We start from the raw sequence: 72,089 nt of genomic DNA, 5'->3' as shown, positions 1-72,089 counted from the left end.
ACCACTACAATACCTCCTACTATACTCAAATAGGTGTAGTGTGGTCCTCAACTATCTCAGTCCCAACTGACTATCTGCTCATGATAAATCACTGCCTCGCGGCACACATGCTACCTGATACTCTGGTGGGAAATCATCATCAATGACGACCTGCAGGGTTTACCCCTAAACCCAAAACTAAAACATCATGCTTCTCATATTTCACACGAACATAATCAGTACCTCCCAGATCATAGGAGGTGACATCTCCTTCATCGATTGATCGCTCAACTCAGATCGAAACTCTCCCTTCTCACTGACTCCTTACTAAAATACTCTGAGGGGCTCTCGATCTCCCTCTCAAGGGACGCCTCTTCGAATTTACTCATGACCGGATAACCGGAGAACCACAAACATCATTCACTACGAACCATGGTACTCATTCCATGACATCACTTCTCAATATGCCCCGGTGTATGGTACCCTAACCATAACATCGCTCCCCAATCCGCCCCGATGTATGGTACCCGGACCATAACATCACTCCTCAATCCGCTCCGATGTATGGTACTCGAACCATAACATCACTCCTCACTTTGCTCCGATGTATGGTACTCGAACCATAACATCACTCCTCAATCCGCTCCGATGTATGGTACTCGAACCTATACATCACTCCTCACTCCGCTCCGATGTATGGTACTCGAACCATAACATCACTCCTCAATCCGCTCCGATGTATGGTACTCGAACCATAACAACACTCCTCAATCTTCTCTGATGTATGGTACCCGAACCATAACATCACTCCTCAATCTGCTTTGATGTATGGTACCCGAACCAAAACATCACTCCTCAATCCGCGCCTTAGAACCTTCAGAATACTCCCTGTATCAAGTATGAGTCCTCTGCTTTCAGTAGTACGGGCCCATACTACCTGCCACATCTACCCATACTTTCCACACAGACCATCCCAGAGCTTCTAAGTAGATGCTCGACCTGCTCTTTCACTAATCCTATCGCGCGTGCTCGCTCCCCAGCGAAATTCTCTACTCTACAAGCGCACTCATCTGGCTAGGGTTACTCCCTAGGCTCTTCCGTTGTCCTCCCACTTCTTTGCTATCAGCTGCTGAAGAGCTCCTAATGATGCCAGCCATCTACCTCCTGAATATCGTCATATTCACTTGGTAGCTGACTCCCATCATCGAGAGTTCCATAAAGCACAAAGAAAGCAGCATTCGAGCATCGAAGAATACATAGGACTCCCTCTCTGTGATAACTCCACTTTCTCGGCTCATCCTCGAAAGTACCACCGAACTCTGTAACTCTACCCCTCATGGGTTCTAACTGGATACTCTCACTCATCACATATTCAAAAGCATAACACATATAACAACGATTCCTAGGCTAAGGCATCACAAATCAGGCCACTCTAGTCCTAACATATGAAATACCCAGCCTGTCTCTAGCATGCAATAATATCTCATAAAGTGCATCATAAATATCTCATAACACAAAAGTAAGGGTATTTTGGGAAATCACCGTTCGGGCTCTGGCTGATTGTACACACTGCTCTTTCTTGCTTTCTCTTTGAACTCTTATTCACTTTTAGAAAATCATTTCCTTCAAAGCTTTTCTTACTTCCTCAGTTTGAGTCCAGATTTACCCGAAGGCGCATCCGAATCCCTCAAACCAAGATTCTGATACCAACTTGTAACACCGTAAATTTCAAGACAAAATTTTCATTTAAAATAATCATTTTATTCTTAGAAACGCTTGTTTAAAATCTCATTCATAGTCGAATTACAAAACATAACTCCATTTTCGCTTGCATAGAAAACCAGGATCCTCCAAAATATGACTCTTTCTCTGGTGTGTACAATCAAGTCGGTGCCGTCCCGTGATACTGAAAGAAACCTGAAAAACATCACACAAAACACTGTAAGCATGAAGCTTAGTGAGTTCCCCAAAATACCACACATAACAAATATTAGCCACTCGAGGCTATAACTCTATGGGTCCGTGCACCCAAACTCTGTGAACCCTCAGGTTCTAACTCTGGGAACCTTCCGGTTCCAACTCTATAAACATGCACAGCATAAATCACATAGAAGTAATGCAGTACAACACATCACATACATATAGCATACAAGTACTCTGATCACATAACTCTGGTTACCTACTCGAGGTAAGGTATAGTGAGAAGACTCACCTGGCAAGCAGAAAGCAGATATCCCCACACTTAAATCTCGAACTCGCCACCGCCTAGCACGTAAGGCAAATACTCTCATGAATATAACTCTCGAGACTAGAATCAATCCTCTCACGGCACCCTCTTAAGGGTAAAAGACTATTTTACCCCTCTCTTTGCCCAAAGGCCACATCGCTGACCAAACCCTAAAAGTCAATGGCCAACGCTTGGTCAAAATCAAAGTCCTCAGTCAAAGTCAACCCCTGACTGACCCTACTCGCCGAGTCAACCCTGTGACTCGTCGAGTTCCCATAATCAGAACTTCACTCAATCCGCGACCTAACTCGCCGAGTCCAACAACTCTGAGTCCACTCGCACACAACTCACCGAGTCATCCCTCGACTCACCGATTCTCGACTCAACCAGAGAATATTGGGTCCCTTCGACTAGACTTGACGAGTCCAAGAACAGACTCGCCGAGTCTAAGGCTATCATCAACCTACTCGCCGGGTTGTTCTTCCAACTCGCCGAGTCCCAGCTCATCTTCAAGCAACTCGTCGAGTACACCCATGTGACTCGCCGAGTACCACCGGTCTGAATCCATTCAGAAGCATTCCAGGCCATGCAACTGCTCCAAAACATAGGTCTAGCCTCCCACCACTCATCCATCACGTAAAGTGGCAAACTTTATGTGAATCCAAAGAGATCTAGGCTGTTTGCACATTGGGCTAGGGTTTGGGACATGTAAGCTTCACTAAACACTCCAACATAGGGACTTTCATGCTCTCTGATTCTTCTCCCTTCCAGATCTGAGGTAGCAACCTCAGATCTAACCTCTAGACTTCCCATTTCATCCATAGACAAATTCCCACAAACCCCAAAATGAAGAAACAACATAACAACAGCCCAATAACGAGATATTACCTCTAAGAGATGCCCCAACTGCAATGTAATTCAAATCCAAGCAAAGCCCCTTGCTCCAAGCCTTCAATCTCCCAAAATTCCTTCAACAATTACTTCTCCAAGCTCCAATCCACTCAACAATGGTGCTTCTCCGCGATTTAGGGTTTTCTGGGGCTCAAGGGGTGATAAAGAGGCTGGGAGGAAAACATAATGATCTTTATATAAGGCTCAACCCCGAGAATTAGGGTTTTCTCCACTCAGCGCCTACTCGCCGAGTCCATCTCACTGACTCGCCGAGTCGGCTACTTAACACACGACCAAGTCGCGACTCTACTCACCGAGTCCATCCATGGACTCGCCGAGTCACTCTTTCACAACTTACTCTTTTAGCCCCTTCAACTCTACTCTTGATATTTCGGGATGTTACAGATGCCATTACAATGAAGGAAAAAAATATATAAGTTTACCGTATGATTTTTTTGATCATCATGTATATGATGAAATGACGTAAAATAATGTATTGAAAGATGTTGTTTGAATGGAATGAATGCAATATCTTAACTTCTTGTTGGAATGGAATGAAGTGATTTTGAGTGGAATGGAATCACAAAGAAGTAATTTTGACTGGAATGGAATCACAAAGAAGTAATTTTGACTAGAATTAGAAAGAAGTAATTTTAACTGGAATGGAATCACAAAGAGGAAAATTTGACTGGAATTAGAAAGAAGTAATTTTGACTGGAATCACAATGTAGTAATTTTAACTGGAATAGAATCACAAAATAGCATACATATAATAATGAATACATAATTTTGATTGTAATTAGAAAGAAGTAATTTTGATTGGAATCACAATGTAATAATTTTGATTGGAATTGAATCACAAAGCATCATACATATAACAATGAATACATATACACTACAAGAAAATTTTCGTCCCTAAAAACGCCGTAGTGAGGAGTTTGCCATGGAAACGATAATTCCATCGCAATTGTGACAACGGAATGAAATCCGTGGTAGATGGTTTCGTGTATTCTGTAGTAGGTTTCCATCACAAGTTCCGTGGTAGTTCTTCCGTCACAAATTCCGTTGTAGTTAATCCCTATCAAAATCCATGGTGATGAATCCCTAGCTATATCCGTGGGATGATCTCCTAGCAAATTTCGTTGTCATGAATCCCTAGCAATTTTAGTGGTGTATATATTATATACCAGATTCAATATAGACTGACTGATAATTGATTTATAAATTATATCCAAATCATTTTGTAGTAATACATGAAAAACAAAAAAAAAAAAAAACTCATAACCATTATATCATAAAATAACAAAGTAATTATTTATTATATGGAAAAAAGAAAGTTGCTACTCTAAAATACATAATCTTCAATAAGCATATATCAATCTACTACTCTTGTTGTTTTGTGACGACATTTATAAGATCCAATGCCGTTTGAAGTTGTTTTTCAAGATGCCAGACCATTGCTTTGTTTTCCTCTTGTTGGGCGTTCATCATTTCTTTAAGCTCTTCGTTTTGCTGTTTTTGTTTAGCAACAAGCTTCCTCATTTCTTCTATTTCATCATTTTTTTCGGGAAAGTAAGATACATTCGTTTTACCATTCCTATTGGGAATCGCCTTTGCAAAAGAGTCTAATCCATAAAGTCTTTTTTTATCATGACCACCAACAACAACATAAAATAGCTTGTCTTCCTCAAATTCAACACCTTCAGCTTCCAACTCTTCATGTTTTTCTGTATAGGCCGCCTACAAAATAAAAATATTATAAGTTAAAAGATATCAAATTTAGGAATGATATTATGGAGTATCTACAATATAAAAGTTAATTTAAACTGAAATGAATATTACATGAATTTGTCTATCTTTTTCATTTGTGAAAGTGACTTCATCATGATTCTTAGTGTATGTATACAGGAACAATTCACTATGGGGTGGATCATGTCCTAATTTCCTCTTCTGCATAAATACCATATAAAAAGTCAAATATACAGATAAACATATGTAAACATTGATACGATGGACCATTTAAAAAATTACCAAATCAGAAGCTATCTTCAAATGACATGCGGATCCAGCGTTATGTGTGGGCTTAGCTACTCCATCAACCACACCATTACGCTTATTCTTCTTGTTCTGCTCAGATTTTAGCTTGTATTATTCTGTATTCCATTTTAATTGCCAGGAGTTCCAGACTTCCTGTGGAATATGAGCTAGTTTAAATCCATGTTTGTTTCTTTTTGGGCTCCTCATGTTGAAGAGATATTGACCATAACTTTGTGTCACTTTCCTTGCCCAAGCTTGCCTCACCAACGAGTCTATTGTCTCATCCCAACAACATTTTTCCTACACATTAACAATATAAACATAAGTTGAAGTGTAAATGTTAGCAAACAACAATTTATGACTTATAGTTACCTGAAACTTCTCCTAATATAATTCACTCATTTCTTTGCTTACTTGTGCCCAAGTGTACCCTTCTGGATCTACTCTTTGTTTAAAGGACTGACTAATAACATGTGCATAAGGGCCTGGTGGCATTAGCCTGCAAGTAATCATGTGATGTGTTAAGTTATGAATTGATATGTAGGTGTAAACCAATATTTAATACATAAAAAAAGTTGTAATTAAGATTTGAATTGGTAACTCGCGTATTTTTCCAAACATGAACATTAAATGTCCTTCTGGTCCATAATGTTTAGAGGAATTGTTTTCACCTTCTACACTTTCCACTACAGATCCATTCATGGGTGGTTGTGTTGGTGATGGGATAGATTATGGGATATGTGTTGTTGATGGGGTATATTCTGGTGTAGGTGTTGGTATAGATGTACGTGATGAGGATGTGGTAGTTCCTTTACTTAAGGAGGGTGTGGTAGCTATTGTAGTTGTGGAGGATGGTAGTGTAGATGCAGGTTTTGAGGTTATGGTAGTAGATATAGGTGTTGATGATGTGGTAGTGGGTGTTGGTGTTGAGGATGGTTTAGATAATGTAGGTTCTAAAGTTTTCGTTATTGATGTTCCAGTTTTTGAAGTTTTAAATGTTTTTTCTAAGGAGGGTGTGGATGTTTTAAGTGATGCCGAGGAAGAGGTAGTCATGGGTGACGTTAATGATATATGTTTAGGGGTTTTGTTGGTAGATGTTATAGGTGCTTTGGATGTGGTTGTTGGTATTGGCAAGTCGATTTCTTCATCTTGTAACTGTCTGTTTAGGAATTATGCAGCAAAAATCCTGTTGTGTTTCATAACTTGTGGTGCAATGAATTTAGTTGGCTTCACACCAGATGCTCCTTTTGGTTTTGGGGTCGACATCTTTGTGACACAAAAACTAAAAATAAATCATATATGAATGCATTACTTTGCATGCAAACTATTGAATACATTCAAAACCAATTTACATGAAGATGATCAGAGAACAAAAAACAATCGATCATCACGATAACACTAAATTAAATAAATATAAAATTTAAACGAGTGACAATCTATATCGCCAAAGTCAGTGCACAAACGTATAATGAACAAAGATTTCGATCAAAAAGTTGCCAGAGATGATTATTACAGAAAATGTAAACCCTATTTCTAATCGGTAAACTTAATTACCCTAATATGCAACATAAACGTGTGTAGGTTGGAGGGAAAAGAATTGTGAAATACTTTGAACCTCCGCTAATAAAAATTTCTAATTGTTCTAATTACCGCTAAATATTTAGTAATTCAAATTTATTTAAAGTAGTTACGGATTGATAAATAGAGTATATACATATAAATAACGTCAAGAAAGAACATAGAGTAACGATGTCTTCATAGTATAATTTTAACTTAAAACTATATACGAGGACTAAACATTAATAAACTATACATATTTATGCTTTCTGTTTAAACCAAAATTTATATACAAAAGATGTACGGGTCATGTCAATTTATATGATAGTCGCTTATGGTGTCCATGGATGACATATGGGTCATTGGTCGACATGGAAGTGGCTTATTGTGTCTATGGATGACATATGGTTTCTTGGTACACATGGTAATGGCTTATGGTGTCCATGAATGAAATACGGGTCATTGGTCAACATGGTAGTTGATTATGGTGTCCATTAGGGATGAGAGTGGGTCCAAACCCGGACCGGTAGACCCGGGAACCGGTTAACAATATTTTTAGGACCAGAAACCAGATCGGTATATAGGAACCGGTTCCGATTCGGTTCCGGGTAAGATACCAAGTAAAGTGGGTCTAGAACCGGAAAACCCGGAAATATCAAAGTGGGTCGAATGGAACCAGGTAAAGTGGGTTTAGAACCGAAAAACCCAGGAAACCGGGTAAAGTGGGTCGAATGCATGTCTTAAAACTTCACAAAATATAAAAATAGAGCTGAGAAAAAAAAATCCACAACTTTGATACCCCAACTTTGAGAGACTATAAATCAATGAATATGAAACCAAAAATAACAAAATTATAGTCTAAAATCATGTACAAACTCTATATTACACTTTGGAAAAAACCGCATGCTATTCCGAGTTCAAACGAATTAGATATGCATGTTTTAAATCTATCACAAAATACAAAGAAAGCTGAAAAACATAAAATTTTCAGCTTTGATATCCCAACTTTGAGAGATTATAAGTCAATGAATAAACACCCAATATATATATATATATATATATATATATATATATATATATATATATATATATATATATATATATATATATATATATATATATATATAGTCTAAAAGCATGTAAAAACTATAAACTATTCTCTGGAAAAAAACCACATGCCAATCCGACTTCAAACGAATAAGATATGTATGTTTTAAAACTATCACAGAATATAAAAAAAGCTGAAAAACATAAAATTTCCAGCTTTGATATCCCAACTTTGAGAGACTATAAGTCAATTATTATAAACCCAAAAATGACAAAATTATAGTCTAAAATCATGTAAAAGCTATAAACTATACTATCGAGAAAACCTCATGTCAATCCGACTTTAAACGAATGAGATATGCATGTTTTAAAACTATCACAAAATACAAAAAAATCTGAAAAACATTAAATTTCCAACTTTCATATCTCGACTTTGAAAGACTATAAGTCAATGAATATAAACCCAAAAATGACAAAATTATAGTCTAAAATCATGTAAAAACTATAAACTATACTATGGAAAAAACCTTATGCCAATCCAACTTCAAACTAATGAGATATGCATGTTTTAAACTTTCCATAGAAACTGGTTCTGACCCCTAAAACCGGTTCCGGTTCTTAAACCCAGTTTACCCGGACCCAAAGCACCCGAAATCAGGATTACCCAGAACCCAGATAGAGCCATTTTTTAAACCTGGGACCCGAACCGGTTTTACACATTTCGATTCTAACGGTTCTGGTTCCGATCCGATTCCGGTACCGGTCCGGTTTTCCAGTTCTAAATCCCATCCCTAGTGTCCATGGATGACATATGGGTCATTGGTCAATATGGTAATTGCTTATGGTGTCCATGGATGAAATACGGGTCATTGGTCAACATGGTAGTTGATTATGGTGTCCATGGATGACATATGGGCCATTGGTCAATATGGTAGTTTCTTATGGTGTCCATGGATGAAATACAGGTCATTGGTCAACATGGTAGTTTATTATGGTGTCCATGGATGACATGTAGATGACATATGGGTCATTGGTCAATATGGTAGTTTCTTATGGTGTCCATGGATGAAATACGGGTCATTGGTCAACATGGTAGTTGATTATGGTGTCCATGGATGATATATGGATGACATACGGTCCATTGGTCGATATGGTAGTTGCTTATGGTGTCCATGGATGAAATAAGGGTCATTGGTCAACATGGTAGTCGATTATGGCGTCCATGGATGACATATGGGCCCTTGGTCGACATGATAGCGACTTATTGTGTCTATGGATGACATATATGGTTGATTGGTCCACATGGTAATGGCTTATGGTGTACATGGTTGACATATGGATGACATGTCAACATGGTAGTCGATTATGGTGTCCATGGATGACATATGGGCCATTGGTCAATATGGTAATTTCTTAAGGTGTCCATGGATGAAATACGGGTTATTGGTCAACATGGTAGTTGATTATGGTGTCCACGGACGACATATGGATGACATGTGGGACATTGTTCAATATGGTAGTTTCTTATGGTGTCCATGGATGAAATACGGGTCATTGGTCAACATAGTAGTCGATTATGGTGTCCATGGAGGACATATGGATGACATATGGTCCATTGGTCAATATGGTAGTTGCTTATGGTGTCCATGGATGAAATATGTGTCATTAGTCAACATGGTAGTCGATTATGGTGTCCATGGATGACATATGGGTTATTGGTCGACATGGTAGTTGGATATGCTGTGATGGTATCACTCATGGATGAATTACTGGTCATTGGTCAACATATATCATTTGTGTCGGTTGTGTATTAAAATTTAATATTTTCAAATACTTAATTTTGTAGGAAATGTTAATTTTTTAAACAATTTTATAATAATTTAGGGTCCCCGTTTAATCCCCACTGAGTCTGATTAATTGCTTATCGTCAGTCGACCTCCGAGCGACGGACGAGCGATTTTTACAACCTTGATTAAAATAGAAATTGAATTTTCTTTTAAATATGACTTTTTACAAAACGACCTTACTAATTAAATATGAGTCATTGTATATATTAGGACAATTTGGTCATTTTATAATGGAACTTCTTCTAGGCGCCATAATGTCATCCGATGAAACACGTTGTTTCAGTTCTTCACTCTTATTTCAGTCCGATGAAACACGTTGTACTCCGATCTAAAGGCTACAAACTCAGATCCAAGTCCTCTTCCATGTCTTAATTCACAAAGCCACTAAATTGGTGACTTGCAATCCACCAAATAAGTCTAAACTCAAAATGTGACAACATACTTTCATTCCAAGGGCTAGATCTTAAGCATGAGCACAAATAAGTCCTAAAGGTTGGAACTTTACTGCTTATGGGACTCATATGACTCTGGGGAGGCAACCCTGGTCTTAGAAACGTGCTTAAGTCCCAAAGATCTATTCTTGGAACCAAAGAGTCCATAAACCTGCACTAAAAGAGATCTAAGAGGTTAATCATCAATCTCAAAACTTTATACCTTAAAAAGGTCCGGAATGAGGCAAATATCCCAGATCTATATCTCCTCCTTCAGTTCACCACCTTCCTTGATCTTTACTGTCACACCCCCGAACCAGACGGCGGAAACGTCCGAGGGCTATCGTGACTCAATTGAATACCATCACATTGCGTATACATGAAACATAACATTATACATCACCAACATTTGGAATGATACAACTGGTAGCGTTTACATCCATTACATTGTTCCCAAAACATGACACTCTCAAAAATAACTGTTTGTTACTAAATTAAACTACAACAAAACGTCATAGAGTACAATTCATCCTCCACTTTATCTGTTACCTGAGAATACAAGTATTTTGAAAAACGTCAACATATGAAATGTTGGTGAGTTCATAAGTAATGTTTGAAATCCAATGTTTGTAATGTTTTGAGAAACACCAGAAAATCCGATATTTTCTGAAAATAGTAAAGTCAAAAATGTGTGAAGATCCATAGGTATGCTTGTTTGTTTCTATACTTGTAAAATTTGTTCATTTAAAATTTGTGTGTATTCCGAATCCGTATGTATTGAAATACCCTAGGAAAACCCGATGTTTTCCTAATTCGTACATTGAAACAATTGCAACGTGTGAAGTTGTCGGTACCAAGCGACGTTGGATTATTGTTGAGCATGATTATGTGCTACAAACACACGTTACACAAACGACTAGTCTATAGCGATACTAACGATCCCGAAGGCGTCGTCCGTACTAATCACGTTCTCCAACCGCCCTGACTACGTGTAGTCCCACACCCGAAGAGAACGAGGACACGAAGGCCTCAGTAACTCCATTAGCCGGTTGGGGATAAAAGGTACGAGGGGTCCCAGACCCGCCTCGCATGAAAAGGTAGACTTTACTAGCAATACCAAAGGACCCTTGGGGACCAGTAGTATACAAGCCATTGAAAGTCCTTTTACGTTATGTCGGATCGGTGAAACCCAACACTTCGTAAGAGAGAGGTCTTCGGGCCTTAAGATCGGGTCATTGGGCTAGCTAGGCTCAACGAATAAGATTTTACACTTTTGGGGCCCAAAGGTGGTGCGTAGACGTCTGTGCACACTCGCATGTATAGTGAATTCCCAATCGTTATCGTAATGTCGTAATGTCATAGTGTCGTCGTGTTAGTAATTTCGGATTTTTATTGGTTCGAGACCGAACCAATTCGTTTGACAACGACTTTTGGTGTTGTAATGTATTGTATTTCGTCGATAGTTGTGGTATCATCATTTGATCAAATTGCATGTATTGAACTAGTCTTGAGAATTTTTCTGTTTTCAGCCCCTCATTATTTGTAAAAATTTACTTTTTAAACCCTTTATTTAAAAACTTTCCAGTTTGATCCTTAAATCAATTTTCTTGACATTTTAATACCAAAAATTATTGAAATAAGTATTTTCCAGCATATTTTTCATAGAAAACAGCTTAAGTCCCTGAATTTCAGTTTTTCTCGGTTATAACCCTTCTTTTTCGAAAGTTTGACAATTTTGGCCCAAATTGAAAAAATTTTGCAACTTTAGTCCCTTTTAAATTTAAAAAGCATTTTAAACCTTTGAAAAGGACTTGGAACACTTATAGTCCACTGTTTTACAGAAAAATGCAGTTTTGACCCTTCAAAACAGAAAACCTCGCATAATGGGCCTCATTGGGCCTAAAATGTCATTTTTAGCCCATTAAGCTTGAAGTTTATGTTTTTAATCCTCTAAATAAGTATATTTCCAGAAATTTCTTTATTGAAACTGTTTTGACATAGTTCAACCATCAAAGTTCGTGATTTGTCAATTTAGGCCCTTAAAGTTTGTATTTTTCGCATTTTAGGTCCAAAGATGGTGTTTTTAGCTCAAAGAAATTGTTACTAAACCATATAACCATTTTTCTAGAAATACTTTGTATGTAGAAATATAATTGATGCTAGAGTCTTTTAACTTGAGGTATATTTCGGTTTTGAGGGGTTTTATGGCTAGATCCAACATTATAACACACAAAAAGCACACATATAAGCATGGAATCATACCAAGCATACAAAATACATATAGATCTACACTTTCACTTGTATTCCCCCCCCCCCAAAAAAAAACACATGAAAACCGAAAATAGGGGGATGAAGCTCACCTTAGGATGTAGTTTCGGTTTTTTGAAGAGAATATGGAAGAACACTTGGTGATTTTTGGCCTTAGCACTCTTTCCTTGAAGATCTCGAGTTTGAGTGTTTCTAGGGTGTAAGATCATGATTTTTGCATGGATTAGGAAAATATTTTGATAACAAAAAGAATCTAATTCATAGATCCAAGCATAATCTTACCTTAGATGAAGAATTTGTGGAAATTCCTTCTTGAATGCTTCCTAATTTTCGAGATTTTGAGGGGAGAGGAAGGGATGTTCTTGAGAGAGCTTGAGAGATTTTTGTGAGTGTGTATGTGTGATTATGGCCAAGAGTGAGAGAGAGGAGAGGATAGAAGTGATTTTGAAGTGATGTTGCATGGAAATATGGACTAAATTGCATGGATATCCAAGGGACAATAATGAGGTGGCATACTAAAGTCAATTCTCTTCTTATCTTCTTGGATTTGGGCCTTGGGATGAGATTTTTGGGAGGAAAAGGAAAAAAAATTGGGCCTTTGTCCCTAAGACCACTATTAGGGTTAATCTTAGGTATTTATTGGCCTTATAAAATAAAATTGTGATTTTTATGTTTTAATAAGCTAGATTAGGTTAATCATGGATCAAAGCTTTCAATTTATTTCATTCTAGGCACAATATGGCCCATAATATTGAAATAAATGAATGTGGGTCCAATTAGAGCCCAATTAGGGTTCTAAGTCCATGATAGTCCAATTGGAAGCTTATTGGTCCATTTGGATCCAATAAGGGAGTTCTAGTCCAAAGTGGACCTAAATAAGAACTTCTAGGGTTTCCAATTGTTTGTTGACCATTTGAATGATTTTATGGTGTATTTGATTGAAATTTTGTTGTTACAATCATGGGTGTTACACATGTTCTTAAGCTTTTGATTCACTTTAGCTTGAGTGTATAGTTTACAAGACACAAAATTTCCAGTTGTGACATTTACTTGTTGAGAAATTGGCTTTACAACACTTGAATACTCTCCAAAGCTCCAAAAACTCATAAAGGAGGGTTAGGATTTCGTAACATCTCTCTAGGGTGGAATGGAGGCTGAAACTTGAGGGTGTAACATTCCTTATATAGTGGCATGACTTGAAATTAGGGTTCTTGGACACTGAGCGTATGCTAAAAGCACCTGCAATCCTTTTACCCTTAAACGTTGGGCGTACCCCAGCCTTACGTTGGGCGTACTCACACGTTTACCACCTTGCATGCATGGTTCTTCTAGTCATTTATTTCCAGTAGGGGTCATTTCTGTCAATAACTTCAAGGTATCATAACCCCTTCGTTCCAAGTCTGTTTCCGACGAACTTTATATCCACGAAAAGGTGGCGAGAAGCCCTACACTTCTAGCAACATACCCTGACCCGAAACCTTCTCGAATATAACCCAAAGCCCATAAATGAACAGAACGCCCCTAACCTTGGCTTCTAAAACCCTAAATGAATATTTTAGAACAGGGCGTTACAACTCTCCCCCACTTAAACTAGACTTCATCCTCGAATTCCGCTACGGCCAACTATCTTGCAACCTACTCACAACCTTTTTGCCCGATGCACACTTCTCCTGTTCGGTCTAATCCTTGAAGGACCGCCTCCAATGGCCTTCTGCCCAGTCAATTAGTTGCCCCGTACCATACTTCTCTTACCACCATTGTCCCTGTATTAGAATTATGTTGTCCCTTATCCGCCTTCTGAATGATCCGCGACCACCCTGTTCCCAACTAGTGTGCCATTAACTAGGTTACCGGACTCCTACCGATTACTACCCCTAGCACAATCTCTCAGTCGCTCTCAGCAACTTCCGAAGAAACTTTGGCTATCTAAAACTACTCTATCTACCCTGTCACTCTGGCGTTACAAGTCCTAGGATCCTCGATCCCCTATCCTGACCCTACAGTCTCTACCAGGTCTCATCTGTATCACTATAATCACACGGGCCTCACCCACGGGTCTCACCTGAACCATTCTACTAAGTTACTCTGTTCCCAGGTCTCACCTTATACTATTACTAACATACGGACCTCACCCACATGTCTCACCCATCTGTATCTTGGAGCGGCCTCTCCCAAAGTCTCACCTCTCTAGGGCTATGTCGGCCAACTCCATACTAAATCCCAACAAACTATACTTTCTTGATCCCTACTTTTCTATCTAGGAGATATGGGCCTCGCCCAAATTCCACTATCTAGGAGATATGGGACCATGCCCACACTCCTATGACTTAGGAGATACGAGCCTCGCCCATACTCCTCTAACTGGTTACTAATGAACGATGCGGCTATCCTGCAGTCTTACCACACTCTCCATACTGAATGTTAATCCGAAAGCATACCAAATTGCACTTACTCCCGCTCCCGACTTCTAGAATAGTTCTCCCCCACTTCGATTCAGCTAAACCCCTACAGTCCCCAACATAAGAAGGATTCCCAATCCTTTTCTCTATCAAAAGAGGTTAATCTGCTGACATCCAACGATTACCACTGATTAGCAATAACCAACACCATTACTGAACCACTCTAGAAAACTAGTAAGGCACTTCCCGAACCCCACTCACACCTGCTACTATGACTGCATCTTAAAAAAAAACGGATAGAAAAGAGGGTACTACTATGAACTACCGACCGAACCCATAGTATGCAGATGGCATATAATCTGAACACAACAGGGAAATCATCACATACATTCACTTAACATAATTGCAGTACCATAACAATATAATCAAAAAATAAAACCATCATGAAATCAAAAGATACTCACCTGCAACGCCCGGTGCTGCTCGCGCCTCCATTATAGACAATTGGAAAGCCCTGCTCCCCACCGCAGGTGCCTTTGCTCGGCTCTGATGGCCGTTTGTGATCCTCAAGGTTGCAGGGGCAGGTGTCATCATCTGTCCTACCGAAAGCAAACTCGGGCATTGGGCCTTCTTGTGGCACCTCTGACTGCAATGAAAACATAGCAAGTTTGATCCCTGAGTGGTGGTAGCAGTACAATCCCTACTGAAATGACCAGTCCGGCCGCACTTAAAATAGCTAGAATCATCCCTACTATCACCCCTACACATACCCTCGTGCGTCCTGCCACTCTTGCCACAACAACTACGACCCTGATAATCCCTCGATCTAACATCCGACCCTTTGGGTCTCTTGCGTGAACCTGTGGCTACCTGCACCTCCTTCGACTTCCTCTTCCTAATGTACCCTAGATCGATCTCCCATTCCTTGGCCGGAACAATCATATCCTCCAACGCCTTGCAGCTGGACCTGCTCACAAACTCCCTGATGTTGTTGGATTAGTGTCTAAGTCCATAACTATATTTGGTATGTACTTGACCCAACTCGGCATGGTCCATTTGGGTTGCATGGCATCGGAACATTTGGATAGACCATTTTTGAGAAGAGGACATTTGTGGCATATTAATATATTATAAGTTCTAATATATTAATATGAAATCATGTTATTTAATAAGTATTGATCAAGAATAGATTTAGACTTAATTTAGACTATATGGGGATTGATTATGTATATCATTCATTCTTATATATGTGGGCTTATGATCCAAGATTCCTTATGTTTGGTTTAACCCATGTGGTGAACCATGGATACTCCATGGGGATTAAAACCCATGGAGCATAAGGAATGGGTAAAGTCATGAGTTACATGGTGTAACCCTAATAGCAACACTATATAAAGTCCCCATTGGTTGGTAAAATTGGCACTAGTGTATACACAAGAGGGCAAGCTGATTTCTAGAGTTCATGTGTCTTCTTCTCATGGTTATTCCATGTGTTGATGATGTTGTGTGAACCATTTGAGGTGTCACACTTGGGGCACTAGGCACTCGAGCTACATGGAGTCAAGCTACATCAACAAGGTATGTATTTCTATCTAGTTTATTACCCAAGTATCAATGTGTTGTGTGCTAGTTAGGGTAATACCTTGGATATTCATATTTGCATGTATAATAAAGAAAACATAGATCCAAGGTATTTAGGGTTGCATGCACACTTAGGAGTGTTAGAATGCTCAAAACCCAACAGTGGTATCAGAGCTTAGGCTTGTTTTCAATTATACTTGATGCAAACTGATTTTTCAAAGCCAAGAAACAGCTTAGACTGAAAACTCGATGAGTTCTAGCCAAAAACTCGACAAGTTCCTTGATGAAGTCGAAGAGTTTGTCTCCTGGAATGCATATCTTCGATTCTTTTGGCTGGAATTGGACTCGGAACATTATCCTTGACCGTTTTTTAACTTATAAAACTATTTTTGATGTGGTAATGTTCATGCTAATCCAATTTTAAAGATAATTATCAATAGATTCATGTTTTGTATTAGTTTAGTGATTAGGCTGATTACATGAAAAAGTTTGATTAAATTATCTTATTCTTATGAGTTGCTGAGATTAACATGAAAGTTATGTGAATTTGTTGTTTTCAATCCAAATTAATCTAAGAGTTGATTCTAAAATGTGTTTTTGTAACTTGTCCTCAAGTTATATGAAAAGTCACATTTAAGATTCATAAAATTCATAAATATTTCCATAGGTTATGGATAAGGAAAAGTCACATTCTTTTATTAGTTTAAAGTCTTCCATAACTTGTCCTCAAGTTATGGAACTTGAAGAGTTTTTTGTATTAAAACTACTTTAAACACATAAGTTGTGGAAATGAAAACTTTTTGAATAGTTCAAAACTTGCCCTCAAGTCTTGGAATTTGAAAAAATTTCTTTCATGAATACTTTAATTCCAAATTAAGCCCTTAGGATTTTAAAAGTTAAAATTCAACCCTTATACTTTATAATATTATAAGTTAATAATATATATATATATATATATATATATATATATATATATATACATATATATATATATATATATATATATATATATATGTATGTATGTATAAGATCAAATCATTCTTACCGTTAGTAGGCCTCATTCATGATGCCGGTCTATAAGAGGGGGTATAAGGTTACTGCCTATAAAATGGAAGTTTAATGGGTGTCCACTCTCACCCATCGCTTCCTTCATTGGTGGAGGGTTGTTAGCCAAACAGGTAGGACAAGGACTATAATTCTCCCTTCATTAAAAGTATTAATTATGAATACTAAGTAACTAAACCTTTTATAAATTCCCAATATTAGTTACTTGGGAAAATGTGAATAAGGTGCTTACCCATGAAATTACACTTTGCACTTTGCTTAAGTCGGTTAGTGGAGCGCATGTGGTTAACCGGCATACTAGATTGATTAAACAAGGTAGGAAAAGGGTTTCTTAAAGTTCATCATAGGCCGGTGGAGCGTGTGTGGCTAACCGGCACATCGGTTGGGTGATAAACATTTAAGAGTACCAAGTAATTTGCATGGTTACTTCACACCTTGTTTTATGATCCTCGGCATCCCAGTCACAAAACCTGAAGGGCACACTTTATATTTAAACATGCCATTGAAAATTCAATGAATCTCAAAAGATATAGGAGTTTCAAATCCAGTTAAAACCTAATAAATTATTTCTTTTTTCATGGTGGAAATTGGTGAATCATCATTCACCTACCTTCAAATATTCTATATCTTGGATTACGACATCCCTCTTCCAAGTTATAAAATATTGTGTTGGGTCCTAGCCTTAATATTTCATATTAGGTGTTATATTAAGGACTTTAAATCAACTATATTGAATATCTCCCAAAAGATGTCTAGTTCAGACATCTATGATCTTCCCAAATCCCTTGGAACTTCACTTCCTCCACCTCTTCCAATTTTTCTCCCTAACCCACAAGTTCAAGGTCACTCAAGCCCTATTGGTAAGCAAGGTATATGTGTGCTCACATCCTGGAGATGAAGTCACATATTGACAAGCCGGGAGAGTTGGGTGTCAAAGTCTTAAGAAAGTCGAATGTTCAATCACTTTCTAAGTCACATAGTTCCTTTGGGACTACTATGAAACAGGCTATGACATGACCCTTAATGATCTTATCTATTTGCTTTGTGCTGCTGAATCAACAATGATTTGAGGACTAGTAGAACAAATTTGATTAGAAAATCAACTTCCGAAACTTCCATGGACTTTGAAAATGGTAACATTGGATATCTAGAAAAGATTTCTCTTCCCAATGGAAAGGGATTGGCCATAGTCAACTCGGTTGACCATATGGTATAGAGAAAGGCAAGTATGTGATAGTCCAGTACACCATTCCCAAAGAGTCCATATGTTTCTCTTGCCAATGGAAAGGGCATTGATTGGGAAGCTGCCTATTTACGTGAAAGATCATAAGGTTGTTCAAGTCAAGGAGTTTGACTTTACTTCAGGTAAAAATCAACTATCTATCTCTGTTAAGTTTGTAATCTGAGATTCTCATTACATGATGTGACTTAGTCACATGTTGATGTTTTAAGAATCAAAGAAAAGTGAAGAAACTTAAAGGAAGTATATGTTGATTCTGACCGCGAAGATGGATCTCGATCGCATGGTTCAGTGATCAGAATTTTGAGTTGTTGCTTAAGAGTTGTGATATATTGCTTATGAATAGATAACAAAAATGTTTTCATATGCTTTTTTACTGTAAGGATAAGTTTTTCCATAAAGCTCTTTAAAAAATAAAAATGAAAATTTTAATTTCATTTATTCTAAGTATCCTTACAATGGCATTTGTGAGAAAATTGTTGTTTATATGATTCCATTGATAGCAATATTGGAAAAATAGATTTGTTTCTTTCATTTGTGGTAATTTTTAATCCACCAAATAAGGAAAGATTCTCATCACCCAAGGTTTCAGTTGGATAGAAACTTGGAAATCATGCAAGTTGTATAGTATGATGAATGAGAATTTTCATCTTTGGAAAATTAAGACTAATTCCTTGTTCACATGTATATGTGAGTCAAGTGAAGGACTAAGGGATCGAGTACATATTCTGGTGCACCAGTCAAGTCCACCACAAAAGATCGATAAGACTATTCTTCATGATTTACTAAAGCTTAGTAAGTATGGTTATACTTACAAGTTCAAGTATAATTCTAAAACATTGGAAAAGTTTCGATGTATGGTAGAACGAACGAGAAGAATCAAATTAGGCAGAAAGATAAAAGTTTCTCAAATCTAAAAGATGGGAGAGTACTTTAGTATCAGGTTTTGTGATAGTTTTAATGATTTATAAATCATATCATAATTAGTCCTCTAAGGAAATCTTAGTGCATTCTTATAACTAAGAAGAGGAATATTGAATTGTTGGAATGGTCAAATCAAGAATATGAGTCATACTTCGTTACAAAACAAGTCTTAGAGTCATACTCCAAGACTGTAAGTTGAGTGAAATATCTTAAAGAAAGGTTTAAAACACCTGTCAAATGTAGGAGTAAAAGTGTCCTACTCTTGTACATTTGAAATTAGTAAGTTGTGATGTTTTGGATAAAACAAATACCAACTAAAGCCAATTGTGTGAGGTGTTTGTCTTGATAAAGAATCTGCACTATCTCTTGAATATTTGGCAAGATAGTTTTATATGTCAAGAGGACAGTGCGAATCTAAATGATTCTGAAAGTATTTCAAGATCTAATCAAGAATAAAACATGTATTTCATCACTAGCACCCGACTAGAGGTTTATAACCTATTGTATTGACATTTCTGTGTCCATTCTAGTAAAGTTGACTATACATTTGAGTTCTACATGTTCTCAATTGTTTGCATAACTACTTGGAAGCAATGGTAGGCCCTGTACTGCCATGTGGCGAGAAGTTAAGATTGCACAAGTTCAATCCATATGAGTTTGGATTTGTCACTAACCTAGTCTTGTGATTGTGGTCTTGAGAAATTCACGTGGATAAGAATGCATACACCATAAAATCTAAGGGTCATAAGGTTTCTCTCTGATTCATGAAAGTGATGACGAGGAAACACTTCCACCAAGTAGATTTTAAGTAAGATAGCAATTGTGATCTTTGCATTCTTAAAGTCATTAGCGGAGCATGCTGTTGGATTAGTGTCTAAGTCCATAACTATTTTGGTATGTACTTGACCCGATGGTGCATGGTCCTTTTGGGTTGCCTTCACCAAAGCAACTTGATTGGAGAAATATATAGAAAGAGAGGATAATATGATTTATTAATATGTTATAAGAATAATATATTAAAGGAGAAATCATATTTGTTTAATTAATATTGGTCAATAATTAATTAGGAATTAATTTTGTGATCAAGTGTAATTAATTAAACTAGAGGGGCTGATTTGTAATTATGTGATAGTTACAAAATAAGGTAAGGATTATCTTATATATAGGGTGAACGAATTTAAGGAGATAATGCCTTAGAATTCGACTATGATAAGGATTCAAGGATTATCTTATGGGTTGCTTTGTGGATAAGCAACTAGATAAGGATAATGACTGAAACCCTATCTCTACACCTATATAAAGGCCCTAAGGCTCATGAATTCGTGTATCCCTTCCCAAGAAGTCTTAAGGACGAATTCTAACCTCTCTCCTCTCTCTTTATACCTTCTCCATTTGCTCTTGGTGTTTGTAAGCCATTAGAGGAGTGACACTTGTGACTCTAAGCCTTCCAAAGACAATTCAAGGTGGGATTGGGATTGTTATTGCTACATAACAATCAAGGTAACATTATAAACTCATTCTTATGTTAATATGATTACTTGCATGCTAGGATTAGGGTTTATAGTCTTGGATTCAAAGCATGTACAATAGAGAAACCTAGATCCAAGCATTAGGGTTTGTATGAGCACATAGGATGTCTTATGACCAAAACCCATCACATGCGTGGTTAACCGACACTCTAACATGGACTTATGAGAAATGAAAAAAGTCTAAACAATCGAGACTATGATTATGGCATCCTTTTTCATAGTTATAAAATTGTTTAGACACAACTGTGAGTTATCTAAGATAAGGTGTATGATTTTGATAAAGTCTTATCAAAGCAATCTTGTATCAGAAATCTGAACTTCGGTAAGAAAGTCAATAAAGTATTGATTTCTAAAAGTCCAGCTAATTTCTGGATACATGTCAAAGCTAATGGGAGCATAAGTGTTATGCTAATAATTTTCATGTTAGTGGGAGCATGATAATTATGATAAGTGTTACAAGTTAGCAATGTTAATTATTGAACACAAAAGTTTCAATTGAAAAAAAAAAGTTGTTTTGCTATAATTAAGGGAGATACATTATACTTCATTTCAAGTCTAAAAGCTTAGATTGAGGTTTTAATCGTCTTTAGTCAAGGTTATGTATATGAATTTTATGTTGGAGTGGCTCAACATAAGGAAATTCTATATATGGGTCCATTATTTGCGTTCTAAAATCCGATTATGATTATGGCATCCCTTTTCATAATCCGAATTATGAGAACTTGGAAAATAGACATAGAAATATTATAGCAAAAAGACTAGTCTAGTATCATGTCTTTATGTGAGACATCATGAATTGTGTCCCATATGCTTCGGATATAGGATCGATTGCATGTGCTATAATATTCATCCTTTCTAAATTTTCCAAATTCTCTGGGCATTAGGAGGGAAAAATTTAGAATTGGATATGTCTAAAATGATTGAGTAATTGTCGAGGACAATCTACGGTTTACCAAAGATTGGTTGTTGGAAGTATAGTGTTAAATTTTGGAAGGACCATATTGACAAACTCTAAAAGGAGGCAACTCTTGTTCAGAAGTGACAGTCAAAATGGGAATATGGAAATGTTTCATTGTTGGAAGTTATTCAATTTGTGTAAGATTGGAAAAACTTAATGCAAGAAGGATTCCATGGAGTTGATCTCCATTGGAATACTCTGTAATGTCGATTGACAAGTCTTTGTGACTTTGTGCATAATCATGAGAAGAGGATCAATGCATACAAGTTTAAAATCTAACAATTTTTGGTAAATGATAGGAATGTGGAATTCTTACATTTTCAATAAGGATTTGGGAGTGTGAAAAGAGAATCATTGAAGTTATGTTCAATCGTTCTAGTTCACAAAGTAAAGATCATAGACAAACATAGAGTGCTTACTTGGTGTATTGCAAAGCTATTGGTTAGAAAAACATAGTGTACATGCTTGGAGCATGGGACAACTAGTGTTTTTAATTCAAGTATAAAGTTGATAAAACCGAAACAATGAATAATGAGTAATCAGTATGGTGATAAATAAAAAGTGTTCTATTTATATTCATAGGTTTTGATACCATACTAGATTCAATTACTCTTGTGTTTCATTTTTCATGTTTTGATTTCCAGAATAAACTAGGTAATTCTTCCCGAATGACTAAGTTATTCAAACCATCCACAGCCGGTCATATGTTGGAATTAGATATGAATCAAGACTGTCATGAGTTGGCTTGTAGATGTCTAAGATGTTGGACATAGCAAAGAGGTGCTACAACACTCATGAGTGCTCATAAGTTCTGAGTATTGGATTCAACCCGCGCTAATTTGAATCACTTCATGGATTTTATCACGAGTGATCATGAGACGATAATATATTATATTCTTCAAACCTAGAGATATGAGTTGTTACTATGAGTTGGTTGTACATTGATTGTGCGAAACCGCATTGGTAACTCGATGTTATAAAACGTGCCTTAGTTTATGATTCAACAAGTAGTAGAACAAGCCATATGAATCGAAGTTTATCCATTCCTTTTACCTTCGGGATAAAAACGATATATGTGGTACCCTCGATGATTTAGTGATGACAAATGTAAGTGCTTGGCCGGGCCTGGACTGATTTGATTCGTTCAATTAGTCAGTCGTCATAAATCATAAATCAGGAAACAACAAATGTACAGAGAGAATGATTTATAATCCATGTCTCAGTCCATATGATATTTAGAATGGAGGAACATATGATCCCTTATCTAATGGACAAGTCATTGACGAGATCAGAGTTCAGTTACAATGTCAGAGTTCGACAACGGCTTTTGAGAGCTACGATTGTCAGTTGGTTCTTGAAGTCATACGTAATAATAGTTTTCAACTTATCCAAGTGGGAAACTGTTGGATTAGTGTCTAAGTCGATAAATATATTTGGTATGTACTTGACCTGACTCGACATGGTCCATTTGGGTTGCATGGCATCGGAACATTTGGATAGTCCGTTTGTGAGAAGAGGACATTTTTGACATATCAATATATTGTAAGTTCTAATATATTAATATGAAATCATATTATTTAATTAGTATTGATCAAGAATAAATCTAGACTTAATTTAGTGATAAAAAAGAGACTAATTAAATATATGGGGATTGATTATGTAAATCATTCATTCTTATATATGTGGGCTTATGATCCAAGATTCCTTATGTTGGGGTTAACCCATGTGGTGACCTATGGATACTCCATGGAGACTAAAACCCATGGAGCATAAGGAATGGGTGAAGTCATGAGTTACATGGTGTAACCCTAATAGCCATACTATATAAAGACCCCATCGGTTGGTAAAATTGGCACTAGTATATACACAAGAGGGCAAGCCGATTTCTAGAGTTCATGTGTCTTCTTCTCATGGTTATTCCATGTGTTGATGATGTTGTGTGAGCCATTTGAGGTGTCACACTTGGGGCACTAGGCTCTCGAGCTACATGGAGTCAAGCTATATCAACAAGGTACGTACTTCTATCTAGTTTATTACCCAAGTATCAATGTTTTGTGTGTTAGTTAGGGTAATACCTTGGATATTCATATTTGCATGTATAATAGAGAAAACATAGATCCAAGGTATTTAGGGTTGCATGTACACTTAGGAGTGTTAGAATGCTCAAAACCCAACAGTGATATCAGAGCCTACACTTGTTTCCAATTATACTTGATGCAAATTGATTTTTTGAAGCCAAGAAACTGCCCAGACTAAAAACTCGAAGAGTTCTATCCAGAAACTTGACGAGTTCATGTGTAAAAGCATGAACTCGACGAGCTCCTTGATTAACTCGACGAGTTTGTCTCCCAAAATGCGTATCTTTGACTGTTTTAGCTGGAATTGGACTAGGAACATTACCCTTGGTTGTTTTTCAATTTATAAACCTATTTTTGATGTGGTAGTGCTCATGCTAATCCAATTTCAAATATAATTATCAATAGATTCATGTTTTGTATTAGTTTAGTGATTATGATAATTACATGAAAAAGTTTGATTGAATTATCTTGTTCTTATGAGTTGCTTAGATTAATAGGAAAGTTATGTGAATTTTTTGTTTTCAATCCAAATTAATCTAAGAGTTGATTCTAAAATGTGTTTTTGTAACTTGTCCTCAATTTATATGAAAACTCACATTTAAGATTCATAAAACTCATAAATATTTCCATAGGTTATGGATAGGGAAAGGTTACATTCTTTTATTAGTTTAAAGTCTTCCATAACTTGTCCTCAAGTTATGGAACTTGAAGAATTTTTTGTATTAAAACTAGTTTAAGCACATAAGTTATGGAATTGAAAACTTTTTGAATAGTTCAAAACTTGCCCTTAAGTTTTGGAATTTGAAAATTTTTCTTTCATGAATACTTTAATTCCAAATTAAGCCCTAAGGATTTTAAAAGTTCAAATTCAACCCTTATACTTTATATTATTACAAGTTAATATATATATATATATATATATATATATATATATATATATATATATATATATATATATATGTATGTATGTATAAGAGCATGTCATTCTTACCGTTAGTAGGACTCATTCACGAAGCCGGTCTATAAGGCGGTATATGGTTACTGCCTATAAAATGGCAATTTAATGGGTGTCCACTCTCACCTTGTGACAACCCGAAATTTCCATCCAGTTCAGTCTAACACTTCTTTGAAAGTCAAATCCATTGTTGTTATCCTTTAGCATAATTAGAAGTTTATTTGAGCATTCTACGCCGTGTACACTTATGGAATAAGTGTCGGGGTTAATAGGCTGAAGTTTTAGCTCAAATATATGACCTCAAACACTCATGCAAGGAGTTCACGGCCAACACATGGGAGTTTACGTCCGTAAACTCCATGTGGGCCGTAAACTCTTACTTATTTGGTCGAGAGGTGGCCATATCTTCATTCCTTAGTTCCATTTGGCCCAAATCCTCTCAAGTATCATCCCGTTTTTCATCCCCAATCTTCAAAACTTGTAAGCTTATTATATTAACTAGTTTATATCTTGCATGAACTAGTAATCTTACATGATTTCATCCGTGAAATCATTCCATTTTGTAGATCTTCAAGTTTCAGCAAGAACATGCACCAAGAACACACACTAGTGTTCTTGGCCAAAATCGACCATTTGAGCTCGTAGATTGTAAGTACTCTTCATCCAACTCATTGTACACTATGTTTATCATATTTAGAGCTTATAAAACATAAGAAATCATGGTATTCAAGGAGTTTACGGCCAAGGCATGTTCTTGGGCCGTAAACCCCTTTTAAGGGTGTAAATGACACCCTAACACTTTAGTGTGCCTTGGATATTAGCATAGAGCCTTACCCCTTTGAGTTAAGGACTTCATTTCACTAAATGGTACTCCTTACCATGATTTTACGGCCGTAAACTCATGGGGGAGTGGTCCTAGGGCCGTGAACATCAAACAAGGTCATTTTAGGACCTTAAACCCACCCAAACACTTGTTTAAAGCTTTGGAGCATTTAACCACTTAAGCCCTTAGAGTTTTAAGCCCCTTTTGGTGACCAATGGAGAGTTTACGGCCAGGAGGAAACTCCCCTGGTCCGTAAACTCCAATGAAGATGGTCATTGGACCATAAACTCCCGTATGAGGCTTCACACTCCTTTGTTGCAACCTGATAGCCTCCTAGCACTTGACCAAAGTGTTTTCCTTGCAATAGGATGTTCATACATGTTTAATTAGTGTTATAATCACTAAATGTTTATATACATATGTCTTCATATGTAATTAGGATCATTGTGTATGTCTAAGTCTTCACTTGACACCAAGCACTTGTCCGACACTTCCTTCCGATCCGCTCATTGCAGGTGAGTTCTTACCCCTTGAATTAACCTTTTAAATGTTTTTAAATGTTTATAAATGCTTTATGGGGGGATACAAGTTGAATCATGTTTAATTATTATATCAATCACATATGATTAATAATTAACATGCAAATGGCTTTACTTTACGTTAACTGTTTTACCAATCAGATTTCTTCAAATGTTTATCTTAAATGTTTTTAAGTGTTTACAACACTTAATTAAATTGTTTATTAAACATTGCAGGTTTCATTTCAAACCCTGTTACATTTGTGTTTCAAACAAAGGTTCCTTATCAAACAAATACTTTCAAACCGTTTTATAAACTGACATCAAGTCGATCTTTTCTTAGGTATTAATCTTTTTCAAAGGTTTTATAAAACACCTTATATGTTTTTATATTGTCAATTGCATGCCTGTATATGTATAGTTATATAAATAATGTTCAAAGGACATAGGAAGGCTAACCTGCTTTATTTCCTTTTCCCCGTTGGGATGTGGTCTGGTAGGGTATCGAGTATCCATCCGAAGGTCGTTTAACTATCAGTTATATATCATGTATACATATAGAGACATAAAAGTTTTCCCTCAGTCAGTTCAATACCTTTTGGTAGCAAAGGCATACTTCAGGTTATACACGTACATGGTTAGTAACTATTATAGGGATAGTTAGGAGATATCACTTACCATTACAAGTATAAGGAATCACACAAGAGTCAGTTCATTTATGAGTCTATACTAGTACATTACATGATACATGGGTATGTTTACATAGATACGCTTACATGAGTACATTTACATAGATACGCTTACATGAGTACGTTTACATGAATACTTTTACATGAATACTTTTACGTAGATGTTATATGATGGGTTACTATTACATATTATATGTGTAAATACTGTTATATATTTCTCCTTCTTATCTTTATCTTGTGATTCAATCACATAATCGACGAGATAGATTGGACTTTATATCCTAGTACCAAAGGATACTTTGTGGGATTAACCATTCCTATCACCGTTGTTAGCTACAGAGGATAATGAACATCTACGGATGCCTACAGTTAATACTTATATTAAGAGTACCTTTATGGGACTAACCATTCCTACACCCTGTTGTTGGATACAGAGAATAATGAACATCTACGGATGCCTACGGTTGATACCATTACAAGTATACTTTAAGGGACTAACTATTCCTACACCCAGCTGTTAGCAACAAAGGTAAATGTACATCTACGGATGTCTTAAGTTAACACTGTTAGTTATCCTAGTGCAAAAGGATAGTACATAAGTTATTGTGTTATTTTCTTCCTTTACTTTGTGACACATTCACATGAACGGCGAGGTAGGATATACTTGATATAGATAACTATTTTCCTTATTACCTTTATATTGTGACTCATACACGTAAACGATGAGGTATACTATAGTTTTATACTAATAGTTAAACAGGGAAAAACCATCACATTTACAAAGATACTTACTTTCAAAATAGTCGGGTCTTGGTAGAAGACTACTTTCAAAACAATCGGGTCTTGGTAGAAGACTACTTTCAAAACAGTAGGGTCTTGGTAGAAGACTTCTTTTATAGGGAACATAGGGATTTCTAGGGTTATTCAAATGATTTCCATTACTTATAAACATTTACATACTTATATGAGCTTTCTTTCAAAACAATGTAAAGACTTTCATTACAAGTTTTACACATCAAAGACACATTAATACTTATGAATTCACCAGCTTTTTGGCTGATACTCGCTTTCAAAATAGCTTGTATTCTCAGGTCACAAATACACAGGTACGACGACCAGGTTTGTGAAGACGGAGCAGTCCAGACTCGTCTTATTCTGATTATTCAATTTATTGTTGTATATTATGAAAGAACACACTTGTAATTAAAATTATCCTGTTAATGCAATGGATGATGTTGTTGCTTGTTTACTACTTTACATTGTTGTGATACATTACACAACGTCCTCCGCCCCAGAACGTTTCCGCCGTTCTCGGTTTTGGGGTGTGACAAATTGGTATCAAAGCATTTTTTATAGTGAATATAGTATATCAACCCATAAAATATATACTAACTATAAATACATTGGGATTAAAACACTCTGTCTAAGAGTTTATACTTTTAGATAATAAAATATTTAACAAAGTATACGTGCCTGCATTCATACTAAAATCTGTGTCACAATGACAAGAACAAAAGTATTATGATTGTTGAATATCACAGGTAAGCTTGGAGATGTATGGTCAGTCTTGGGAGTAGCATAGCCTGATAAACTATGTTGTTCCGAGGAGTGATTAGCACATGCCCAAGAATGGTTGTGATGTGTCAACAAGTCTAAAAACTTACCAACACCACTACAATGAGAACATTATAACAGAACCTAAGTCTAAAATACCATAGGGGTGTTTTGTGTTACTATAATTACTTACTTGAGAATTAAAAAGGATCTTCATTACTAAGTTGATAGTTGCTAAGTGGATACACTAATTCTATATGTAACTAGGATGTTATAGACTTAGAATCTGTGAAATTTCGCTTTACCCCTATTCCTTGTGAATTTGGAGTTAAGGTCACTTATTCGAAGGCCTATCCTGTGTTGATTACATATGACTGGTATGCACTTTACAAATAGCGACGTAAATAATGAATAATTTCTAATAATTTTATAGATAGTTCGTCTAATAATTATTTCCTACCCCATATCTCGCATAGATAACATGGCTGGACTCCATCCCCACGGCAACCCGTACCTTCCGAACGAAGTCATTGCTGGATGGTTTGGAGAAGAACCAGAGAATGATCATCCGATTCCTTTGAATGATCACAACGCTGAAGACCTCACGGATGATGACAACTCCAAACTCGAAGTTGGGAACCTACCCCAGGTAGCTCCCTTTCCAAATCCTAACCCTCGTCCGGCTTTTCATGGCCCGACACCTCCTTGGGTAGAATGCTTGGAAACCTGGAGCCAAGGACAAGATCATACCATGCCATTTAATGGAGACTGAAGCTTTTATAACCTGAGAAATGGGGGCTCAGCAGATAGAATCTTGCCAATCCTGGTCCGCAGAGTGGCCCGAAATGAGATTCAAGGTAGGACAACCCTACATCAGATCACCGAAGTTGTCACCAATGCAAGAATGCATAACCTTCGCACCATTCATCTGGAAGATGCTTGTGAGAGATCTCAAAGAGACCATGAAACCCTGCTTCAAGCACTGGCTGAATCACGAGCCGAAGTCATAGAACTCTGAGTACGCCAGAGGGTGTACAAAAGACACCTGCTTGATATGGAACGTCAACTGGCTGAGCTAAGAGTTCACCAGAGGGATGATCGTCACCAGTAGGAGATACTTTATTTTCCTTCTTGTTTTAAAGAACCGTGTTCCTGTCTATGTCATATGTGGCATTTTCTATGGAACTGCCTTCTACTGTAGGTACTTTTAGTCAGGCCTTTATGCGGCCAAAACTTTGCTACTCAGGATATGATGTAAGACCTTCTATAAGGTCAAATTTTCCTAAACTTATTACATCGTAAACATTGATGATATTGATAGACAGCTAACTTTCGTGCCACTCTCTGTTCAAAAACCTTCATCATACCTTCATTGGAGTCTACCTAAAACTTGCTTTAGTCAAAGTCTTTGGACTATAGTAATTTAACTCCAGAATCATTTTCAAGCCTCTTTCAAGGGTTGGATCATGTTATTCACCAACCAATGATGCCTCGGCTTGAACGAAAAACGTATTGAGACCATTATGCGAACTTACTTCCACTCTTTTCTAGGACTGCATCATAGGGATGTAGGTCGAAACCACAAGAACATACTTCTATTCTTTACATGAACGATCGAACTACGTCTAGGTCCAAACATACTCACTCACAAATTCATTTTCTTTCCGTGTAACAGAATCATGTCGCCAAAGAAAAACAATCAGCCCATCAACCAAACACCAACTCTTCATATTGATGCAGCTACCTTTCAAGCTGCAGTCTCGGTTGTCGTGTCAGCTATTCTGACCCACCTTAACGCTAACAATGCAAATGTTAGTGGGATTGTTAACAACAATTCGAATCTACGTAACAATCAAGTACCTCAACGAGCAACAAAATACCACGATACCCCGAGTTCCAAGATCAAGAGTAACAAACGGAAGTTTTGGGCTAAAACTAAGGACAAATCGCTTCGAGGGGCGAACTAGAAACAACCACTGGTAACAACTTTCACAACCACGACATCAGTACCTCCTACTACCATCCCTTTGGGTATCCCAATTGCCCCTAACCCATCCAGACAGTATGCTGGAAACTTACCAAAGTGCAATAAGTGCAGCTTCCATCATCTAGGAAGATGCCGTATACCGCACTACTTTAACTGCAACAATGACGAGCACACTACCCGCTGCTGCAGGATTCGGATCCAACACATTACTTCAACCACCAATGTCGAAACCTCTCGGATATGCCATCTATGTGTCGTAATGGGACACTTCAAGAGGGACTTCCCATCAGAGCAGAACGACGATGGGACAAGAGGAGTTTGACATCAGAATGGAAAGAGGCAGCGAAGGAACCTACTGTAGTATAGGTTCACTTCCAATCATCAGTATTGTAAATGCTTTTAAAACATGCTTAAAAAAAACTAGTGCAACTCGAGTCTTATCTTTTGCAAGATCCTGTCAGTTAAGGGACCCTCGTGCTGCGTATACTTGTCTTTTGTAGTATACTTTGTTTGCAGCAGTATTCCTATAGTTACTATAAAGTAATGTAACCCTGTTAAAAGTTGCACCATTGTGTTTTATCTGTAACGCTTTTATGTTCAAATCTAATGTCCTTTACTTCTAAGTAAGCCCGACATTATCATACATCCTGAGTCAAATCGATCCACACAGTAACAGTTTCGTGCGTACATATCTTTCTCCGAAAGCGCCTTTCTAGCGAAGCCGTCATTCCAGAACTCTGAAGTACCCATGCCAGAAGTATCTCATCTTCAGAGACCTCAACAGGACTTCCATTAGAAATCATTACTCTCTACCTTGCATAGATGAATTAGTTGACCAACCGCAAGGAACGATGTACCTTGCATAAATGGACCTAAGATCCGAATATCTCCAGTTGCGAGTGTTAGTGAAGGATGTCCCAAGGACAATCTTCCAAACTCGACACGGACACTACAAGTCCATAGTGATACCCCTCGGATAGGACTAATACGTCCGTAGCATTCATGAACTTAATGAATAGGGTACGCCATTCTTACTGGGATCAGTTCGTCATTGTCTTTATAAATGACTTACTTATCTACTCTCGTAGTAAGAAGGAAATCATAAAGAACCTCTACAACAAACCCTCAAAACATTACGATTAGAGAAGCTTTACGCGAAGTTCTCTAAATGCGAGTTTTACATTTGAAGAGTCGAATTCCTAATACACATTACCAGTAATGTGGGAATTCTTGAGGACCCTGTCAAAAATCAAAACCGCTGAGAATTCGTCACCACCAAGGATGCCGACAGAAATTCGCCAAATTCTAGGTCTCGCTGATATACTATTGAGAGTTTATCCAGAACTCCTACCGGATTATGAAACCTCTTATGACTTTGACTCAGAAGGGAGTGTCCCTTGACTGGGAAGATAAGCAAGAGGAAGAAAACCTTGGAATTTCAAGTGAGAGGCCAAATCCTTTTGGAAATCTCACTTTGGGAAGGCTTAATACGCTTCGGAAAGCGTGGTAAGCGAAATCCAAAATAGTTAGGACCTCCGGGATTCTTGCCAGAATCGGTCCTTTAACTCACAAACCCAACCTACACCACGAACTTAGTAACGTACATTTTACCCTTCACATCTCGAAATTGAAAACATACCTTTCCGCCAAGACTCTCGTAAGGCCACTCAACAAGATCGAGATCAACGAGATCCTCGCCTTCGTGAAAGAAACGTAGTGACACTCGACCGGGTGGTCAATCGGACGAAGCAACGCCGTCGCCCAATAGTGAAGGTTTGTTGGGATACCAACCAAAAACCTGAATGCACTTATGAGCGCGAGAACCAATCGATTAGGAAGTTTTCCCACCTCCTTGCTTGATTATTCATCCCTACCCCTTTACCTAAATTCTAATTTCGGGACGAAATTCCCTCTAACGGGGGGATGATGTGACAACCCGAAATTTCCATCCAGTTTAGTCTAACACTTCTTTGAAAGTCAAACCCATTGTTGTTATCCTTTAGCACAATTAGAAGTTTATTTGAGCATTCTAAGTCGTGTACACTTAAGGAATAAGTGTCGGGGTTAATCGGCTGAAGTTTTAGCTCAAAGATATGACCTCAAACACTCATGCAAGGATTTCACAGCCAACACATGGGAGTTTACGGCCGTAAACTGAAAGACCCCAACTTTTGTATTTTTTGGAAAGACCCAAACTTTCATACTTCACAATATCATTACTCCAAAACATGCTATTTGCATATTCATAAAAGCAATATTTTACATTGATAAAGGGAATTACAAACTATTGGATACAAACCGTCTATTACAAAGTGTTATATATTACATAACTACCCAGGATATTGTAATTTATGCAAACATAAACTGTAGTACAAAAGTACTATTACAAACTATTCTAATTCTTTCAATAGTATGTGAACATACTAGTTACTTATCACCTGCAATTGTTAAACATTGATAGGGTAAGCGGTGACGCTTAGTGAGTTTAATAATAGATACAATATAATGTTATGCCATATATATATACTTCAACGTGGCAAAAGCAAAGAGGAACAACAAGATTTATGTGAGATCATGTGACAAGCATTCATATCAATCAAAGACTTTATTCAAAGATATACTTTTCAATTCTTGATATACATCAATAAGACTTTGGCCTAAATGGCATAGAAGACATGCAATTTCTGATTAACATCTTGTTAGATTTCAGGCTTATAGTCCTGTCTAACCATTTGCCAATGCCATAGAATAGAAGTCATTCTCTTACGAAGACATGCTCTACATGGCCATAGGCTACGTACCAATACCAATGTGAATCTAAGTCCTTTCACTGATCACATGGTTAAAGGTATTACAATTTCTATAAACATAGCGAATAAAATCACACGGGAAAATAACTCAGAATAATAACACTGAAAAGCACATAGCACATATAACACGTAATATACAATTGTTCCTATATATTGAACTCACCTTAAGTTAATCGGGGGTTAAAATAGTAATTTGGACAGCACTTCGGCTTTAAATATGTCTTTCTATGTTGAAAACTGGGAGCTTAATTGAAAACCGGGCTCTGCAAAGGTAGGGCTTCAAAACCAAAAAGATAAAATTTTCGGGCTTCTCGGGGGTCTCAGGACGTGTTTCGGGTGCTAAAATTGATACCGGAGCTTCGAGAAAAGTCAAAATAGTGAAAATATGGATTTAGGGGTGAAAAATGGCAAAATTCCAATTTTTAGCCGGGAGGGTTCGCACCCACCTATTTATAGGGGCGAGGGTTCGGATTTTGTGGCTGGGAGGCGTCCACATCGCGCTTGCAAGGCTCGGTCCTGAGGAGAGTGACGCGGCTGCTCGGTGGCATCAGCAGCGAAGGGCAGGTGGCACAGCAGCGAGGCTCGGATGCAGCGACATGGAGACGATGCGAAGCGCGCGTCGGAAGGCTACTGGTCGCGACATCAGTCGAATCCGAAACCGGCACGCATCGGACATGCGAGGGATTGATGCTCTGGGCGAACCGAACTGTGACGCGTGTCGGACACATCAAAGACACATTAATACTTATGAATTTACCAACTTTTTGGTTGATACCCACTTTCAAAATAACTTGTATTCTCAGGTCACAAATAGACAGGTACGACGACCAGGTTTGTGAAGACGGAGCAGTCCAGACTCGTCTTATTCTGATTATTCATTTTATTGTTGTATATTATGAAAGAACACACTTGTAATTAAAATTATACTATTAATGCAATGGATGATGTTGTTGCTTGTTTGCTACTTTACATTGTTGTGATACATTACATGACATCCTCCGCCCCAAAACATTTCCACCGTTCTCGGTTTTGGGGGCTTCCTTGACTTGTGGAGGGTCGTTAGCTGAACGGGTAGGACAAGGACTATAATTATCCCTTCAATAAAAGTATTTATGATAAATACTAAGTAACTAAACCTTTTATAAATTCCCAATATTAGTTACTTAGGAAAATGTGAATAAGGTGCTAACCCATGAAATTACACTTTGCACTTTGCTTAAGTCGGTTAGTGGAGCGCGTGTGGTTAACTGACACACTAGATTAATTAAACAAGGTAGGGAAATGGTTTGTTAAAGTTTATCATAAGCCGGTGGAGCGTGTGTGGTTAACCGGCACATCGGTTGGGTGATAAACATTTAAGAGTACCAAGTAATGTGCATGGTTACTTCACACCTTGTTTTATGATCCTCGGCATCCCAGTCACAAAACCTGAAGGACACACTCAAGATTGAAACATGCCATTGAATAGTTCAATGAATCTTAAAAGATCTAGGAGTTTCAAATCCAATTAAAACCTAATAAATTATTTCATTTTTCATGGTGGAAATTGGTGAATTGTCATTCACCTACCTTCAAATATTCTATAGCTTGGATTACGGCATCCCTGTTCCAAGTTATAAAATATTGTGTTGGGTCCTAGCCTTAATAGTTCATATTGGGTGTTATATTAAGGACTTTAAATCAATTATCTTGAATATCTCCCAAAAGATGTCTAGTTTAGACATCTATGATCTTCCAAATCCCTTGGAACTTCACTTCCTCCACCTCCTCCAATTTTTATCCCTAACCCCCTACCTACACACTAACTTAATCAAGGACAGCAGGAATCTTTGAACTGCTGCCAGCCCCATGCATCTTTCTTTTCAATTCCATTTTGAATTTCCTTTTAGAATGTTGCCTTCGTTCACTTCTACCAATCGGGTCCCTTCTTGGGACAGCCCTTCCAACTGGTGGTGGTGGTGGTGGAGATGGAGGTGGTTAGGCTGGTGGTGGTGGTGGTTGTTGGGTTGATGTTGGTCAACTTGGTCCTACTCCACTACCCCTGGATAAACTTGGTGCTGCAAAAAAATTGATGTATCAATTACTTATCAAAATGTTCTATTATGTTGAGATGAAAAAAAATTACCTGATGTATTTATTTGTTGCTTAGATGGACACTTTTTCTTGTTATGGTCTGGTTTCTTGCAAATACTACACCTTATTAGGGTTCCCCTTTTGTCATAAATTGTCTAACTGGGCCACTCAACTCTCTTTCCACTACATCCCTCTTCCTTTTCACTTATGGCTTACCAGGTAATATTCTTCTTTTGGGAGGCAAAGGCTTATAGTAAGGAACTTCTGGCCACACATCACTACCATTGAGAGGGTTAATGCTATAATTATAGCATTTTAGATAAGCCTCTTTAGGTTATGATTGGGACACATATGTCTCTGCATCTTGATTTAGGGAAGAGATTGCAGCCACTCCATGTAAGCATGGTATCCCTGTAAGTTGCCATATTCTACATGCACAAGTCTTTGCAAATAGACCCACTCCATATGTTGCATCATTAAACCTAACTTCACACTTTTGATAACCATAAGGAGTAACCCCCACCCCCCCCCCCCCACCCACAATATGTATAAGGTAATAAAGACTACAAATCAATAACTAATAACATAAACTAATAAAAACCATATGTTGAATGGTAAAACTACATATTATCTCTATTTAACCTTCAAATATTCTATAAGCTTCCTAATAATTGGACAGATAGTCAAATCCCATTCAATTCCTTCTACTCTTTGACCGTATATCCTCTCCATCACAAATATCCTAATCTCTTCTAGCATAGTGATGATTGGTTTCCTTCTCGCATACCTAATAGCAGAATTGAAACTCTCACTCACCCCATTCTCAACTGCATCACAATCTCTTCCTCTTGAAAAATGCCTTAGACCATGCAGTAGGATCTCTATCTATAAGGTAGTCATATGCTTGAGTATCTAAATATTTGATCTTTTCCATTACATGTCTGAACTTCTATTCAGTACTAGCTTTGACAGCCCTCCAAAAAAGCTTCCTGAAATGTTGACTTGTAAACCTTTTAGCAAAATTAGCCACAATGTGCCTATGACGTTATCTGTGTTCAGCTTCTGGAAACCTTTCTTTTACTGCTTCTAGCAACCCCTACAAATAACAACAACAAAATTAGTGAAAAGTGCATAAAAACATATATATATAAATGTGAACCAATGCTCACCTTATGTCCATCAGAAAGAAGGGTAATGCCTGCAACAATATCACCATCAATATCATCCATGAGGAGATTTATGAACCACTTCCATGTGGCCTTGTTCTCAACTCCAACCACAGCCCATGCTATAGGGTCGATGTGGTTGTTTGCATCCCTTCCTACAGCTACCAAAACTTCTCCTCTAACAATACCCTTTAAAAAGCAACCATCAAGGCCAGTTATCGGCCTGCACCCTTCCTTCCAACCATCACTTACAACTTTAAAGCAGGCATAGTACTTAGAAAACAAAGTTGTGGAATCTGGCATGATGTCTACATCCATCCTCACAGTAGACCCATGTTTTGTCCTTATAATTTCATAGCCATATGATTATAATCTCCCATAATTTTCAATTAAACTTCCTTCAATTTCTTGTAATGAAAATTTCTTCGCATCTCTGCATTGCCCCACACTCATATTTATAGTGAATGTTGTTGAAAGTTTAGCTTTCATTTTCCTAACACTCATTTTTGGCTTCTCTATAATTTCACTCATAAACTGTTTGCCTAAACACTTATAAGTTACTATGGACCAAAACTTAAACACAATGCTATAATTATGGTCACTAACTAGAGATTTTATCTGAAAAGCCTTCTCTTTAGTCATCCAAGAGGCCCAAAGTCTAAATGGACAAGTAAGTGACTTTTTTTTTGCAACACTTAACTAACAACCTTTGGGAGTCATTTTTTTCAAACCAAAGATCATATCCATTAGCAACTGCATAGTTGCTCAACATCTTTTTAATCTCATCAGGGTTAGAAAATCACATACCTAACAGCGGTTTCATCTGATTCATGGTTATCTATCATCATGCATAGGGTATTGAGGTTCAACGTCTTCATATGCATCATTTTAAGAACCTGTCACCCATGGTTTTGTTGGCTGGGAATGGATATCCAACATCATCTTCTTCATGGTCAACACAATAAGTGTCCGACAAGACTGAGTCTTCATCCTCTTCACATGTGACAACCCGAAATTTCCATTCTGAATAAACCATATCAAGCCAATAGATGAAGATCAGTTACAGTGAAAATTCAGACTTATAAAATAAGTTTGGCAGTTTCAGGGTTTTACACCAAAAAGGGGTATCAGGAGAGTGGGTGCACTAGGGTTTGGTGCAACACTGTTATTCCAACACTCTAATTTATTAGGGATCATTGCAGGAATAAAAATATTTTCTGCCAAAATATCTCAGGACTATAAATAGATTTCCAAACCAAAATCATTCATTATTCACATTTCCGACTAGAGAAAAGCCATTTTCTCTCTGATGGATCTTCGGGTTTTCATACCAAAACGTGAGTAACTCTTTATAGTATTGTTAGAAAGCTTTATACGTGTCTATAACATGTTTTAGAAGGCTAAAACATGAAATCTAGGAGTTTACACCTTGAGGTGTTCTTGAGCGGTAAACTCCCGAAACGAAGCCAAAACTGACACTTGTGTTATGATAAGGCCTTAGATGTTTATGTATGCATGTTAGGGACAAGAAAGCAAGCCAAAATCCACCCAAGATTGGGAGTTTACGGCCCAGAACTCTCTTAGGCCGTAAACTCCATATTCTAACACCAAAGGGTGTTTTGAGGACACTAGGACTTAAGGCTTGTATCTAGGCTATTTTCCCAAGTATCATAAGGTCTTAAACACATCAAATGACACAAACAAAAGTGATTTTATGGCCCAAGAGAAGCTTAGGCCGTAAACTCCATTGAAATGGACAAAAGGGTGTCTTCAAGACACCTAAAGCCCTAGACCCCTTCATGGAATTGTTTCCCACAAAAATGAAGAACCAAACCACATCAAAATCACTTAACCAAGTGATTTTACGGCCAAGACATGGTTCTTGGGCCGTAAACTCCTAAAAAGGGCACTAAGGTGTGCCTAATGCCTTCATATGCTTGGAATAAAAGTCTAGAACCCATACCACAAGTGCAAAGGACTTGAAACCAACAAAAACAACACCCCAAGGGAGTTTACGGCCGTAAACTCCAAGGGGAATGGCCTTGAGTCCGTAAACTCCTAATTGGAGTACTTCTAGACCCTAAACCCTTCCAAGGACTTAACCACTAAGTTAGAACAATTCTAGAAAGCATTTGGGACTTCAAAACACACCAAACACACATGTTTGGGAGTTTACGGCTGTAAACTCAAGAGTTTACAACCGTAAACTCCATGTGTGATGGTTTATAGAGAGTAAACTCTCACATAGGGTCCTTTGGAAACCCTAAACACAAATACCCTGTCCCACAATAGCTTAGATGCAATCCTTAAGGCTTGAAACACTTATATAAAGTGATTATTATGTCTAGGATGTCTTAAACATTATCAATTAGTCATTTATGTCTAATTGAGTGTGTATATGTGTGATTATATGTTCATTAGGATCGTAGTGTGTTCACAAGTCCTTGCTTGACACCCAGCCATCCTATACCGTTCAGTTCATTCCAATCACCAACTACAGGTGAGTTCATACCCCTTAACTAATGTTTTAAACTCTTTTTAAATGTTTTATGGGGGGGGGATACAAGTAGTATAATGCTACTTATTATGTCAATCACATGTGATTAGTAAGTAGGATTATATTACTTATTACATCAATCACATGTGATTAATATACAGCATTCAAATGATTTGGCTACTCATTAGCCGTTTTACCAAACAATTTCCTTCAAATGACTTTTTATAAACATTTTAAATGTTTTAAACTCCTTTTTACACTGTACAGATTACTCCATACATTACCTTTCAAACTTATTTACAACTGTGTTTCAAACAAATGTTTCCTTATACTTAAACTGTTTTATTAAACTTATGCCTTCAAATTGTTTTATAGATTGACACCAAGTCGATCTTTTCTTAAAGTAATACTTATATTTCAAATGTCTTACAAAACTTATTTATGCTTTTATATTATAAATTGCATGCCTCTATATGTATAGTTATATAAGAAATGTTTAAAAGACTTAGGAAGGCTATCCACCTTATTTCCTTTTCGCGCCTTGAGATGTGGTCTGGTGGGATATTGGGTATTCGTCCGAAAGTCGTTTAAATATTAGTTATATATCATATGTACATATATATAGTCATAAAAGGTCCTTCCAGTTCATCCTATGCCCTTGGGTAGCAAGGGTATACATCCATGTCCATACGTACCATTTAGATTACTAGAAAGCTACCATATGGGTAGTTCAGGAAGATGCTAGAACAATTACTAGAACGAGATATCATACAAATGATTCAGTTCATTCATGAGTCAATACCTTCTAGAACATTACAGTACATTACTATACTTGCTAGATAGAGAGAACACACGTTACAGCTAGCACTTTTACATAAGTACATATACATGTTTACTTTTACATGATTACACTTACATGACCACATTTACATAAGTACATATACATGATTACTTTTACATGATTACACTTACATGAGCACATTTACATAAGTACATATACATGTTTACTTTTACATGATCATACTTATAAGAGCACTGTTACATAGATATATCAGGAGGAGTCCTATTACATTTTATATGTATCGACTCTGTTATCAAAACCCTCATTCTTATCTTTACTTTGTGATTTCAATCACATAATCGACGAGATAGATTGGATTTATTATCCTAGTACCCAAGGATACAGTTGTGGGATTGACCATTCCTAAAATCTCTGTTAGCTACAGAGGTGAAAGTACATCCACGGATGTCAACGGTTGGTACCATTACAGGTATACGATTAAGGGATTAACTATTCCTATACCCAGTTGTTAGCAACAGAGGTAAGAGTAAGTCTACGGATGTCTTAAAGTTAACAATGATAGTTACCCTAGTACCAAAGGGTAATATTCAGGTTAGTTGTATTATTGTCTTTATTTTGTGACTCATTTACATAACCAATGAGGTGAATTATATGTAAGTATCTTAGTACCAAAGGATACAAATTCTTATAATGATAATAATAGTAACACAGTTAGGTCTTGGTAGAAGACTACAATCAAAACAGTTAGGTCTTGGTAGAAGACTACATTCAGAACAGTTAGGTCTTGGTAGAAGATTACATTGAGAACAGTCAAGTCTTGGTAGAAGACTCCTTTTGTTACTAATAGGAATCATAGGGATTTCTAGGGTTTTTCAAACATTTACAGTTGTTCTACAAACATTTTTATACTTATACGAGCTTTCTTTCAAAACAATGTCAAGTCTTAAAAATTATAAGTTTTACAAATTAAGACACATTAATACTTATGATCTCACCAGCTTCAAAGCTGATACTCGCTTTCAAAATTTCTTGTATCCTCAGGTCATCATAGACAGGTACCGATGCAAGGAGAAAGGAAGATGGTGCTTGTTCAAGACTTATCTTTCATTTTGATTTATGCTTTAGTGTTTATCAAAATTCGACAGAACACATTTGTATAATAATTATATTATTAATGCAATGGATGATGTTGTTGCTTGTTTACTACTTTACATTGTTGTTGATATTATACATGACGTCCTCCACCCCAGAACGTTTCCGCCGTTCCTGGTTTTGGTGTGTGACATCACAGTTGTAGTCTTGATCTTCATTTTCCTCTTCCTGAATCCATTCGAAGATTGGTTCATTATGGTGGTCCACATACACATTCATTCTCCTCTCATTTGCATAAGCCAAATCCAAAAATTCTTTGTAATCACCGTCATTCACCATTGTATGAATTCCCTAACTTAAAGACTATTGTGGAAGGCAGAAGTAGATGTCTTTGCTTCTACTTCTGGTGAGCTTATGAATGAATTCCATGAGCCGCTCATACTCAAATGCATTGAAGTCAACATCTCGCACTGATTTTCTGTCGAGGTCAAAGTATACTAATGGGTTGGGAGCAAACATTCCATTATAGTGGAAATCCACTACAATGAAGTTTTGATCAGTGGTACATTGTGGTGAAGCCATTATAGAGACCAATTGAAGATTGAAGGAGACAAAAACGGGGGTTAATAAGACTTCGTGCCCTAATCAAATTTAAGGACCATATGAGACTTCACTCTTAACTTTAATGAGGAGGGGAGGCAAAATCAGGGCCTACATGCCACCTCATTGGCCACGTAGGATAAAAAGCCACCTCAAACCGATTCAATCGTTGAAACCGGCTAATATCGGTCATAAGGAGAAAATTTACACGAATCAACAAGTTAAATGACTATTAAAGCACGGAAAAAAAAGTTTAGTGATCAAATGTGACCAAAAACAATAGTATGTTACCTTCTCAAGTCATTATCCCTAAATAATTTTTTAACTAGCTATTAGCCAGAGCATGGAAATTGGCAACAAGAAGTTAAAAGTTGTAATTTTTTTTTTTGTATATAAGGGGGTGTTTGGATAAGGAAACAAATGATGCTTATTGCTTATTGTTTATTTCTATCACAATACGCTAAGTTTAAGTGTTTAGATAGAAATCCCTAAAAATCAGCTTATTGTGGTAGGAATAATTCTTCGTTGCTTATTGTTTATTGCTTATTTCTACCACAAATAAGCTAATAAACAATAAGCTAATAAGCCATAAACTAATTTATCCAAACACCCTAAATATTGAAAATAATTATAAGGTTTTGAAATGTGTAAAATGATATAAAAGGTAAAAAACTAAAACCTAAAATTAAAAGCTTTTAGAAGTTAAAAGCTCCCTCGGTTAGTTATTGAATTATGGATCTTTTGTTTAAAATTAAAAATTCAAAATTGTACTTTCAAATAAAGCTTTTCTTAAATTTAAGGTTTTTTTTTTTTTTCTAGAACAAAAAAGTAAATGCTAAACTTTCTAAAAGAAAACATCATCGAACACATCAAAGAGTGTTGGATCTTCCCTAAATTTTCATTGGATATGTTTGTCAGCTTAAATCTTTAAAACTTGTATTTATGTTATATTTGCTATAATATAATGGTGTTTTGTTTTGTATAAGTAAATCATGTGGTAATTAAATTATGTAAATTATTAATTCAAAAGTATTCCTGAAAGGATATAATGTTGCTTTGTTAACATGGGTTTGACACTTAAGAAGATGCTAATTTCTGTTTTAACAATATTATCCATATTAATCTATATTATCCATTTTAATATATATTATCCATTTTAATATGAATCAAATGTGTAAAAGGAGAATTTATAAACTACAAAGATAAAAGTTGTCATCATATATACTTAAAAGGCTCAAGGTGTATATGACGTGTGAAAGCTCCATTGGTCTATAGAAAAGCTTATCAAGCACAAATGCTTGCGTGGAGTTGAGTTGGAGGTTGTTGAGAGCATACATCATTTTGAATTTTGGATTTAATCATTTCAGGTAATAATCAAATTAAAACATCTAGTTGTATAAGGTAATGTTTAATTACAGCTCTAGATAATATTTTTTTAATATTAGATTTTAAATAAATTGATTCAAGACCGACCAACTTTTAGTTCCGCTAGACTATGTATAAAATAAAAAATGTTGCTTCAAAGTATAGTTTTGACCAATTTACAAAAACATATACTTATCATTGTTCTCAATTATATTATCATTGTTCTCAATTATAATTTCAAAAAAAAATTAAAATAGATATATAACAGTATATAAACGCTGACATATAACACATAAGATATTGGACAAGTTTGAGTTTAATGGATTTTTCATTTTATTATATATTTGGTATGCATATTAAACGATGTGTTTAAGATTTATTTAATAACATAACCTAAAACTACCAATGTCTTGTTTTCCAACAATATAGATGTAGTTGGGAAGGCATCTCAAACCAGTGATTAAGATGATTCAAGTTTCGTTGTAAGCAAAATAAAGTATTTTGAAATAGTGAATGAACTGTGTTTGTCCTTATATATAAAAAAAGGTTTTCTAAAAAGAAATCATTCAACAAAATTTAAAAAATGTTAATTTATTATTTACATTTTTTTTTCAAAAATAAGTCTATCTCACGAGTTTTTTATTATGATTAAATAGAACATGAAGTAGATAGTTGGTTTGTTTTCTTTTAGTAATCAACCTATATATAAAACCTTATTACCTTAAAGTCTTCACATCTTTGCCCCACGTGAACCTCCCATCTCTTTCAATTATAATGGAGAATCACAATCTTTTTCCACAAGTTTCTTCTTATTTTCATCAAAGACTAGAAGGGTCACAAACATTTTCTGATTCCAACCTTTCAAACACTCGATATAATCCCGCCACTCATGGAGCAAGCGATGGCGGCAATTGTTCAATATTATCTTTCTTGACACCAGATGTTGGTGGCTTCGCAGAAGCCACCATACCATCTTCAAGTTTATTTACCAACACCTCGAGATTTATCCAAAACCTCGAGGTTGTAGCCAATCTGCAACAAGCAGATTGGCTAAAGATCAGCCAGAAGTCAACTAGCAATCATTATTGGTTGAATACCAGAGCTCAACCAATGAAATACACCAGAAGACATTTTCTAAATTCGGCTTTCGAAAGCGCTCCAATATGTTCACCAAGGAAGCTATTTAGAGGTGTAAGGCAAAGGCAATGGGGAAAATGGGTAGCCGAAATCCGGTTACCAAGAAACCGGACACGTGTATGGCTTGGAACATTTGAAAAAGCCGAAGATGCTGCATTTGCATATGATACAGCCGCATATATTCTAAGAGGCGATTGCGCGTTTTTAAACTTCCCAAATCTAAAAAAACAGTTGAAAGCTAATTCGCTAAACGGCGACACTGCAACTTTGCTCAAAACGAAGTTGCAAGCCATCTCAAGAGAGATGGTGGACACGAAGGGTAATGATGACTTAGCACCGCCATTGCCGGAGGCAGTTTTACCGGCATCCGTGGTGGTTGTAGGTGGGCCGGAGGTTAAAGTGGTGGTGCCGCCAGATGCCGGAGAAGGGATTCAACTTAGTAGAATGCCGTCTTTAGACATGGATTCAATTTGGGATGCTCTTCTTGTTTCTGATTTGTGATTGTATATCATATTATGTTTATGAATGATCTTCATTGCCCAAAATTATGCATAAGAGTACGAATGAATTTAAATGAGAGATAATTTGATTCTTGTTGACAAACCGACACTTTTGTCAGAAACTATATTATAAAAATTGTAAATACTCAAATTGTATTTTTACGAAATAAGAATATATATGAACTAAAAACATATAACACGAACAAGATTTGGAGTCTAAAAGCCTGATAATTTCACCATTGTCGTACACCGGAATCAAATCGGCGTTACAGGGACTTCATCGGTGGAGTCGAATCCGACCCAGTCGATCAAAGAGAAGAGGAATTCCCTAAAGCTAACTTTCCCATCTTGATTCCAGTCCATTTCTTCTGCATTTATTCAAAACAAAAACTCAAAAATTTGCATCAACTCACAAAAACATTTAATAGTTGAAAGCAATAGGATTACTGAATCGGGTTTTGGTGATACGTGTAGGCGATTTCTCCATCGGGTCATCTTCGTTCATAGCTTTAATCATATCCTTCTTGTTCAGCTTTCCGTCGCCATTTTTATCAAGAAACAAGAAAGCTTCGATTATGGTATCGAATGTTGCTTTGAGCTCCGGGGACCCCACGGTCGATGTCTGAAACACGATTGTTGATTTTTAATTGGATTTCATTCGGAATCGGTATTAAGAGGTCGAAGAAGAAAGGGTTACCGATTGAGATGAGGAAGAAGGACCCGCGAGAAGGTGAATCAGACATAAAAGAACGATGAATTCGTTAAATTGTATCCCGTTGCTATCGTCCACGTCACATGACACGAAAAGATCGCCGATTTCTTGATCGGTGCATTGAAATTGCAGCTTCTGTAAGCATCGTTTTAGCTCCTCGTTGTCGATTGTTCCATTTGAATCTTCATCTACAAAGTATAAAACTTACCCAAGTAAGAATTGTGAATCCTATAATGATAATCTTAAACCGAGTAACTTTAGGTTCGAATGTTATACAGATTTACCGCGCCAATTATGTAATTGGGGTTAAAAAAGTAGATACAACTTTATTATAATCCATTCGTTCCAAATTAGTAGTATATGTTTTCTTTTAGTTTGTCTCTATTTTTACTAAAATACCTTTCATTTTTAATTCAACTATCATTAAATTAAATTCAACTATAATGAAATTAAATAGAGTAAATTACACGAAGGGTCCCTATAGTTTGGGGTAATTTGCGTGTTTGGTCTCTAACTTACTTTTTTAACTTGGAATGTTTCTACAGTTTGTTTTTGTTACATTTTTGATCCCTACTGTTTGTTTTTGTTATGCGCTTGGTCCCTATCTTATTAAAAAAAACTATTATTTAAATAGAAAAAAATTATAGGATATGTAAGGTAAGGTGAGGGGTGTATGGTTGGGGTCTATTTATTTAAATAAATTAAAAAATCAATGGTAAAATAATCGTTTTAAGTAAGATAGGGACCAAACGCGTAACAAAAACAAACATTAGGGACCTTCCGAGTTAAAAAAATAAGTTGGGGACCAAACGCGTAAATTACCATAAACCATAGGGACCATTCGCGTATTTTACTCAATTAAATACAACAAAAATATATAATTGTCATTTTTATTTAATAAAGTTAGTTGTAATTAATATTTTTTTAATCTGTTGTGTTTTTTTGTCTGTGGACAATAACTATAGGAAAAAGAGAGTATTAAGATACAACTTTGGGTTTGGTATGTAACACACAGGGCCGACTCATTGATTTTAAGGCCTGTGCTAAAAAAAATGAGGCCCTAAATACCATTTTTTAATATATATATATATAAGAAAAACAAATTTAAAACGGTGAATTATCGTTACAAAAAACTTAAAAGTAAATAAATTAATTATAAAGGAATATATGAAATTTTATAAAAAGTTTAAGGGCTAATTATGTAATTCTAAAAAATAACTTGTTAAGGGATTGATTATAAAATATATAGCATAAAGAAATAAAGAAATTATCAAATTTGTAACTTGAATTTAAAACAACCAATTGCTGAGAAAAAAATCGAACCCAGATTGTTTTTTAATGAAGGACATGTCTTTGCCAATTGGGTTACCCAAACTTCATGCAATATCTTGAATAAATTCATATATATTAGTTATTAAATATATCATTTAATTAAAACTCGGACCCTATTTTTTTCAGGATCCTGTACGGCTGCCTCTCTTGCCCCCCTTAAAACTAGGTCTGGTAACACATATCTATGTAATTCCCAATATCTAATTTCTTATTGGCTTTTTATAAAATTTTGGGTTTAGATAGTTGCATGAATCTTTGTAGGCTACGATGTATTTTGGGATTGTTTAACAAAATTAGTTGTAGCCCAAAGTTGGAATCTGTTAACGGAACGGGGAGCTGAAAGATGGAAAATGTAGTTTTTATTTGTATAAAGGTGTTTAGAAAATACAGTGGTTGGCTTTTGTATAAACTTACGTAAAAATAAAAAAACTAAAAGTTCTTAAAAGCTACTTGAAATAGATTTTAAATGATGAGTTGCTTAGAATAAAAGTTAAAACACTCTTACTTCCGAACTAAGCTTTTTTTTTTCCGAGTTTTTCGAAAAAACTAAAAGCTAAAGGGTGATTGGCAAAACTCAATGAAAGCCGGAAGTTGTAGCTTTTAGATGCGTAGAAGTGTTCAGCAAAAGAATCTTTTAACTTTTAAAATTGTAAAATTAACCGAAAGCTTTTAGTGGCTACACAAGTTTTTCTTTTCTAGTGGTTTTAAGTTGATTTATAGATTTTTGGGCTAATCTAATAGAAGACTTTAAAAGTCGATCCACGTGGTATGATACTCATCCAGCAACTTTAATGTTGGAATATTACATAGATCTATATGGGCTACCAATACCTTTTATCAAAGTTTTAGGTTGATCTAAAGGTTATTGGAGTAGTTTATAACATTAGATCTATGTATCTATGTGTGTTACCAATAACTTTAATCATGATTTTAAATTGGTGAATATGTTATAAGGGAAAATCTCGATGAACTTACCATATAGTTCAAAAACACCTCGAATCTCCTTTAATCCTTCTTTGAATCGAGGGAACCTCAAGATTATGCTGTTGATAGATCTAAAACTGGTTTGTCCTTGTAAGCTACTTTGCTTGACCTCCATCATTTTTCTTTCAAGTTTATTGTCCAATCTCTCATAGCGATTCACTGAATTGCAACAACATAGCATACCCCCAACTTTACTTGACAACGACTTGATGGAAGTGAGTGTTTGAGGTGTACCTTTAAGAAAACGGATTCATAAATCACCATTTCAGATCACTAATCCTTCTAACCTAGATCAGATTTTTAGCACTAGATTGACATTTTCATTTCAGGTTTTCAGCTAAATGAAAGCTAAGAAAGCTGCTTATAAATCCATGAATTTATTGATTTTAACATCTGGAGTTCAATAGGGTGACAAAATCAATGAACATAACTAAGAACTACAAGTTACAGCATGGGAAGATCATTCAGACAAAAAATCGAACACTTGGTGGGCATCAACCATACTTTAGATTCGTGGGTTTCAGCTTGACACTTAGTAACAAGCGAAACCCAATTGAGAATAGAAGCAAGACAGTTAAACAGAAGAGAATTCAGTTAATGAAAAGGAAGATACTTACCCATTAAAGCTTCGATTGTTTGAAGAGAGATGGAGGAACTGTCGAACTGATAGATTTGTTTGAGTAAGTAATGCTTACATAAAGAGGGGAAAAAGAGGATAAAGATGAAAGAATCTGGTTCTAGAAAAGCGAAACGACAATGGTCTTCCAACTTTTGAATTAAAAATTCTTCCCTGATTCAAATCTCGAAGGTGGAGGAAGATATATTACAACGCCCCCACTAATATCATTTAAACCACATTCTTCATCGTAATCATTTCATTCTTAATGTCAAATTCGCTTTACCCCTTTCATTTTATAATTCTTTGCACTGAAAATGAGACCCACAAAACAAAAACCATAGAACCCAAATCGATTGAAGACAAACAATTTCTTGTTTTGCAATTCACAACAACTAAGGTTACAAATGATCGAGAACAATCGGTGATCCCAAATTGAAGATAGAACAAAAGCAAAACAGTAAAAAAAAAAATAGAAATCGAAAGCATTAACTTAAGCGATCCAAACATCATCCATTCTGCTCGACTGCAAAGAATCTCCACCATTAAACATGGCCCGCTGTCTCTTCTTAAGAACAGCTGGCGAAACTGGGCTCCCGTTTGATGTCAAACAGCTGTCAACACTGGGTGCGATTCCATTTTCAAGATAAGCAGCAACTTCTGGAAATGAAGGGATTGGGATGACAGATGGCGGACAATCATTGGCTACCTTGATTGCAAGCTCTGAAAGCTCCTCTCTAGCTGCTTCTAATCCAGCTGTTGCAACTGCTTGATCGTTTAGAGCTTTACATGCTTTTTCCAAAATTGATTGAAGATATTTCCCTTGTGCTTCTATTCGAAGCTGTAGTCGACGTTGAACCTGAAAATTATCACATCGTTTCACAATTTTTCCATTATTGTGAAATTTCTCAACTTGCAAACAAAGTTTTTAACTCTAGTTAGATTTTAACATATATGATAAAAATTAGGTTTAAAAACTGACAAAATAGAATAGCTTTCATGTGTTTTTATGAAAAAGTTTTTTAAAAAGTAAATTCGGAATCCAAAAAACTAACCTCTAGTTGTTCATGTAATCTTCTTTGGACTTCCATTTGCACCCTCAAAGCTTCTGTAACCTGAAAGCCACTGTTGTAAAACAAACAATTAATGAGGTAAAAAAATAAGAACCCTAAATTCAACATTTTTTTTTTTTTTTTGAAAATGAAAATGAAACCCTAAATTCAACATACTCATTTGAATCTTGTGGCATCATTCTTGTTGACGATGTTGTGGATGAACCCGTGTCTTGACTCTCAGCAATGCAAGATGCTATAAATCCAACCGTGTCCATTATTAGAGAATCAAGATTTTGTAACTAAAAAAATAAATAAATACCAATATATAATATATAATAACGAGGGTATTTTGGTCTTTATAATTGGAAACACCGGGGGTCATAGAGTCATTACCATCTTTTGAATTCTCTGTTAACTCTTTGCAAGATTGTTTCCCCAGCCGGTATTTCTGCAAGATCAAATAACATAATTTTTTTTGTAAAATTACTTATATGCCCTTGTTTAACTATTACTTCCGTGAATAATCATAGTTTCCTACATGTTTCAGAAGTGATTATTTATCTGATTCCGATTCTGATAATTCAACATCACATAATCACGTATGTAAAATGTAACAAAAAAGTATATTTGAAAGTAGTGAAATTGAGAAACCTGAAGATGTGACTTCAAATGATAAAGGGTGAGGCCTTTTACGCCCATTGTCCTCATGATTGTCTTTGGAGTTGCTTCTAAAATACACATAAGAAACATATAGTTATTATGGATAGGATAGGATATGTCATCTATTGTGAGAAATTATTGACTTTGTGCAATTTCATCCAAGTATATTCATTCTAATTCAAAATTCACATAACCAAGTCAACATTCGACATTGACCACATACATAATAAAGTTCAAACGAAGTTTCAGATTGCAATTAGTATACGTCACTAGTTAGCAATATGCCAAAAGCTAAGTGGATTAGAATAAGTTATTTAACAGAATAAATTCATTAAATATCTAAACACAATATAACAAGATTCAAATAAGAGAAGAATCTTCTCTTCATGCAATGACAAACTGCAAAAAATTCTTCAATTGTCAAGTCAAAATAATCTAACAAAAGCTGATCATTCCAATTTTATGGTCAAATAATTAGATTTGAAGAAGCAACATCCCTAGCTTATCTTTAAGCACCTTTTATCAAGTTTTTATTTTAACAATAATCACTTTGGAAAAAGCAAGTAAGACCTTAAAATGACTACTTTAATTCCCCCTTTGTTCAAGAGAGAGAAGATGCAACTTGTCTTTTGATGATAGCCCTAATGATTTCCAAATGAAATTGTGGATAAAGATTTATTAATGAAACTCCACCATGAATTGATGACGATAAAAGTAACATGTTGGTCCCAGATTATGTATTTGGGAGGTTCGCTAAACCCTAGGAAAATAGATAAACTGGTGCTACATGATTATATCATATAATTATATCATAAAGTAACCAAAAACGAATAGAAAAGCTTAACAATTATAGAACAAGATAACCATGGAACTCGAAATTAGCAATAAAATACTCACTATCGGGGCCACCAAGTTGAGTAACGGCATCGATAAATCTCTCATGGAGCTCCGCCGTCCACCGGAGACGAGGCTTCGGATCCGTGGTCAACACCAAACACGGATCGCCAACGAAATTGTTAGCGTCTAACTGACCAGGAAACTCACCATGCCCTAAACTATTTCCGTCCAACGAAATGGAGTGAATCCCTGAATACATTTCAAAACCCAGTTCAAAAACGCTTTGATTTTGAAGGGTTTGTTGAAGATTAGAATAAAGAGGTCAAAAAAGGGCCCGAAAGATGAATGGAAAGAAGAGCCAGGGGGTTGAGATGCCCAAAAGCATGTTTTAGAGAGAGAGGGAGAGAGAGAGACAGCGATGTCGTCTTCTTCACTTGTCTTAATCTGTCGCTTTTGTGTGTACTCTCTCCTGCAATATTTTTATGGAATTCTTATTTAGTTCGCCATTTTAGTTTTTTAGTGAAGAAAGACTACTCATGGAGAACATGGCATGAGGAGTCCTATCACTCTCCCTACCCTAATAAAATATAAAATACGCCAAAAAAAATATTGCTTTTTATAAATCATAAAATAATAATAAAGACTTTTCCATTCGTAGAAGCATTTTAAATTGAAACGAGTACATATTCTTAACGTATACTCGAGACTCCATTCTCGACTTTTTAAGATATGTAATTGTGAAATTTTATCTTTTTTTTCGTGTCTACAAAATCTTATAAATGTTAAAATAATATTGGTTGTGTTTAAATGTTACATTTTGATATTTACATGTCACCCCAAACTTATTTAAACATTGGTCAAATTGTTTTTGAAACGTTTCATACCAAATGATTATCATTATACACTAGTTCATCTCGACAGTGAAGTCATGTGAAACTGTTATGGTTAAGTCAAATTTAAATAAAGTGGTTAAGCTGAAATAATTTTATTAGATTTGATCATTTGAATGTTATTTAATCAATAGGTTGTTTCGGAACACTTTGATATCAGTTTACTTAAATTGGTATGTATAAAGATAATTTTGACATTCGACTAAATTGACATATGCTAAAACTTTTAATAAGTGGTAGCATTTGATATGAAGCCTAATCAATTGATTTCAATTGTTATTTAGGGATAATGACTTGAAAGGGTAACAAACTTTCGACTTTTGTCACATTTAATCACTAAATATTTTTTCGTTATCTATTTGCCATTGAACTATTGAAACTGTTCACATTTTACCCTTATGACCGGATGTTGCCGGTCATAAGGGTAAAATATGAACAGTTTCAATAGTTCAATGGCAAACAGATAACGAAAAAAAGTTTAGTGACTAAATATGAACAAAATCGAAAGTTCGTTTCCCTCTAAAATAAAATAACTAAATGTGAACAAACCTCCTCTTGTATTATGTTTTAGCAAATTATTTATTTTTGTTAAATTGTAGCAACATTTGTTGATGAAGAAATCTATGAAATAAAAAAAAAACAAAACAAAACCTTGAAAATATATTTAAAAAAAACAAAAAACCAAAACCAAAATAAAAAATCAATGGTTTGACATTTTCCGAAATAAAAAATCAAAATTTCCAATATGATTTTGGTTTTACAAAAAAATGAACAATTCTCACTGATGTGAATTATGACCATTGGTTCGGCATGTGAAATTTGTGACATCCCATGAATATTGTTGGATTAGTGTCTAAGTCCATAACTATTTTGGTATGTACTTGACCCGATGGTGCATGGTCCTTTTGGGTTGTCATCACCAAAGCAACTTGATAGGATGAATTATGGAGAGAAAGGATTAAATATGATTTATTAATATATTATGGGAATAATATATTAAAGGAGAAATCATATTGTTTAATTAATATTAGTCAATAATTAATTGGTAATTAGTTTTTTGGCTAAAAAAGATTAATTAAACTTAAGGGACTGGAATTGTAATTATTAGATAATTATAATTTGGGCCATGGATTGCCTTATATTATAAGGTGGATGAATTCTATGGGGGAAGCCCATATGAAATCGTCCAAGGCTTAAAGAAAAGGCTCCATGGGTTGCTTAGGGCTTAAGCCTCCAAATTAGGGTTTCCTTGTTAGATAACCCTAATAGCCTTACTATATATAAGACCCTTATGACCAAAAAACGTGGCTAATGATCTTTCTAGGGTTTCACACGTTTTTTGGGCAGCCTCCAACCTCTCTCCTCTTCATCCTCTTGCTTATGGTGTTTGTGAACCATTAGAGGAGTGACATTTGTGACTCTAAGCTTTCTAAAGTCAATACAAGGAGATTTGGGATTGTTATTGCTACATAACAATCAAGGTAACATTATAAACTTATTCTTATGGCTAATATGATTATTTGAATGCTAGAATTAGCGTTCATAGTCTTGGATAACTTGCATGTACAATAGAGAAACCTAGATCCAAGTTTTTGGGTTTGTATGAGCACATAGGATGTTCTTAGGAACAAAACCCATCAAATATGTAGTTACAACATCGTCTGAAATCATAATTCATAGTAAGGGGTTAGAGTATCACAACATGAATACGTAGTTACAACATCGCATGAACTCGTAATTCATCACCTACAGGTTATGGGTCTGTTGGTGTTTCCACTGGGTTGTCTAGAATAGTCCGTGGTCGCCATCTATACTCTGGTAGATGACTACATCGCCACATTGCTGGTAAAGGTTATGGTATCTCCTTTCATCTTACATCACATATTCATCATCATCTATTTACCTAATTATCACCACCTTTCTATCATCACCCATCTCTCATCATTTTAGTTCATCACACACCAACTATTTCATCTACCCATGTTTCATCCGCAACATATTTGTAGATATAAAATAAATATACCGTTTAAATCTTTTAAAACATGTATACAATCGTTCATCCAGTATAGACAGCAAGTATTCAAATAATATACACACGTAGCACGTAATTTATATAAAATACTTCATATCTATGTGTAAGATGAAAGTAACTATATATACCATAAATGCTTCCTAATTTTGAACCCCAATGTTTACTCTACTAAAACTTCATATTCTCGGCTCTCTGAACCTAGAAAGGTCCAGATCTATCACACCAAAAAGCTCAAGATAGCTCTTCCTCTCACTCTACACACTCAAGTTCGCTAGGGTTCTCACTTATGGGAAAGGTAGTCGCAATTGAAGGCCATAAATGCCTTTAAATATGGCTCGAGCCCAAAGATTTAGGGTTTCTACCAACAGCGCGAACTCGTCGAGTCGCCTCACCGACTCGTCGAGTCCATTCATTAATCCGAGTCATCAGTCGCGACCTTACTCGACGAGTTGAGGCGTCAACTCGTCGAGTCTCTCTTCTTAACTCAAAAGAAAAATACTTAAATGATGATACCTGGAAATCCGGATGTTACATTTTGTTTTTTTATTTCATAGATTTCTTCATCAACAAATGTTGCTACGATTAAACAAAAATAAATAATTTTGCTAAAACATAATACAATAGGAAGTTTGTTCACATTTAGTCATTGAACTTTTTAGAGGGAAATAAACTTTCGGTTTTGTTCACATTTAGTCACTAAACTTTTTTTCATTATCTATTTGCCACTAAACTATTGAAACTGTTCACATTTTACCCTTATGACCGGTAACAGCCGGTCATAAGGGTAAAATGTGAACAGTTTCAATAGTTCAATGGCAAATAGATAACGAAAAAAAGTTTAGTGACTAAATATGACAAAAATCGAAAGTTCGTTACCCTTTCAAGTCATTATCCCTGTTATTTATTTTTTATTTTTTTTGCATGATCCTTAGTTCTTTGATTTTTTTTAATTTTTTTTTTTCTTGGAAATGAATAGTAGAAATTGTTGTTTCTACGTAAAAGTTGAAATATATAACCATAACTTTCCCTAAACTATTCTCAGTCGTTTCGATTGGTCAGCCAAAATTATTAATTTGATTTGATTTGCAAATGTCACAGCAATCTTTATGATTTAGCAAACAATTTTTTGTATAAACTATAAAGCACTCAAACAAAAATCAAAGACATGTTTATATAATCAATTTATGAATTTCATAATGCTTGATGATATAAAAATAAAATCAGCTAAAAGGGTTATATAAAATGTATTAATTTATCTTATAACAACTTAAAAAAATGTTATATATATGAAAATATTATACCCCAAGCCACTTTTGGAGTTTTGGTAACTGTCCAAACGACCACCTCAAAAGGTAGGTGGACTTTCATCATTGAAGTCCATACATGATGCATACAAATTAATCTCAAGTGGATGGCAAACGATAGTTTTTATGTTTTATTTTGGGATATTTATAAAACTAATCATTATTTTTGTTTGAACGACGGTATTAACATTAAAAAAAAAAAACTAACAATTGCTAGAAAAAAATTACATAGTTGAAGTTTCTAAAAAATGGTTTCTTTTACCCAAACTACCCTCTAAACATAAATTTTAGCTTCAGCACTAATCCAAATAAACAATTGGGACCGAATAAAATCTCAAAGCAACGTCTTGACAAGTCGATCAAAACATCGTCAAGCCGACTGCATCCAAGCATCTCCTAGCTTTAAGTGGCATCCTAACGTTATCAACCCAAGACAAACATTCTGATAAGAAAGAGAAACCGACAAGTCAAATTCTTACCATCTCGTAAAAAAATCTCACAACTGCATCACCATATCACAAGAAAACAATCGTCTCAACATCAAGATCACAAATGGGGCACCTAACATAACCAATATAAATATCTCTCATATCTAGATTAACTATAGTAGGAATCTTATTTAAACTCATCATCCAAGAAAACGTTAACCTTAACATGCACCAACTAGATCTACCATGTTTTTAGTGTCGCAACCTCCAAAATTTTAACATCAATAAGAACACATGTCGAAGCAACAATAAAAACCCAAAACAACATATATAAAACTGATCATTATTGATAAAGGGTTTAATAAAAATAGAGGTGATAAAAACTGATATGATATGTTAATCTGATATAAACTCGACATGATATAAATAGGTCCAGGTAAGACTTTTCAATTTTTTTAATTAAAGAAGATTAACACGATACAACACGAAAAGTAAGCGCGTAAGGTAGGGGTTGAAAATCTCAACTCGAAAATCACTCTGTTTTCTTATATACAAATTGTTTTAATTCTTTAGATAAATTGGACAAACCAAATCCAAAAACCATATATAAAAGAATAACATTAGGTTAAGTCACGTTGTAATTTAGAAACGACTTAACCGCCTAGGTGAAAACTTTATTTCATTTTTATTTTATTTCCTTCTCATAACCTACAGTCACATTCAACCACTCCCTTCTCATGGCATCGCCCTCCACCTCCCAACTCTTGATATTTCTATTTTTTCAATTTTTTTTTCTATCTATCAAACTCCTACTATTTCAACTTGTTTAGTGTTTCAACCTAACATGATAATATATTACAAGTTATAACCCCTAGCATACTAACCTGACACAAAAATAAACGATTGACACGACATCTTAGTTACATGGGTCAGTTAAGGTCAAACTCTTTCATCCCGTTTAATATTTTTTATCATACACAACACGCCATGTTTTTTTTCGAGTGACAGTGGAATTGAAACACACCTGACTAGCAAGAAACTAGTTAGGCAAACCAAAAAATCAATACAAAAACATTAAGAAATAGCTAAGTTAGAATCTTGGAGCTGTTTTGAATGGATTTCAATATATCGTTGTTTAACCTAGTATATATATGTTATAATAGGGTTAACCTTTTTGCAAGCCGCTTTGTGCCCCACCATATGAGCTGTTGTATGGACGGAGATGTCGTACCCCAGTCTGTTGGGGTGAGATTGGTGACAAGGTGATGGGACAGACAAAGGTAGTTTTGCAGACTTACAAGACGATTCAGCAGATCAGACAGCGGTTGCAGACCGCTCAAAGTCGGTAGAAGAGCTATGCTGACAGGCGCCGATCTAAGCTGGAGTTCCAGGTGGGAGAGGCCAGTGGCTGTTCTTGAGAGGAAGGTAAAGGTTCTACGGAAAAAGGAAGTACTTTTGGTAAAGGTACAATGGCAGCACCATAGGGGATTCGAGTGGACGTGGGAGTCGGAGGCTGAGATGCGGGAGCATTACCCCGAGTTGTTTACCGCAGCAGACTTCGAGGACGAAGTCTAGTTCAAGTGGGGGAGAATTTTAACATCCCACCTTCCATGTATAAAATTTAAAGTTTATAGTCATGTTCTTAGACCTACTTGACGAGTTGGATGCCCCAACTCTTCGTGTATAAACGACTCAAACCGCGTGCATTTAGAGTAGCTCTACCCATCGTCGTTGTCTCCTATTCAACTCTTTCTGATCGAGGATATGTTGTAGGCGCTTATGGTCGGTGAGTACAGTGCATTTGGTTCCATAGATATAATGTATCCAGATAAGACCACTGCTCTTAACTCTAGATCGTGAGTTGTGTAATTGACTTCGTATGTTTTCAACTACCTCGAGGCATAGGCGATAACCTTTCCTCGTTGCATAAGCACACAGCCTAGGCCTTGAGTGGATGCATCACAGTAGACGACAAAATCTTTCATCCCTTCGGGAAGGGACAAGATAGGTGTGTTGCATAGGGCCTGCTTCAATGTTTGAAACGCAGTGTCTTGTTTATCTCCCTAACTAAAGGTTACACCCTTCTGCGTTAGGGTGGTTAAAGGCTTAGCGATATTTGAGAAGTTTTGGATAAACCTACGATAATAGCTAGCGAGATCCAAAAATTGGCGGATTTCTATGGGTGTCTTCGGTGCTGACCAATTCTCGATCGCTTTAATTTTGGAAGGGTCCACATGTATGCCTTCCTCGCTAACCACGTATCCAAGGAAAGTTACCTTCCTAATCCAAAACTCACACTTTGAGAATTTTGCATATAGCTTCTCCGCCCTTAATGTTTCTAGCACTAGTCTCAAGTGTTGTTTATGATCATCTTCGCTCCGTGAATAGACAAGTATATCGTCAATGAACACGATCATGAACTTGTGTAGGAAAGGGCGGCAAACTCGATTCATCAGGTCCATGAATATTGCCGGTGCATTGGTTAGATCGAAAGGCATTACTACAAACTCATAGTGTCCATAACGAGTTTGGAAGGCTGTCTTGGGCACATCATTCTCGTGAACTCACAACTAATGGTACCCTGATCTAAGGTCTATCTTCGAGAAATAACTGGCTCCATGAAGTTGGTCGAAAAGGTCGTCGATTCTGGGTAAGGGATAACGATTCTTGATGGTAAGCTTGTTCAGCACTCGGTAGTCAATGCACATCCGAAAGGATCCATCTTTCTTCTTCACGAATAAGATCGGGGCTCCCCAGGGTGAGGAACTCGGTCTTATGAATCCTTTTCTGATTAGTTCATTGAGCTGGCTGGATAACTCTTGCATTTCTTCCAGCGCTAGACGGTAGGGAGATTTAGCTACAGGAGTAGCTCTGTGGATTAAGTCAATACGAAACTCAACTTGGCGCTCGGGAGGAATTCCTGGAAGATCTTTGGGGAAGACATCAGGAAAGTTACAGACTTCGGGGATGATCTCGAGGTCTTTAACTTTTTTCCTTTCATCAACAACATGAGCTAGGAATGCATTGTGCTCCTTCCACAGATACTTCTGAGCTTTGATGCATTATATGATACGAAGGTTCGAACTGAGTTTATCACCGAAAATAGTGAGGGCTTCGCCAGAGGGAGGGTTTGAGGCGGATGGCTTTCTCATAGCAAAGGATATCAGCACGATTGGGGCTCAACCAATCCATGCCGATTATGACATTAAAACTTTTTATGGATACAAGCATAAGATCGATGGGAAAGGAATGATCGTATAGGGTAAGAGTACAGCCTATGAATATGTCGTTAATGCTTTCTTTTTTTCCGTTAGCTGTCTCGACGTTAAATGTTTCAGTTAAAGGTTGGGATTTACATTTGAGAAGATGTTTGAATGTCTAACTAACAAAACTCGTCTCCGCACCAGAATCAAAAAGAATGCATGCATAAGAGTTGTCAAGGAGAAACGTACCCGTAACAACGGTAGGATCAGCGACTACTTCCTCCTGGCCCATAGCTAGTACCCTCCCTGTGTTACTCATTGTTGTTTCCTTGGGGAAATTTCTTTTGAAGTGTCCAACCTCCCCTCATCCATAACAGGCTTGACCAGCGCCCGTTCCAGGAGCCTGATTGGTTGGTTGGACGGGTGTCTAGCAGTATCGAGTTGTGTGTCCCTTCTTTCCACAGCTGTTGCATTTCAAATCATGGCAGGGTCCGTGATGATGAAAGTTACACTTGTTGCACAGAGGTAGGTTCCCAACATAAACACCGATAGGAGCTTGGGTGATTGGAACAGTAGTTGGAGTAGTAGTAGCATGAACTGCCACTGATTGTTGTTTCTTGGAGGGCTCCTACGAAGACTTCCCTTTGCGTTTGTTCCAGAACTTCTTCTTCTTCTCTCCACTCTCCTGTTGTAGTTTGGGAGCGGCTGTCACCTCATCAAGTGATGGGTTTTGAGCATTCTAACACTTCCTAAGTGTACATGCAACCCTAATAACCTTGGATCTATGTTTGTCTAATTATCATGCAAAGTTGAATTCCAAGGCTATATTCCTATCTAGCATGCATGGGGAACAATTTTTAACTTGAATGATAGGTAGAATAACTTACCTTGTTGTTGCTTATGTTCCTTGAAACCTTGTGAGCCTAGCACCCCAAGTGTGATGCCTCAAATGCTTCACACAACACCAAATGCTCTTGGAAAGACTTTTGAGAGAATGCACACTACTTGAAATCGGTCTAGCCCTCTTGTTTCACATGTGTAGCCGATTTTGGTGGAGAATAGGATTCTTATATAGTGTTGACACATCTAGGGTTACACCATGTAAACCCTAATGTGTCATGACTCTTCATTTCCATGACCCATGGGTTTGTAACTCCCATGGAGCATCCTATGGGTGGAACCCAACTTGATAATCCATGGAGCCTCTTAGCCCACTATACAAGATATGGATGATTTACATAATCAACCCATATATTTAATTAGTTATCTTTTGATCACTTAATTAATTCTAAATTAATTCTTGATCAAACTAATCAAATAATATTATTAATATATTAGAACTTATAATATATTAATAATCTCTAAGTGTTATTTCTCTCATTTAGTCTATCCAATTGCATGGTGCCATGCAGCCCAAATGGACCATGCCGGGTCGGGTCAAGTACATACCAGAAATAGTTATGGACTTAGACACCTTATCCAACAGTCTCCCACTTGGATAAGTCTAATAACTATTACTGCAAGTATGACTTCGGGAACCGATCGGCAATCGTAGCTCTTTTCAAGGTTTCTCGGAACTGAGAAGATGATGGTACGCCATTTAGATAAGTGATCATATAATCCTCTGTTCTAGATATCAGTCGGACAAATACATGGAACAATGTCTTACTTATTGTCCAACAGTTTTTTCCCGATTTCTGATTTGTTTGACAAAGAACTTAATTGAACACATCAACTTAGTTCTGACCGGGCCCGATACATAGGTCAAAACAAAATCATCGAGGGGCCCAGATATCAGCTTATAATCCAAGAAGGAACAGATAAACTTCGACTCATATGTTTGTTCTACCACTCATTGAATTACACACAAAAGCACGTTTTATAACATCGAGTTACCAATGCGTTTTCGTATGATATTACCGTCTCACGATCACTCGAGATAGAATTCCATGAAGTGATTCTAGTGAGCGTGGGTTAAGTCCAATGCTCAGAACTTATGAGCACTCATGATTGTTGTAGCCTTGTCTAACACCTTAGACCTCTGCAACCAATCATGACAGTCTTGATTCATACCTACTTTCGACATATGACCGACTGTGGAGGTTTGAATAATATGTTATACCAAACAAAATTATTCTGGAAGTCAAAACATGCAAAAGAAATATAGTAAACGATTGACAAGAGATAGTAACACTTTACTCATAAATAAAACACCTTTTATTCATCATCTAATGTCAATTACACTTTACAAATTTCGAGGTTATCTAACTACTAAATCTAATATCATCCTTCAGCCCTATACTCCGATCATGCCGGAGATGCTTAACCCGAGTCAGTCCCTTCGTGAGGGGATCTGCTGGGTTCTCATCCGATGATACCCTCTTTGCCACGAGGAGCCCTTCTTCTATTCGATGTCTAATAAAATGGTATTTTCTGTTGATGTGCCTGGATCTCCCGTGATCCCTTGGTTCCTTGGCTAAGGCAACAACACTTTCACTATCACGGAAAATTTCCATTGGCTCTTTGATGGCTGGTACAACTGCAAGGTCTCCGATGAAGTTCTTTAGCCATATATCCTCCTTTGCAGCCTCGCTTGCTGCAATATACCCTGATTCGCAAGTTGAATCAACCACTGTCTCTTGCTTGGAACTCTTCCAAGAAATTGCTCCTCCGTTTAGGGTAAAGACCCAGCCCGACTGAGAGCAGAAATTGTCCTTATCAGTCTGGAAGCTAGCATCACTATACCCTACAACTCTCAAGTCATCACTCCCACCGAGGGTAAGGACCCAGTCCTTAGTCCTTTGTAGGTACTTGATGATATTCTTTACCGCAGTCCAGTGTGCCTTTCCAGGGTTCCCCTGATACCTGCTAACCATGCTCAGGGAAAAGGCTACATCAGGTCGAGTACACATCATAGAATACATGATCGATCCTACAGCCGAAGCATAAGGTATTCGACTCATTTATGCTATCTCAGCCTCAGTGCTAGGGCTTTGCGTCTTACTCTATTTGGCGTTACTCTGGATGGGTAACTCCCCTTTCTTGGAGTCCTACATGCTGAATCTCTTCAGCACCTTATCCAAGTAGGTACTCTGACTAAGTCCAATTAGTCTTTTACTCCGATCTCTCAAGATCCTTATCCCTAGGATATAGGCATCTTCACCAAGTTCCTTCATAGCAAAACACTTCCCAAGCCAGGACTTTACTTCCTGCAGGGTTGGGATGTCGTTTCCTATGAGTAGTATGTCATCCACATGCAATACCAAAAATCTAACTATACTCCCACTAGCATTGACATAAACACAAGATTCATCTTCACTCCTAGAAAAGCCAAATTCCTTGACCTTTTCATCAAAGCAAAGATTCCATCTGCGAGGTGCTTGCTTTAATCCATAAATGGATTTCTCAAGCTTACACACTCTATTAGGGTACTCGTTGCTGACAAAACCTTCTGGCTGACTCATGTAAACATCTTCAGCCAACTTTCCATTAAGGAAAGCGGTTTTGACGTCCATTTGTCAAATTTCATAGTCATCAAATGCAGCTATGGCTACCATAACCCTAATAGACTTAATCTTGGCTATTAGAGAAAAGGTCTCATCATAATCCACTCCAGGAATTTGAGAGAAGCCCTTTGCAACCAGTCGAGCCTTATAAGTGTGTACATTACCATCCATGTCGGTCTTCTTCTTGAAGATCCATTTGCACCCTACTATCTTACGACCTGGTACATTCTCAACCAAGTTCCAAACTTGATTGTCATACATGGATTGTATCTCGCTATCCATAGCCTCTTTCCATTTAGCAGACCCGGGGCCTGCCATGGCTTCCTCGTAGCTGTTAGGGTCATCTTGACTTACTAGTGTCCCATCACTAATAAATGTCTCACCTTCTGCAGTAATATGGAAACCATAGTAATGCTCAGGTGCACTCCTAACTCTCGTGGAACGCCTCAGAGGTACAGATTCGTCAATCGGCTCAACAGGAGTTTCCTTCTCAAGTTGAGGGCTAGAGTTTGAAGTTCCTTCACCACTTGACTCTTGAATTTCTTCAAGATCAATTTGCCTTCCACTGTCTCCTTAGCTTATAAACTCTCTTTCTCGAAAGACTCCTCTTCTTGCTACAAAGACCACATTATCACTAGGTCAGTAGAAGAGGTAACCAAAGGATTGTTGTGGGTAGCCGATGAAAATACACCTCTCGCTTCGAGGTTCGAGCTTATCATGAGTCTCGCGTCTCACAAAAGCCTCGCAACCCCAAATCTTGATGTGGTCTAGTTTGGGTACTTTACCAGTCCACATCTCGTGAGGAGTTTTGGCAACTTTCTTTATAGGGACTAGATTAAGGATATAGGCAACAGTCTCTAAGGCATACCCCCAGAATGAGATTGGTAGCAAAGCTCGACTCATCATGGAACGAACCATGTCTAACAAGGTTTGATTATGCCTCTCAGCCACACCATTCAGCTGCGGTGTCCTGGGAGGTGTCAATTGTGAGACAATCCCACATTCCCTTAGATAGTCGAGGAACTCTGAACTAAGATACTCACCACCTCGATCGGATCGAAGCATCTTAATGTTCCTACCCAATTGATTCTCGACTTCCTGTTTAAATTCCTTAAACCTTTCGAAAGTCTCTGACTTATGCTTGATTAAGTAGACATATCCATATCTACTGTAATCATCAGTTAAAGTCAAATAATAATGATTAACATCCCTTGTGGCATGTTTGAATGGTCCACACACATCCGTGTGTACAAGGTCCAACAAACCTTCACCCCTCTCACACGAGCCTGTGAAGGGTGACTTTGTCATTTTTCCAAGTAAGCATGATTCGCAACTATCATTTGACTTTAGGTCAAACGACTCCAAGACTCCATCCTTTTGGAGTTGGCCTATGCGTTTCTTGCTAATATGTCCAAGACGACAATGCCATAATGATGCTTTATCCAAGTTATTATTATTAAGAGAATCAATACACAAAACATTATTTCCTAAGTTATCTATAACCGATACAGCTTCATACACACCATCACAAGGTAATGCTTTAAAATAAAGAACATTATTAAAGAAAACATTAATCGAACCAACTTCATTATCAAATGAAAAGGTGAAACCTTGTTTATACAATGCATGATAGGAAATAATATTTCTTGCCATTTCTGGCGAATAACAACATTTATTCAAATCTAAATTTAACCCACTACTTAGCGATAAAGTATAAACTCCAATCTTGGTGACAGGTGTAACTTTCCTATTCCCCATGATTAAGTTTATTCTTCCTTGCTCCACATTATCACTTCTTCTTAGTCCCTGCAAGTCACAACAAATGTGAATACCACAACCGGTATCAAGGACCCAAGACTCAGAATGGGGTGAGTTATTAAAAATGATAGTGTAAATACATGCATGGTTGGGTTTAACTTTCCCATCCTTCACATCTTGCTGGTATTTTGGGCAATTCCGCTTCCAATGTGATTTTTCATGGCAATAGAAGCATTCAGCCTCTTTTGGGTCAGAAGAAGGAGTGACGAAACCTTTCTTGGTTCCACTTGAAGAAGAGCGATCAAGGGTCCTAACCTTGGTACCGTTCGAAGAACTCTTTCTCTTCTTCCCTCTACTTTTCCCGATTTCCAAAACCAGAGTGGAGTTTGGAGTAGGAGTGTTAACAACCGACTTCCGCTTAAGACCTGATTCAGCGGTCTTGAGAAGTCCCTGAAGTTTGCTGAGTGTGACCTCTTCCTTATTCATGTGATATGTCATGCGGAATTGATCATAGCACGATGGTAAGGAGCGCAAAATTATATCTATTGCAAGCTCCTCAGGGAAGTTCACATTAAGCTTCAGCAATCGATCCACATACCTTTGCATTTTCTGCATGTGGTTCGTGACGAAATCCCCGTCCTTCATCATGGTTGTTATCATGGAGCATATGATTTCATACCTTTCTTGTCGTGCACTTTGATGGTATCTTTCCATCATGTCTTGGTGCATTTCATAGGGTAGAAATCCTCATAGGACTTTTGGAGTTCCGCTGTCATCGTGGCCATCATGATACATGCTACTTTCGTAGCATCCCTTTCATGTGCCTGAAAGTCAGCGATCTCCTGAGGAGTTGCAGTGGTCTCATCAATCTCCTTAAGCTCCTTGTCAAGGACATATTCTTTGTCCTCGTAGCAGGTAATCATCCTGATGTTTCTGATCCACTCATTGAAGTTGGATCCATCAAAGGTGACTTTCCCACACAAGTTCATAAGGGTAAAGGAGCCATTAGGATTAGAGCCAGAAGCAGCATTGTTTGAAGACATCTGAAGGAAGAGGACAAGATTAGTTTAGATATTAAGAGAGTCCTTAATAAAACACCCAAATGTAATATTAAGTCTAGGATCCAATCACAATATATTGTAACTTAGAAGAGGTATTTCGTAATCCAAGCTATAACATATTTGAAAGGTATGTGAATGACGATTTACCAATTTCCACCACGAAAACCGAAATATTAGATATTAGGTTTTTGATTGGTTCTTAGAAATTCCTAGATTCTTTGAGATTCAATGAACTTTTCAAAGGCATGTTTCAATCTCGAGTGTGCCCTCCAAGTGTTGTGACTGGGATACCGAGGATCACAAAACGAGGTGTGAAGTAACTATGCAAATTACTTGGTACCCTTAAAGTTTATCACTCAATCGATGTGTCGGTAAACCACACACGCTCCACCGATACTATAATAAACCTTAAGTCACCCTTTACCTACCTTGTTAAGTCCAAGTTAGTGTTCCGGTTAATCACACACGCTCCACCAACGACTTAAACAAAGTGTAAAGTGTAATTTCATGGATTAGCACCTTATTCACATTTTCCTAAAGTAACTAAGATTGGGAATTTAATAAAACATTTAGTTACTTTATAATACTCATCATACTTTTTAATGAGAATTTATAAGTCCTTGTCCTACCCGTTCGGCTAACGACCCTCCACCAGTCAAGCGAGCGGTGGGTGAGAATGGACACCAATTAAGTTGCCATTTTATAGGCAACAACCTTATACCCACCTTATAGATCGGCTTCGTGAATGAGGCATACTAGCGGTAAGATGACTTTGTTCTTATACATACATATATATATATATATATATATATATATATATATATATATATATATATATATAATTATATTATCATAATATAAGTATAAGGGTTGAATTTTAACTTTTAAAATTCTAAGGGTTGGAACTAAAATTTTAACAAGACTTTACTTGTTCCAAAACTTGAGGGCAAGTTTTGTAAACTTTCAAAACTTTTCATTTCTTGTAACTTATGAGTTTAATAGAGTAATAAAATGAAGACTCTTCATTTTTCTAACTCTTGTGTTCTTTTAATGATTTTAATTCAAGTGACTTTTGGTTTTCCATAACTTGAGGACAAGTTATGGACTCCATTAAAACACATTATGATCAAGAATTAATCTACCACATAGGTTACAAATAATTCCTATTATCATCTAAACATCATAAGAACAAGAACATGAATATGAACACTTTCATAAATCAAAATTACACGTAAAACTTTGTAATTTTGATAACTAGTTGTTGTAAGTGAATTAGCAAAGACATTACACCATCTAAAACAAGTTTTCAAGCACCAAAACAGCTTAGGGTAATGTTTCTAATCCATTTCCAGCAACTAAAGTCGAAAATCTGCACTCTGTCGACCCTACTCGCCGAGTGCATTAACCTACTCGACGAGTAGGTTGACGATACAAGTGAACTCAACGAGTCCCCCCATGGACTCGACGAGTCCAGCAGTCAGACAGCAAGTTTTTCGACTTTCTTCAACTTTTTAGCACAAATAACAAACAAACAAGCCTAGGCTCTGATACCACTGATGGGTTTTGAGCATTCTAACACTTCCTAAGTGTACATGCAACCCTAATAACCTTGGATCTATGTTTGTCTAATCATCATGCAAAGTTGAATTCCAAGGCTATATTCCTATATAGCATACATGGGGAACAATTTTTAACTTGAATGATAGATAGAATAACTTACCTTGTTGTTGCTTATGTTCCTTGAAACCTTGTGAGCCTAGCACCCCAAGTGTGATGCCTCAAATGCTTCACACAACACCAAATGCTCTTGGAAAGACTTTTGGGAGAATGCACACTACTTGAAATCGGTCTAGCCCTCTTGTTTCACATGTGTAGCTGATTTTGGTGGAGAATATGATTCTTATATAGTGTTGACACATCTAGGGTTACACCATGTAAACCCTAATGTGTCATGACTCTTCATTTCCATTACCCATGGGTTTGTAACTCCCATGGAGCATCCTATGGGTGGAACCCAACTTGATAATCCATGGAGCCTCTTAGCCCACTATACAAGATATGGATGATTTACATAATTAACCCATATATTTAATTAGTTATCTTTTGATCACTTAATTAATTCTAAATTAATTCTTGATCAAACTAATCAAATAATATTATTAATATATTAGAACTTATAATATATTAATAATCTCTAAGTGTTATTTCTCTCATTTAGTCTATCCAATTGCATGGTGCCATGCAACCCAAATGGACCATGCCGGGTCGGGTCAAGTACATACCCGAAATAGTTATGGACTTAGACACCTTATCCAACATCAAGATCGACCCCGTGATCTATCAGGGTCTGCGCCAGACACTTGGCGCTATCAAATGTAGTGGGTCTAGCAGCCAAAACATTTCCTTTGGTTGGGGCCGTCAGTCCCCAAATGTGCCTCTCAATCTTTTTTCTTTTCGGGGTGACCATTCCGGACAGAGGAGAGCCAAATCACAGAACCTAGCGATGTAAGCAGCAATGTCGGAACCCTTCATCTTCAGGGTCCAAAGCTCATGTTCCAACTTCTGTATCTCACCCCTTGGGCAGTACTCAGCAAGCATGAGTTCTTTCAAGCTCTCCCAACCCATGGCATTGGCGATCGGCAGGGTTATGGATTTGACTCGACCATTCCACCAGGTCAATGCTCGGTCGGTGAAGGTGCAAGCGGAAAACTTAACCTTGTTTTCTTCGGAACAGACGCATATTTCGAAGATGGATTCGATCTTCTCGAACCATCGAGTCAAGGAAATGACTCCACCATTGCCATCGAAGGACTTGGGTTTGGCATTCATGAAGTCTTTATAGGAACACTCTTTCTGGTGTCCCTGACCTCCACCAAGATTTTAGGGGTCTGGTCCACCTCCTGATCCCCCAGAGCTTCCCTGATTGATTTGCGCCATTGTTGCAGTCACGGCGGCAGTAACTGCTACTAGGAACATGGCCGGATCGAATTGTGGAGGTGGCGGGGTGTCGTTGTTCCTTCTGATGGGTCTTCTTCGGGGAGGCATCTTGTTCTAGAAAAATCAGGAAGAAGAGGGTGATAAGTCCCCTGAATTTAAATCAAGATATATGAAACAAGATATATCTCATATTGAAAGTTAAAGTGTTCTACGAAGCGATATATAGAGGAGAGTTACTACTGCAAGTAAATATCGCTAAGAAAGAATATGTAGTAACACTTGAAATGAACTCAATGTTGTATTTGGCTCTAGCTCAAATACTCTTATAGTATTTTAAGTTGTATGCTTTGTTCTACCGATACCTGATGTATATATATACTTGTAAGTTTTAGGCTTGCTGCAACACTACAATTACTCCCAAGCACATGTTGGTCATGTCTCGAGTAAATATAGTTGATCAGGCTATATTGACCCAAGACATGATTACATAACTATCCAGGTTTAACCACAGTGTCTAACATCCAAATACTTTTTGCTTTGTTCTACCTATGACTTTGGTTCTGTTAAGTATGTATATTTGTATATTTCTTATAAAATACTTATATTTTGAAAATATACTTTTAGTTTCAGAGCGCCTCAACCCCTTAGTGTTTATAGTTGTATACCATGTAAGGTTCGATATACTTAGTTCACTATAAACAAGGGCTCTGATACCAATCTATCACACCCCCAAACCAGAACGGCGGAAATGTTTGGGGGTGGATGACGTCATGTATAGCATCACAACCATTGTATCATAGCAATCATAGTAAAATCAATCATTACATTAAATACATATACGGAAAGGTTTACATATGTTTAAGCCTTGTTTAAATACATCAAAAATGAAAGAAAAATTTAAAGACATGACTTTAGTTGCTCCAACTTCTCAAAATCCCAGGAGGTACCTGTCTATAGATTTCCTGAGAATACAAACAGTTTTGAAAGAGTATCAGCATAAAGTTGTTGAGTTCATAAGCGAGGTTATGTAGCAAAAATCTTATTCATAAATTTGTAGAAAGGTTGTATGTTTCCTAGAAAATCCAATATTTTCTTAAATAATGAAAAGTAGCCTTAAACCCTAAGGCTCATGGTAAGTTCGTTATTGAATTCGGTTCTTAGTTCTGAAAGCACTTGCATGAGATCCCTAGCTATTACCAGTAACGTAAGTATCATAAAGTGTGAAACCCTGGTTAATACCATGATGTATATTAGGTTTATTACTTAAAATAAAACCATTGAAGAGTGAAATCCCGTAAACAAATGATTATTTTATACTTATTGTGAGTCGTATAACCATGCTTGATATGACCTAGAGACCTTTACAGCGTTCTTCAAGTGTTGGTTAAATGACATTCGTCACCTCAGGCATGCCTGCCTAACTGTAGCTAGCTATTTAGGTGTGGGATTGTCAATCCTGAATAGATCAATTCACAAATCTCATGCTCTCCCTCCAGGAGACTCGGGTTATACTATGATAGGATTTAATTCAGTACACCTAAGGGTAAAGTTTTGAAGTAGAGCCTCACAATGTTGTACAATCTAGTTTACATGTAATTCTAAAGTATTTTCTTGTATTAGAATCCGTTGGATGTGGTATACGGTAATAATTATACTTAAATAATTATGAAATGTCATGCCCTTGTAGTAAAAATACCATAAACTAAATATGCCATAGTTTATATGTTTTGTGGTGAATAACTCTAAATTCGTAAAAGCTATGTTTTGAAAACCCCAAACTATACCTATTATAGTTTACATGTATATGATGTGAATGTTGAATCTGAAAAACTATGCAATTTTGGTTGTAAGTTGAAAACGTCCCTTATGCTCAATATAGTACAAAAGGGATAAGATATCTAAATATATGAAAATCGTTGTCTGAATCAATTGCATGAGTTTTATACTTGTTAAAAGTTCTTTTGTATTAGTTCACAAAATCATTTGTGTTTGGCTTGTATTCCCCCTCCCCCCTAAAAACGTTTAAAAATCGTAAAAGCGTAGGGGTATGAACTCACCTTGAGTGAGTGGTTTGTATGAAGGATCGATAAGAGATGTTGAGTGTCAGATGAAGCCTCAAACACAATTGGATCCTAATTATCATGTAATAACACATATATGATTCAAATTAGGGTATTTCACGACTAGACATGATAGAAAACCACCCTAAGGACTTGGAAACACTTAGACTAAGTGCTAAACTCACATATGGTTGAGAGAGGGAGGTGTACGACCACCCTAGGGGTGTGTACGACCATGGGTGTGCAACCCATGAGTGTACGACCGTACACTCATAAAAAGTGTGCATGTTGAGGTGTTTCAAGGTCCTAAGAAGCATCAAGGAAGTGTTCTAGGTCCCATACTTGGTTGTAGTGCAAGTTTGAGGCCTAAAATGTTCATCAAATTAGGTGTACGACCCTAAGGTGTGTGTGCGGCCGTACAAAGGGGTGTGCGGCCATATACTCTTCATGTTTATGTCCAAGTTGTCGAATTTAAGGTATATCAAAGCTAAGATCATGTCCCACGTGAAGTTAGGGGCCAAATTCTCACTTTGGAGAGCCTTTAAGGGGGTGTACGGCCGTACAAAGAGGTGTGCGGCCATACTCCTTCCAAGGGGTGAAGAACATGATGGAATTTGATGAACTAAGGCTTGAATCAAGAGGTATTTCAAGTCTAACAAGCTAGAGGATGGAATACTCACGTTTTTTTAAGTCTTGGAGAGTTCACGGTTGAAGAAACTTGAGAGAGAAGAAGTAGCGTGCAGCCAAGAGAAGAAAGGAATGAAGGAAGAAGGTTTACTCCTATATATAGGGGTGAGTGTGTGGCCATGAAAGGGTGTACAGCCGTACACCCATGTGTACGACCATACACTCCTCCTAAAAGAGTGTATGTCCCGATTTGCTACTTTTACGACTTGATAACTCATCCCTAATCTCAACCTTGGTTGTACTCAAGCTTAGAACACTTATACGAACCCTTAAACAGTGCTAAAAGGTAACATAATCAAGTTTAACATTGATAGAATTGACTAATTGTAAAAGATAGAAGTTCCGGGTTGTCACAACATTGCTTTCTAATGTTTGTTGGTACAACCCAAGATCAAAATTAGTAGTTGTCTCAACAAAGTCTTTAGCTATCTAATCCCTCCCACAAATATCATCCATGGATAATTTCTTACTACAAGATGTCATCCCTCCATCCTTCCTCTTAACCTTTCTCCTATTATACTCAAGTGATAAGGACATGACTTGACCTATTTCATTGCCTTGGATTTCAGTTTGGTTTGGTGGAGTGGGCACCACATCAACTGAAAGAGGGGATGTGTATCTACGTGGTGTTGAAATTTCTTGCACATCAGTGTTAGGGGTAGGCATCACAGGTGCTTCATTTGATTGCTCATCAGGAGCTTCATCAATGTGTTACACTTCTTCAGGAATATCATCTAACTGTACAAGGGTAACCTTCCTAACAGGTTTATGATTCAAGAAATAGGTGTGTAGTCATGTATCATCGTGTTCTGTATATACCTTCATGACTTTGTGCTCACTCACATACTGAGCAAAATTAACAATATCTTCATAATTTCCTAAAGGGAAAAGACCAAAGTAGAAGTCTCCACCGGGCACAAGAAAATGATAGTATAGAACTAGAGGAACCCTGTGTCTTGACCCTTTCATGATTGCATCAAGCTCATGAAATGAAAACTCTTGTATATCCACCATGTCAACATAGTTTTCCCTTCCCTCGATGTAATGGACATCAGGGTACTTGGTGAACTCACCTCCATGGTACAACTGAATGGTAAACAATGTTAGGTGCCCATCTTCAAAACAAGAAAAAGAAAACGTGCTCAGTTGGAGTTTATTCAAAGAAATTAAGTAATCAACAGAGGAAGAGGAAGAGGGCAAATTACGTACCATAAGCAACCTTAGCGTTGAAGGGTTTGTTTGACAACCTTACGTACCACATTGGTACGTTCATACACTGTTAATCTCTGCAAATTGTAACCCACATACCAAAAATAGCATCTTGGGTTTTTTGATCTTTGTAAATGATGATCGAAATTAAAGAGACTACTGCTTTTTGGGGTCTATTAGAGGAAATTGGCC

The 72,089-nt window shown here is 36.8% G+C and overlaps 3 protein-coding genes across 3 annotated transcripts; 1 reads left to right on the top strand and 2 right to left on the bottom strand.

The window, feature by feature from the left end:
* Positions 1–43,710: 43,710 nt before the first annotated feature.
* Positions 43,711–44,671, top strand: LOC145000059 (ethylene-responsive transcription factor ERF062-like). Its single transcript, XM_078959203.1, has one exon. It carries the CDS (start codon positions 43,764–43,766, stop codon positions 44,625–44,627), a length of 864 nt encoding a protein of 287 aa, XP_078815329.1. The 5' UTR covers positions 43,711–43,763; the 3' UTR covers positions 44,628–44,671.
* A 65-nt stretch (positions 44,672–44,736) lies between these two features.
* On the bottom strand, positions 44,737–48,487 carry LOC145000062 (Calcium-binding EF-hand family protein). Its single transcript, XM_078959205.1, has 5 exons — positions 48,272–48,487; positions 47,646–47,888; positions 45,324–45,526; positions 45,074–45,248; positions 44,737–44,994 (listed from the first exon to the last, which is right to left on the bottom strand). Exons 1-5 carry the CDS (start codon positions 48,273–48,275, stop codon positions 44,882–44,884), a joined length of 738 nt encoding a protein of 245 aa, XP_078815331.1. The 5' UTR covers positions 48,276–48,487; the 3' UTR covers positions 44,737–44,881.
* Positions 48,488–48,599: 112 nt separating this feature from the next.
* UNE16 (Homeodomain-like superfamily protein) lies at positions 48,600–51,373 on the bottom strand. The gene is made up of 6 exons (XM_078959204.1): positions 50,883–51,373; positions 49,977–50,053; positions 49,719–49,773; positions 49,500–49,578; positions 49,326–49,395; positions 48,600–49,129 (listed from the first exon to the last, which is right to left on the bottom strand). The coding sequence occupies exons 1-6, from the start codon at positions 51,079–51,081 to the stop codon at positions 48,764–48,766; spliced, it is 846 nt and encodes a 281-aa protein (XP_078815330.1). The 5' UTR covers positions 51,082–51,373; the 3' UTR covers positions 48,600–48,763.
* Positions 51,374–72,089: the final 20,716 nt, after the last annotated feature.

This window comes from Lactuca saligna, chromosome 6, assembly GCF_052625555.1.
Source record: "Lactuca saligna cultivar CGN05327 chromosome 6, ASM5262555v1, whole genome shotgun sequence".
In the NCBI taxonomy this organism is placed as follows: domain Eukaryota; kingdom Viridiplantae; phylum Streptophyta; class Magnoliopsida; order Asterales; family Asteraceae; genus Lactuca; species Lactuca saligna.
The sequence above is the reverse complement of the archived record's forward strand: the minus strand, read 5'-3'. Positions and strand labels throughout refer to the sequence as shown.

What these genes read in the sequence shown, in the direction of transcription:
- LOC145000059 (XM_078959203.1), top strand. Translation starts at nt 43,764, where the DNA reads ATGGAGAATCACAATCTTTTTCCACAAGTTTCTTCTTATTTTCATCAA.
- LOC145000062 (XM_078959205.1), bottom strand. An exon ending in AGGTGTTTTTGAACTATATG is followed by an intron (nt 45,527 to 47,645) that starts GTAAGTTCATCG and finishes TATACTTTGTAG; the next exon opens with ATGAAGATTCAAATGGAACA. An exon ending in CTTCTTCCTCATCTCAATCG is followed by an intron (nt 45,249 to 45,323) that starts GTAACCCTTTCT and finishes ATCGTGTTTCAG; the next exon opens with ACATCGACCGTGGGGTCCCC.
- UNE16 (XM_078959204.1), bottom strand. Translation starts at nt 51,081, where the DNA reads ATGTATTCAGGGATTCACTCCATTTCGTTGGACGGAAATAGTTTAGGG. An exon ending in AACAGAGAATTCAAAAGATG is followed by an intron (nt 49,579 to 49,718) that starts GTAATGACTCTA and finishes TTGGATTTATAG; the next exon opens with CATCTTGCATTGCTGAGAGT. An exon ending in GATTACATGAACAACTAGAG is followed by an intron (nt 49,130 to 49,325) that starts GTTAGTTTTTTG and finishes GATAATTTTCAG; the next exon opens with GTTCAACGTCGACTACAGCT.